Here is a 60,948-nt window from a genome sequence, read left to right as displayed (position 1 = left end):
TTGCTCCGCGCATTTGACTTTAGGGGACGCAAAAAGTAGTATTAGCGTTAGGGTTGGGTTCAGCTTTGGTTACTTCTTCACCTTTAGCTTACTATATGCTGAGACTACTTTTATAAGATAGAAAAGTAGGGGAGGTGCGTAGCTAGCAGCGGTAGCACAGTAGTTAGCACACTTGCCTAAAGCTCCAGTAGACTAGGGTTCAAGCCCCAGCTGAGTATTGTGGGGTTTTTTGTGTTGTGATCCTTTTTTTGTAAGTTTTACTGTTGGTTCAATAGCCAGTAAGGCTTATTGAACTGACTTTCGGTTTAGTGTCCACTGTCTTATTATATTATTATTAAATTGAATCACATTGCTGAGTACTGCTAAGGAAGTCTAATCTAATCCAAAACAGCCAAGCTGTAAAAAAAGTGTGCGGCCCTCAGAAAGGCTATGGTGAAAAAAGATGTGAAATCCAAGGTTGCGGCCAAGAAATGGCTGTGATGGTAGGTTAACCCATTAACAGCTGAATTCCTGAAGGCAATTAAAAAAAAACGCATGACTCAAGACAAGCCTCTTTTCTAAGCAAACAAACGGTTAAACCCCTTGGAAACCATATATCACTATGTTCCCCATGGACCAAGGGATACAACTATATGCAATTTGTTGCCATAGCAGCAACCACATATACATTACAATATTTTATAACTTCGTATTTTTATATGCAAACGATAAAACCATACTTGACACAGTTATTCTAACTTTAGACAGCTAACAACAAACCTTACTTCATCACAACTGCGTTGTATACGCCGACGGGTGAAGCGCTTCATTTCCCTGAGAGCGGAAGGTGATGTTTCAGGTAAGCGTATTCAGCCATAGATTTTTGATACGATTGCCGTACGCGCATGCGTAAATACTCATGCAATAACAATGGCGTCGTCACGTTTCACAAATTCAGTGTGATGATAGAGGTCATAGCAGCAAAGGAACGATCAATGACGGAGCGATTTCTTAGGGGGAAGTATGAAACAAACGAGTCTATCGAAGTAGATCAATGGTATCGTGATGTTTACGTGAGTGAATGGACGTATTTGTATTGGTTATTGTTTACTGGCTAATATAGATTAGTATACAAGCAATTAGCATTTGTTACAAAACATTATATGCAAAACAATAAAGTGCTGCGTACTAGTTACTACAGTTGGGCTAGCTAGTGTTCCAGTATTCTACCTTTGTGTGATAAAGTTTGAAACATTCCCTATCGTCACTTACACATAAATGTACATTACAGTAAGAACATTTAAATCGAGTTTCATGCCTCAGTTCACTTCTAGAAAGATGTTGCTTGTTCCTTGTCATGTTGCACACTACACATTCAAGTTTCTTTGTCTGTTGTATAGGCCAGTGACCAAGATTCAAGTTCAGTCGTGTTTCACTATGCTCCCCACTCCGCTGACGACCAGCTCGTTGCCGGAAACGATAAGGTCCGATTAGCTGATTGGCTACTGCAATGCGGAAGCTAAGATAACTTCGCTTTCGTCGACTTGGATAACCAGCATACAGTGATGGATTGGAGTATCTCTCTAAGATGTAAGCATTGTAAAGAGCACATTCTATCAGGTGAGCAAAAACTCTTTTCCACCACTTGCGGGATCTTCTCCCCACATTATAGTATCCTATATGCTGATCACTGCGATCCACCCCTCGCATGTACTGCTGATAATCAGGTAGCAGTGGCGGACAAGGAACATCACTTGATGTCCCATCAGGATTAGTACGTCGGACTGTCTCTCCATGTGATGCCCCGTCATGAAAGGTTGATAGAAAATAGACAAGTCTTCGATCATACCATGCTGCTGCAAGGAGTGGACCATTTGATAGGTAATTATAGTATCCCCTATCTTCCCTTGTCCTTCTAATTATTGACTTAGGAAACCCTGTTCTGTTGTTCGAGCTGTCCCACAAGCGTTGTTCTGATCTTCATACAGGGCCATGTACAGGCGAGGGCTGGTATAATAATTGTCGGTGTAAACTTCATGCCCTTCAAGTCCATCCATAAGTTCCAGTACAACTCTTGAACAAAGCCCAACATCAAGGTTTGACTCCATGTTTTTGCCTGTGTATATTTGCATTCTGTATATGTACCCATTTGTTGCATCACACAACACAAACACTTTTATCCCCCACTTTGTAGGCTTGTTCTTCATATATTGCTTGAAGTTGAGACGACCCTTGAAAGGAATCATAGCCTCATCTACAGTCACAGCCTGGTGAGGTGTGTAATTGGAAGCACATTGGGCAGTGACCAAGTTCAGCAAGTTTCTCACTTTGAAAAGTTTGTCATGTCGTGGATGCCCTGCTGGATGTTGCTGTCTATTATCAGCAAGATGAAGGAAACGGTAGATCTGGAGAAACTTGTCTCTACTCATTATTTCTGAGATACCAGGAGTACTCAGGATCTCCTCATCAACCTGCCAGTACATGTCAAGGTGTGGCAAGTGTAAGATCCCCATCATTATGAGCATTCCAATAAATGCCTTCATTTCTTCACAGGTGACATCTTTCCACGGTCTTGCATATTGCCGACAGGGAAACCGCAAAGCAGCATAACTATTGGTTTCAGTGACCAGCAAGTCCCAAACATCATCAGTAAAGTACAAATAAAATAAATCAACTGGCCTTGTGTTTGGTGGAAATCGTACATTTGGACCAGGAGTTGGTGAGTAGCTAAATTTAGTGTGTGTGGGCTCTATATTCTCCCACTCTCCAGGTAGAAAAGTTACTCCAGCTGCTCTTCCATCACCAGGTATGGTCCCATGTCCCCTACCAGCACCACGACCACGTCCTCTGCCACGTCCACGTCCTCTACCAAGACTAGTTGTTCTACTCCGACTACGCTCCCTGCCACGACCACGTCCTCTGCTGTCACTGCGACGTACACCACGTCCATGCCTGGCACTGTCAGTAGGTCCTACACCACCACCACCTCTTGTTGTACCCCGTCCTCGTCTATGTGCACGTGCTGCTCCTCGAGCTGCTGTGGTGGCACGGGTTGGTCGATCAGGTGATGTTGGTATGAAGTCATCATCGGAAGTGTCACTATCAGTAGGATTAAGTCGTCGTTGCTTGGGAGAACTTGGGTGTTCTGAACTGGATTGCTGCAGAGGAATACAAAGATTTATTTGCATTATGTAGTCACTCATAAATAATTTTACTTAGCCACAACTTGTATTTTTTTATCTATTGTCTGTATGTTTTCTATTTGTATGCTTGTATGTATTCTATCTCTTTTCACCAGTGCATATTTATCATCAACCATTTATACCTTAGTTGTCACCTATTCATATCTATGTGAAATCACTTACACTTTCATCTCTATCATTGTGATCACTCATACTTCCTGTCCTACTGATGGCTTCACTTTGTTCGCTGGAAGCATCATCAAACTGTTCTTCATCAACCCTCTCTTCAGTAGTAGCATCGTTCATGTCTTCAGTAGAAGGATTGTCCCTGTCTTCAATATCATCTCTGTCCTCATTCAGGTCGTCAGCAGCATCCCAAGCGTCTGCCACTGGTTCGAGTACAGCTTCAGCCTCCAATTCGCTTCGACGGAGAACAGGCTCGCCCAAGTAGGCATATATCTCTTCTCCTTCATTATCGTCGCTCTCATCACTGCTGAATCCATCATCAAGAAGAGTATCGAGAACGTCTGTTACGGAAAGTCGGGATGCCATTATGTCATTTACGCGCAAAATGCGAATCGCTTTGCGGGAAGGACCATTTATCCTAGTAACCTAAGGGGTGTGGTCGTACAAATCTTAGCACACGTGCGTCGGCCCTTATGGAGCTGCTTTATGGTTAAACTAGCGTGCTTTGCCAAATCATGTGGATTTCTAAATCCATGCCGCCATATGGCGGCTACCGCCGTTAATGGGTTAATGGTAAAAATTTTAATAATGACAATTCAGGTAAATTTTGTGAAGTGGCACAAAAATTCACTTGAATTGTCGTTATTAAAATTTTTACCATTAACCTACCATCACAGCCATTTCTTGGCCGCAACCTTGGATTTCACATCTTTTTTCACCATAGCCTTTCTGAGGGCCGCACACTTTTTTTACAGCTTGGCTGTTTTGGATTAGATTTCATTTCTTTTTGTATTTGTATACCCCAAAGCCGGCCTATGGCCAGCTTTGGGACTTTTTTAACCTATGTTTTTTTTCTTTACTACGGGAAGAAGTAAAGATGAAGTAGATATACTTTAAATATTTTATCAGTAAATGCACAAATTATATATATAATACATATGTGACCGGATTTGCAAAAAGGGGCCTTCCACACACATCCAATTTGCCAACTTTGACAATTGATAACTTCAGATTGGAAAGAGCTATTGCCTTGAAATTTGGGCAGTGGTGATTTCTTTGCAGCTGAACTCTCCACATGATGGTTTCTTTGTAGCTGAACTCTCTACAAGGCAATTTCTTCTAGCTGATCTCTCTACAGGGAGATTTGTTTGTAGCTGAACTATCTACAAGGTAACTTCTTCTAGCTGATCTCTCTACAGGGTGATTTGTTCGTAGCTGAATTCTGTACAGGTGATTTGTTTGCAGCTGAGCTCTTTACAAAATGGTTTCTTTGTAGCTGAACTCTCTACAAAGTAACTTCTTCTAACTGATCTTTCTACAGGGTGATTTGTTTGTAGCTGAACTATCTACAAGGTAATTTCTTCTAGCTGATCTCTCTACAGGGTGATTTGTTTGTAGCTGAATTCTGTACAGGTGATTTGTTTGCAGCTGAGCTCTTTACAGAACGGTTTCTTTGTAGCTGAACTCTCTACAAGGTAATTTCTTCTAGCTGATCTCTCTACAGGGAGATTTGTTTGTAGCTGAACTATCTACAAGGTAACTTCTTCTAACTGATCTTTCTACAGGGTGATTTGTTTGTAGCTGAACTATCTACAAGGTAATTTCTTCTAGCTGATCTCTCTACAGGGTGATTTGTTCGTAGCTGAATTCTGTACAGGTGATTTGTTTGCAGCTGAGCTCTTTACAAAATGGTTTCTTTGTAGCTGAACTCTCTACAAGGTAACTTTTCTAGCTGATGTCTCTACAAGGTGGCTAGTTTGTAGCTGAACTCTCTACATGGTGGTTTCTTTGTAACTGAACTTTCTACAAGTTGACTTCTTCTAGCTGATCTTTCAATAGGGTGATTTGTTTGTAGCTTCACTCTCTACAATGTAACTTCTTCTAGCTGATCTCTCTACAGGGAGATTTGTTTGTAACTGAACTCTCTACAGGTGATTTGTTTGAAGCTGAACTTTCTAAATGATGGTTTCTTTGTAGCTGAACTCTCTACAAGTTAACTTCTTCTAGCTGATCTCTCTACATGGTGATTTGTTTGTAGCTGAATTCTGTACAGGTGATTTGTTTGCAGCTGAGCTCTTTACAGAATGGTTTCTTTGTAGCTGAACTCTCTACAAGGTAACTTCTTCTAACTGATCTTTCTACAGGGCAATTTGTTCGTGGCAGAATTTTATACAGGGTGATTTCTTTGCAGCTGAACTCTCTACATGGTGGTTTCTTTGTAGCTGAACTCTCTACAAGGTACCTTCTTCTAGCTGATGTCTCTACAAGGTCACTAGTTTGTAGCTGAGCTCTCTACATGGTGGTTTTTTTGTAACTGAACTCTCTACAAGGTGACCTCTTCTAGCTGATCTTTCTACAGTGTGATTTGTTTGAAGCCGAACTCTCTACAAGGTAACTTCTTCTAGCTGATCTCTCTACAGGGAGATTTGTTTGTAGCTGAACTCTCTACATGACAGTTTCTTTGTAGCTGAACTCTCTACAAGGTAACTTCTTCTAGCTAATCTCTCTACAGGGAGATTTGTTTGTAGCTGAACTCTCTACATGATGGTTTCTTTGTAGCTGAACTCTTTGCAAGGTAACTTCTTCTATTGATCTCTCCACAGGGCGATTTGTTTGTAGCTGAACTCTCTACATGGTGGTTTCTTTGTAGCTGAACTCTACAAGGTGACTTTTTCTAGCTGAACTATCTCTTTCCATAGTTGCATGAACTCCCTACAAGGTAACTTCTTCTAGCTGATCTCTCTACAGGGTGACTTGTGTGTAGCTGATCTCTATACAGGTTTCTTATTTCTAGCTGATCTCTTGAATTCTCTTCAGGGTGACTGCTCTATTAGGATGACTGCTCTATTAGAGTATCTCGATCTCGCACTTGCCGCACCAAGTTGGATTTCGTATTATAACTCCGTGGCTTTAAGTCTGATTCTTCTACACCATTGATGAGCCTTACTAAGATGATTACTCCATCTGTACAACGATTTTCAAAGCATTACCCTAAGCGGTTTATCTGGTAGGCGTGGCAAGCAGCCGTGTTTTTATTAGCTGATCTCGATTGCGTAATTGTTACACACTGTTGGTTTTTTCGTTGTATCTTCCTGGTTTTTAGCTTGATTTCTTTCAAACCACAAAAGGTTTGAGGTTCAATAGTTAACCTATTCACCCACCGATCCAGCTTCTTCCCATACGCGGTTTACCCTGTAGGCGTGACAACATATTGGTGTTATTTTTCGTGAATAATCGCTCATAACTCTTTGCCTGTTTATCGTATTCCAGCCAAAGTTGGTACTGAGATGCGCCTTTATATCCCCCTTCTGTGTGCCAAATTTCAAGGCAATCGGATGTGGCGTTCGAGTTTTATAGCAGTTTTTGTAAGTGTGCGACAAGAAAAAGAATAATAAGAAGAAGAAGAAAAAAAAAACGAAGAAACTGAGCCAATTTTTGAAATCGCATATCTCGAGAACGCGTGAAGCGATTTCGCTCAAATTTGGAATGTTGAGTGCTGCAGTTGGAGGGAATGTCCACAGCAAAAATCGTCTTGTTTCATCAAGGAAGTACAGAGCTACGGAGGTGCGAAAATTACGTTTTCTTTCTTCCTGTCAATATACTCACGGGTGTTACGCGCCGGCTTCTTAGGCCGCACGACACACTACTGTGTGTCTTGATCCCAACAATTACTTCAACCACAAATAATATACAGTAGTGTGTTAGCTTATCTATAATTCTGTTAGCTTACAAAGCTCACAACATTGCCTTTTGGTATGACAGTTGGAGAAGAGAGTAGAAGTACCGTAAAAAGTTGTTACTTCCATATTTCAAATCATTTACCATATTTAGATATTAATATTCCTAATTGTTTCAGATGTTCCAGATGTCATAGTTACCATAGTCAGTAGTCCAGCTGGTACACCAGTTAGTGGATCTACTAACACATTTGACTATCCCATATTGAGTAGTGTCACTCTGACATGTATGGTAACATTGTTTAATGGAGGAACATATACTGGACCATATCAGTGGAACACTACAGGATGTTATACTAACACTGGTCATAATAGTGGTAATCCAACATGTTTTCCTATTGGTCAGACAACACAAAATGTAACCGATAATAATCTACTGGCAGATGATGCTGGTACCATCACTTGTACTGTAACTGTTAATGATGAGGACTATACTAGTGATCCATTAACACTTCGAATATCAGGTGAACATGTATAGTGATGTTTGTAGATTAATGTAGAGCAAGTGGCATAGTTTATGTGTGATAGGATGAAGAGTAGTTTGAAGTAGTTTACTAGGGCAGCTGTGTAAGGATATGACCAGTTGACTTGAAAATAGTCAACTGTGTCATTATTTTGTGTTGAATATTTTTGTGTCACAGGTGGCTAAATTAAACAAATTTTACTGGATATATGTATAATAAGTCATCCTTGATCACAGTGGTCTCTTTCAAAGCAACACTGGAAGCTTCACTATAGTCAGTTCCGGATCAAAGTGTGCAAGCACTTGAGATGCCCATAACAACCTTTAGATTTACTATTAGCAGAGTTAGGGGTGACTATATAGTTACTTTGTGACTAGGTTATGTAACTAATTACTGTAAAAGTAACTAGTAATATACGTAACTAGTTACGTGCTTTGTATCCAGTAACTTGTAACTAGAGTGACTGTCTGAAAAGTAACTAAGTTACAATAGTAACTAGCTACGATAGTTATATTGTAATTATTGGTAATTATGCTTTAAAAGCAAGATCAGAGCACTTCAATGTTTTTGCTACAGCCAAATTAAGTAGACACATTCTGTGTACTGTTCTTCATGATTCAGCTTGAGTAATAGACGTAACAGTTGAAACTGAGCAGAAATGGCCACAGAATTGTGATTTTCAAAAAGTGTACCTCCCTACTATTATTAACTCTTGGTGATACATATATCAGGGCGACCTGTAGCATATAGCCTCCTAACTCAGGAGGAAATGCCACCATTATGGGAGGAAGCATGATCTCTGTACTCAAAATAGGAAAATTTAATTCATTCATATTACAAATACTTTTCTATGGCTTCTTAGGGGCTGCAGGAAACACTATCATATGTTTTAATGCATAATATGTAATACCTATTAGGAGCTGAAGTTGTTGGTGGAGTGAGAACTACTTTATCTAATACTGTTGGCTCCAGTAACATTGTTGATGACTATTCTTCTATTAGATGGAATAATGATCGACCACATGGTATACTGTTTCGTTGTGTGACCGGATTAGGACCTAGTGGTAACAATAATGAAGAGTTGGGTCACATTTCCTTTAATGGTGTTCAAATATCTCATGGTTTATGTGATGGACCTGTGGTACAACCACGTGGAGCTACGATTGCTAATTTCATTGGAGTTATTAATGTAGAATTGTGTTCTAATCCCTTTACTGTTAATGAAGAAGGTGTTTACACTTGTACCATAAGGAACAGTAGTATGGTGGACCAGACTGTGAGGGTGGGTGTGTACTTACCTGTGAGAAGTAAGTCACTTTATAGTGTGATTAATTGCTGTTAACTAACTTCATACACACAGCTGTTCCAGTCATCACCACTACATTATCAACTGTCAATGTCGAATTCGGTTCTCCTCTGACATTGTCTTGTACCTCACAAGGTTCTCCCCCAGACACATTCACCTGGATGAAGAATGGTACTCCAGCACCACTAACCCCTACTTTGACTACAGTCACTCATGACAGTACTACAGCAGAGTTTCGCAGTGACTATATTATTAATAGTGTTACTACATCTGATGGTGGAACATATACATGTAGTATAGCTAATCCTATTGGAAGTGATAGTCTTAATGTTACTGTTACCATCACTGGTAAGCACTTGTATCCTGTATCAATATACACTGATATTTGTAGTTAGGCTTGTGTCAAATATGCCGGTATAGTATAAAGCATAATAGGCTGGAGTGCTATGCCAGCATAATGCTAGCATATTAGGTGGACATTTCAAACTATGGAGCTGAAAATAGAACCATACACCCTAATATAGCAGTGCAAACTGCAATAGAGCACTCATTTGCATTGTACATAGTTCCTTAGATCGAACTCTCTAATACAACAGTCTCTTTGTTGTAAAATACTCTAATAGAGCATTCACCGATTAAATGTTCAAAGGTAGTTGTAAGAAATGTTGCTAATTTAGGAGCATAATGCAAGCATATTGGAAACACTGAAGAGGATAATATGTGAAAATTTTGAGAAATTCCTGAAAGCATTTTGGGCAAAACTTTGAGCATATATTTGTGACTTAGGCCTATTTACAGTAGTAGATTAAATTCCAATGTAAATCCAGTATCTCCAGCTATGTAAATCCAGTATCTCCAGCTACGTAAATACTGTAGACAACTTCATACATAGTATGCTGATGTTTATTGTAGATATGTTATGTAGTTTATAATTTGTTGTTATTATTAGAAAGTGGTTATTGAACCGAAAAGTTTTTATTTTCGCATCTAGTAGTTGCCCCGAGTATTTGACATTAGGAGACGCGTCTAGTAGTTGTTCCGTGCATTCGACTTTAAGGGACGCAAAAAGTAGTATTAGCGTTAGGGTTGGGTTCAGCTTTGGTTACTTCTTCACCTTTAGCTTACTATATGCTGAGACTACTTTTATAAAATAGAAAAGTAGGGAGGTGCGTAGCTAGCAGCAGTAGCACAGTAATTAACACACTTGCCTAAAGCTCCAGTAGACTAGGGTTCAAGCCCCAGCTGAGTATTGTGGGTTTTTTTTTGTTGTGATCCTTTTTTTGTAAGTTTTACTGTTGGTTCAATAGCCAGTAAGGCTTATTGAACTGACTTTCGGTTTAGTGTCCACTGTCTTATTATTATTATTATTAAATTGAATCACATTGCTGAGTACTGCTAAGGAAGTCTAATCCCAACAATTACTTCAACCACAAATAATATACAGTAGTGTGTTAGCTTATCTATAATTCTGTTAGCTTACAAAGCTCACAACATTGCCTTTTGGTATGACAGTTGGAGAAGAGAGTAAAAGTACCGTAAAAAGTTGTTACTCCCATATTTCAAACCAGTTACCATAATTAGATATTATTATTCCTAATTGTTTCAGATGTTTTAGATGTCACAGTCACCATGGTCAGTAGTCCAGCTGGTACACCAGTTAGTGGATCTACTAACACATTTGACTATCCCATATTGAGCAGTGTCACTCTGACATGTATGGTAACATTGTCTAATGGAGGAACATATACCGGACCATATCAGTGGAACACTACAGGATGTTATACTAACACTGGTCATAATAGTGGTAATCCAACATGTTTTCCTACTGGTCAGACAACACAAAATGTAACCGATAATAATCTACTGGCATATGATGCTGGTACCATCACTTGTACTGTACCTGTTAATGAAGTGGACTATACTAGTGATCCATTAACACTTCGAATATCAGGTGAACATGTATAGTGATGTTTGTAGATTAATGTAGAGCAAGTGGCATAGTTTATGTGTGATAGGATGAAGAGTAGTTTGAAGTAGTTTACTAGGGCAGCTGTGTAAGGATATACTGTGTCATTATTTTGTGTTCAATATTTTAACAAGAATGGAATACTTTGGCTCATAGGTGGCTATATTAAATGAATTTTACTGGACATACGTATAGTTAATTAAGTCATCTTTAACTACAGTGGTCTCATTCAATACAATTGCATATAGTTTGTTAGCAAATGGTATCTGTGACCGGATCTGCGAAAATGGGTATGATAGGCTTTCCAATTGCATGCACTTGGCAACCCATAGCTTGAATTGTGAATATGGTACCACCCTGAAATATGATCACATTACACTCCTGACATAGTACTATTTCTTAGTGTAATATGAAGTTGACGGTAGTCCATGAATGTATTTGATCGTTAGTCATAGGGGTTCAGATATTTGTTCTATAGTTAAGATCAATTCTGATGGAACTTGTGGTGTTGCCGCTTACTCAATGCATCTGCATTGCCATGAGCAGTAGTACTACAGTAAACATATACTCATAGCCAGCTAGATCTACTGCTCATCTCTGAATTCATCCTTATACATGACTAGGAATATCCTTGCGTTCCTTGATAGTGGTTGTTGTTTCAGTGATCAAGGTGAAGCAGCAACCCATCAATAAGCAATAAAGAAGTTCACTCCAAAAATGCACTTCTTTTTCTATGTGTGAGTATTGATTCCTTCTTCTGTTGCCTACAATGTACATGATACAAAGCCAATAGCATTTCTGACCTATCTGAAAGTTTGTGAGCCAGCATTGTGCCAATTCCATAACTGGAAGCATCACTATAGGTAGTTCCTGATTAAAGTGCACAATAACTTGATCCTACAACAACAACAACTCTTTAGATTTATTATAAGCCTGTTTCTCTTTTGACCCCCATGACCACACAATGCCTTGATGCAGTAATTGATAGAGTGGACCTAGAACAGTTGGAAGATGAGGCAAATATCTACCATAGTAGGTCAAGAGACTCAAGTATGATTTAGTGCAGTGACATTGGTTGGCTGTGGTGCACTTTATATTACCTACAGTTTGTCCTCATTGGGAGGAGACTGTTGCTGTCAATGCAATAACCCAGATACTTTACTGATGGCTGCATAAAATGACATTGCTCATTTCAAGCCAGCTTTTTGCAACCTACAAAGCACTTCTTTCAATGATTTTAGGCATTGGGCATCATCAGGGCCTGTCACTAAGATGTCGTCAAGGTAAATTGCCATGTCCAGAATTCCTTTACAGGTCTTAATTTAGGATTTTAGCTGCTTAGGACTAGGGTTGGGCGATATTGAATTTGTGACATGCGATTATTACAGGAATCATTTAATGCGATTATTGCAATATTGCATGTGAAAAATTGAAATATAACAACATAGTTTGAAAAGTCCATGTGACTGCTTGTTTACACTGAGAATTAGTTTACAAACACAACTTCTTTGCTAACATGTTAACCAATTGACATAGTTAGCAATAATATGCATGAACTGTATCAAATATGAGGCCTAGAAGAGACACAAAATGGATGATCAATGCAATAATTATTGCAAAATGTGATAAATATTGCCTATGCGATAATATTGCGAAGCAAAAGTACATGTGATAATGGTATTGCGAGCACTTGCTTAGGTGATATTGGCGATTTATTGAAATATTGCCCAACCCTACTTAGGACAAATGTCCCCTCATGTTAGCAATTATAAGGACATTAGACCAAATTGTACAGACATATATGGGTAAACATAAAAGGGGTGGTTATTTAATCACCAGCTTGAATATGGAAGCAAACAATCAACTGTAAAGGAGAAAAATACAGGAACAGCTATCATATCTTTCATCATTAACTGTATCTGAGTATATAGAACATCATCTTCCATGAGCATCTCTGACTGAGTGTCAATGGGTGTACAAGACAGAGTGTCAGCTGTCTGATCAGGTTGATAGTGCTAGTGTAAATCCATCTCTTGGAGTGCCATTCCCCATCTAGCCAGTTTACCAGAAGGGTGTGGGGTGTTCAGCAGAGCCTGCAAAGCTTCGTGGTCAGTATACACATCACAAGGGTGTCCATACTAATACACTCTGAAATGCTTGGTAGCCCTGACCACTGTTAAAGCTGATATTCCATACTTAGTCTCATGCTGTTGCAACGTTTGACTAACGTAAGCAATTGGAGCAATCTGTCCATTCAACTGTTTCTGAGAAACCACACCACCCAGGCCCACTCCTGTGGCATCAGTTTCAAGAATAAATCTCTTTGTAAAATCTGGGAAGATTAAGATTGAGGCAGTTGTCAGCAATTGCTTTAGCCTCTCAAATGCTTGCTGACAACTCGGTGGCCACTCAAACAAGGAATCTTTCAAAGTAAGTGCAAACAATGGGCCCGCAATCTTAGAAAATCCAGGGATGGAACGCCTATAATAGGTTGCCAAACCAACAAAAAGATCATACCTGTTTAACACTAGTAGGGATAGGAAACTTCTCACAGCTTCAACTTTACTCTTAACGGGACTTATTTCTCACAGCAGGGTGATTTGTTTGTAGCTGAGCTGAACTGTGTATAGGGTGACTTATTGTAAATGATCTTTACAGGTTTATTTGTTTCTAGCTGAAGTCTCTACAGAGTGACTTGTTTCTAGCTCAACTCTCCTCAGGGTGACTTGTTTAGGGATAAACTCTCTACAGGATGATTTGTTTCTAGCTGAACTTTGTACAGGGTGACTTGAAATGTACTTCATCTCTCTTATTGCTAGCTGATCTCTCTACAGGGTGACTTGTTTCTAGCTGATCTTCACAGGGAGGTTTGTAGCAGATTTTTCTTTAAATTGGGATCAAACAGGAATCATGATTGTCCTATCATCATCTTGGACAATGCATGAGCGAGGTGCAACAAAAGTAGAACTTACTGTTTTGAAAGATAAGCGGCAGATCACGGCTGTTTTTTGTGGGCCTATCCAGGGAGATTTTCTCTCTTTTGAAAGGTGCAACAAATCGTTTCCTTCTTAATACAAGTTCAAAGTAGATTGGCATATCACGCATACTAACAATCACTGGTCAGCAGAAGCTACCATGATACAATACATTGAAAGAATTATTTTACCATATGTGACCCATTCTGGGAAAACCGGTCTTATTGCCTTTTAAAAGTATTGAGAAATGCCGGTTTTAAGTATCTAGTGTGTTGTAGCTTGCCAATGGTTGAAGCTATGTGTACAAACTTTTTTTCACATGTTTTACACCAATTCCTTACCTTCCAGAGCATCCACTGTGCAAGTAGCCAACAACTAAGTTTTCCACCATTTTAGATAGTTTTTAAATTGAGGTTGACTGTATCAGGCGAGCTGTAAAAGGGGTGGGAGGTGGGGGGCTTGGAAGGTGGGCAAGATGGTGTTCAAAAATTGAAACGGAAAATGTAGGGATGAATTAGGCCAAGTTTTGGGCCATTGAGGTCTCAAAATTGGCTAAAATGAAAGGAAATTCACAGCAGAGGTACTTAGTCAACACCACAGAGCTGTTCAGCCATGCAGTCATCCCCAGGCTGACCAGAACTCCATTAAGGCCCCACACCACACATATGCGGATTGCCACTGGGCTAGGAAAAAGCAGCCAGCAAAACCAGACTACTCAAGTCTAGCTGATTTTGATTGTGGAATTAGATAGTTTATTCATGTAGCTTTGTGTCCTGGGTGAAAAATCGAATCTGCTGACATGGACGATAAGACCGGTTTTCTCAGACTGGATCACATATATGAATACAAACAGCAAAAGATCAGATGACACAGCTGTTGTGATCATGGACAACTTCAAAGGCCAAGTGACAGTAGCAAACACCAAACTGTTAGAGGAGAATACCATTCATGTGTGACTTCTCCCACCCAATACAACTGATAAGCTGCAACCGGTTGACCTAACAGTCAACAAGCCTGCTAAGGACTTTCTTAGGGAGAAATTCCAGGAGTGGTATTCTGATCAAATATGGCAGTAGCTAGATCCATCTGTGGGCATCGAGGAACAACAACTATAGCAGGTTGATCTTTCCCTTCCAGCATTGTGGGAGTTGGGAGCAAAGTGGTTGGTTGAAATGGCAGTATATACATTTCAAATAATCCTAGCTTTGTTATCTGAGGATTTTGTCATTCTGAAATTTCCTAAACTCATAGTGAAGATGATACAGATCCAGACTATAGTGAAAGTCCTGAGGAGTCTTCAGATAAAGATACATCCGATGTTGAGAATTTATCAGAAGATTTGGTATAGCAACTTTCAGGATTATGTATTGCTGCTGCCAAGTTCAGATGAAGAAATGTAACTCTGTAATTTAGCACTAATAAACACTTAATAGCTACTACTTAGACTTATGAAAATAATTGTGTAATAAATAATCCTACACATATCTTCGAGTTTCCTTTATCTCTTATTGCTTAATTATTTACAGGAAACAGTTTTCAACTCCTGTATTTCTTTTGAGGGTGCTCTAAAAGTGAGTAGGCGTGGAACTTCCAAACCACCCTGTGGTAGGTCTGCTGAATAACACCTTCTGTCAGTTATTGTACAAATTGTGCATCCACCTTGATGCAAAAATAGTGAATAAATTAAACTCTTCAAATCTTTCTTGGCAGGTGTCTGATGGTGACACCATCTTTTTCACCGCTACAGCATCTCTCCTACAACTGCATCCCATATGTGACCCGATCTTGGAAAACCTACCTTTTCGGCACAAATAGAAATTTCAGAAAGCAGCGATAATAAAATTTTCAAAAAGAATCGCATGGCAATATTTTTACATGAATACATAGAGAGATTATCTTTCTTTGTCGGTATAAAATATTACACGCGTAGGTATTTTCTATCATGAGATATTCCCAAAAATGTCGCACTGTGTAGCCATTTCACTGTATGCGTAACACGGGAACTTACAAATCATCCCATTTGTTCCAGCCGTAACTTCTTTTCCGCGCCAACCTTCATTCTTTACGCGCCAACTCTCTATGGCTACTTCATCGAGAAGAAGCGGGGTTTTGTCGGCTATTAACTCCTTAGCGAATGATGGAATTGTGCGACTAAGCTCTAATGACTACGCACAGTTTGAGGCGCTTGTACAGGATTATTTTGATAAAAGTGACGACAGCAGTGATGACGAAATCAGTGACCAAGAAGGTAAGGAATGCGATGAAACCACCGCAGCAATCCTTTTAACCGCTTACATTACCCACAGACAACCAGGCGGCGCAAACGAAAGAAATCGAGGTCTGTTGTGGCAGACACAAGCAATATTGATGAATGTGATGACATACAGCAAGGTAATACCATACTAATACACATAAGTTACATACATTAACTTGAAACAATTTTGAATACATGTAGATATTTTTGATGCTGAAATAAGAGTTTCTCCTATTGCTACCACTGTGCCAACAGACACCGCTCATCTAGATACAACCAATTCTCTGCCGTCTCCTGGTTCAGTCACTAGTAGCACACCACGTAACCACATTGATACAAACTGGGAGGATGCTTCTTGTGAAGACAGCGCTATTAGTCACAGCCAGCCTAGTAGTGAGCACACAAATAACCACCAATTATATGTCAGTGAACAGCTACCTGCTAATCATAACTGGGTTGGTAACAGCTATAACCATTCGTCCTGGTGTAGTTCCATTACTGAGCAGTGGTCTGGCTATGGTAGTCAGCTTACCAGTCAGCATGGTCATCTGTACACTTCACAACCATTTCCCGTCCAAAATTGGAATAGCACCACCAACTGGCTTCCTACTCTTGGTCCTGGTGAATTGCAACTTGATTTCACTGGTCAACAGATACCAAGGAATAGTACCTGGTTTGCTGCCAATGCTGACAACCAACCACATCACAGCCAGTACCTAGTTGGTGATCAATCACATAATAATGAAGGTTACAGTTTAATCAGTAGTGGTCAGCACTTACCAGTTACAAGCCAGTTGTTAGGTAGTTCCCCAGTTTGTGACTCTCGTGAAGCACAGACCAGTAATAGTCAGCCGTCTTTCTCCATCAATAGCAATGAAGTTGCCAACAGCAGAGCTGCCAGACTCCATACTAACGATGATGATACTCCTATGAGAGAAAACAACACAAGTACTAGGAGACAACCCCATCACGACCATGATGACGATGATCCACAACAATCAAATGAGGAAAAATGTGCAAAATTTGTGAATGATACCTGTGGTTGTAAACTGGCAGTAGGTGATAGGCCATGTAGCACTTTGTTTACAGCTGAGTATTATCGTGACATTCGAGCACAGGCTGCTTTGCTTTCTCATGAACAACTTGACATGGTAATCCTAGGCTCAATTATGTCCACCATAAGCACTGACGAAGACATCGTTCATGGTCGTCACAAAATTGAGAAGCGATCTAGGTACAGAACGGAGCACATGCACAATGGACATCAAGTTTGTGCGGCTACCTTTGCTTTCCTTCTTGGAGTCGGACCAAAGTACAAGCTGCAAGCTCTCAAGAAGCATTATGCTGAAAATGGGTTGACTGTAAGAGAGCATAAAAATAAACGACGCTTACCACCTAAAGCACTCACGTACCAAGATCAGACAGCACTTGTACAGTTTTTGCAAAACTATGCTGAGGATAATGCCATCCTGCTGCCTGGTAGGATACCTGGGTACAAACGAGACGATTTGAAGCTGTTGCCATCCAGCTGCAATAAGAAGGTATTACTTTTAATAAAAATAGGAATATAGTAACATACAATTGGGAATATGATAACCCGGACCAGACCAAAGATCAATTCTCCAGGAATACAAGATTAGGCATATTTTACTGTTATTTGTATTCCTGTAGGTTCTATACACTACTCACCTTAAAGGAACTATGCCAAGAAGGCGATCGCCATATTGAACAAGACGCACAATCCACTTTGGAACAATCCAACTGAGCTAAAACGCTTTCTAACGCATTTCACTACACAATCACTACAAAGCTACGTGTTCTTCCTGCTGTACTTGCATAGAACAACAGGCACACAAGAGTGGCTGCCTGGATTTATTAGAGTCATGAACTTTACACAAGATATTTATATTCAGGAATAATTCACTATTGCCTACCTTGCTTAATTCAATGTGTTATCTATCACCAAATTATTGTAGAATGTCCTGGGGATAAATGACTGCTCAGTGCGACTCTAATAAATTCGGACAGCCACTCGTGTGTGTGACTGTTGTTCTACACAAGTACAGCAGGAAGAACACATAGCTTTGTAGCGACCATGTGGTGAAACGCATTATAAAGCGTTTAACTTAGTTGGATTGTTCCACAGTGGATTGCGCGTGCTGTTCAATATTGTGATCTCGTTCTTGGCATAGTTCCTTCAAGGTGAGTAGTGTATAAAACCTATAGGGATACAAATCATAGTAAAATATGGTTAATCTTGCATGCCTGGAGAATTGACCTTTTGTCTGGTCCGGTCCAGGTTATCATATTCCCCACATACAACATAATAGTTAAGTGATTGATTGATTACTAAATTATGCACCTGTACACATACTGATCATGAGTGATTTTTATTACAGTGTGTATGGGAATGTTACAAGACTTCATGCATCACTACTGGAATTCGCTATGCTGAACTTACAACATTTCGCAAGTACTGGTGTCAGCTCGCACCTCACATTGTGATCACTAAACCTAGGAGTGATTTGTGCTGGACTTGCCAAACAAACAGCACCTTGATTATGAAAGCCATCAATCGATCCGATGAGGAAAAATCCCAGGTATTGTGCTTGTTTCTTAATGAGTCCTAAATAAATAAGTACGAATAACAATGAACTTAGATCTTTTATTACCATTTTATCAGACCATCAAGCAAGCCGAAAGACACCTCAAACTGGTTAAGGAAGAAAGGGCAAAATATCGGGGCGCTTGTGAGAAAAGTGCAACAACTCTGGAGAAACTCTTCTCTGCTGGACCCCCACCTCCAGATGCCTGTGTACCACCTAAGAGTCATAAAGGGACGATACACTACAGTTTTGATATGGCACAGCAGGTATTTGAATATACTTAAAGTTTTGTAGATGTACCTTGTCTGCTTATAGGTGCATTACCCGTGTGATCCCTTTCAGCCAGGTCCAATATACTTTCTCACACCACGTAAGTGTGCCATTTTTGGCGTTTGCTGTGAGGCGATTCCTCGGCAAGTAAGACATTATCTATGAAAATACTGTTTGATCAGTGCTACACATTGTTTTCTTATAGATCAACTACCTGATTGACGAGGCATCTAATGTTGGAAAAGGTGGCAACATAATCATCTCAATGTTGCACCATTTTCTTGCACACCATAGCCTTGGTGAAACATCTGTACACTTCCATGCAGACAACTGTACTGGGCAAAACAAAAATCGATATTTAATGTGTTATTTGATGTGGAGGATACTCACTGGTCTCCATACTGAAGTGAAGATTTCATTTCTACCAGTCGGGCACACTAAATTCTCGCCTGACTGGTGTTTTGGTCTTTTCAAGCGACGTTATCGCAAGATGAAGATAGGTTGTCTTGATGACATTGTTGCTGCAGTCAACCAGTCAGCTGCTCCTAATTTTGCCCAGTTAGTTGGCAGTCAAGATGGAACAACCATCGTTCCAATGTACAATTGGAGCGATTACTTCGAGGAGAAAACAGTGAAAACCGCGTTAAAAGGCATCACTCAGATGCATCATTTTAGGTTTCTGAGCAGCCGCCCTGGAAAAGTGATGGTAAAAAACACTCACGATGACCCAGAACGTACGATCAGTCTGCTGAAATCATCATCATGGCGTCCAGAACCTGGTGAACTGCCTAATGTAATTGTTCCAGCAGGACTGTCAGCAGAACGTCAGTGGTATTTGTACGAGAAAATTAGAGAGTTTGTTCCTGAAGAGGCACAGGACTTGGTCTGCCCTAAACCCACTGTCCCTAAACCATGAGAATAGTAACATTATTATTTAGATATGTAGCTGATATGTGTAAATATTCTTAGTTATTCATTCTGGAGACCATTATTTCAAAAACGACATGTAAGTATTTCTAGTACATTGAAGCGTATGCCACATTGCACACTTCTCTTGAGGCTTAACAAAAAATGTATACAATGTCTACCCTGAAAAGCCACTGATTTCATGAATTTTTTTGCACTCTGCCAATATGTTCTCTGAATGCAAGCTTCTGCCAACTGCTGTTAAAAACATACACACTTAGTTCCATGCTATATAGTACAGTTGAAGAAGTGGGTATCATTTTACGCTACGCTGCTTGCATATGCTAGCACATAACCACAGTAAAAGCAAAAACAGACTAAAACAATTCCTGCCGATTATTACTTGAAATTCCAGTAAAACCACAACTCAATTCAAAGCTCCTTACTCACTTGGTACTTACTTACAAGGGTATCAACAGTGCTAACTTTAATCCAGGCCACTACTAGTGGCTTTAGCTAGCACACTGTGTATAAACAATGTAAACCTTTAGTAGCCTAGACACCTGGCTAAGTCAAAAACTTGTTTACACCCACAGGTATGCAATCAGACAGCTTAATTCAACTTTTAACATTTGCCAGCAAAATAATTATGAACCCTATTGTTGCGGTGTACGTGACTTTCTATTATAACTTTAGCTCCCTATTATAAGCACTGGGAAAAACAGAACAGTGGCTCTAGAAAACTCCTAAAGCTAAAAATCGATTGTCGTGCTGAACATCGCTATCAAATTACACAAAAACTCTACCAGTGAGTAATATTACACATAATCTACAGCGCCGGCCTTACAAATATTCAAAAAAGACTTACTTGATCCATGAACAAACGGAGCAATTTTCCTCTCCTTAGTATTGTTGTCTTCTATCCCCTTCGTGTTCATCTATTATCCGTGCGCTCAACAAAAGTTGTAAAAGAACGCTGCGTAAGGCAAGAAAGAAGCACAAAATCAGTGGTGCCGTGACACATGTGCTCTCTCTTCAAACATCACGTGATTTAATTAAGCAAGGACACGTGATATTATTACAACGAATCCGTATTTTATCGCTTCTAATCGTTTAAAGCGAATGGAGTTGGTCAAGAAGTGATTTGTTCCCATCTGTCGACTTTAATCACTTACGGACAGTTTACGGAAACATACTACAGCACAACTCAACCAATAATGAAAAGTTAGTTTGTAATGTATTGGAGAGTAAATTGACCATAACTTTATAACGCTTGTATGAATCGCTCTGAAATTTTCACACAGTGTGCACAACAATATTTCGCCTTATTTAAGCTATAAAAAGCATTTTTGACCAGTGTGCCGAAAAGGTAGGTTTTCCAAAATCGGGTCACATATATTGTCTGATATATGTGATAACCACGCACATAACACCTGTGCTCAAATCCCTCCATTCTTTTTGCTTCCGCAATGACTTGCTCTGTGCAGGAAACTTCAAATATTGTCAATTTTGGCTGCCTGTTTCTTTGAATCACTAGTCTATAACTGTAAATTCACTGGATTATGATGCAGATTACTTGTTAGAACAATGATATGGTAACTAGCTTGTTCTCAGTAAGTACTTTCATTATGTGGGAAATTATTTTGCGGTGTGGTTTAGCAAATAATTTTTGTGTTGAAATATTTTCGTGGTTGGCATGCAACAACGAAAACTTTTAACAGTGAAATGCTTTCAGCTGAAAATATTCCAAACTACGGTACTTAAACAACATACAATAATGTGAACCATAATTGTGACCGGATTTGTGAAAAGGTACATTTTCCACACATAGCAAACAAAATGATGTAACACTTGACTCCTTACAGTGATTAACTTTCTCTTAGTATCAAAAGACTGCCAGATACTGTAGCTACAGTTATGGAAAATTTAGGCAATTATATGAAATGATCAAAAGGTGTGAAAGTTCAAAGTTCAAAAAATGGGTCAAATTTTGTGTGTGAAAAAGTTGCCTTTTCGCAAATCCAGTCACAATAATCATGCACTGAAGTATTGTATCAACATGGTACAGAGTTGATTACAATTTTGTACATGTACATAATAGGTATTGCAGTAACTGGAGCATCTGATATTAGCACAGATTTAGTTAATAGTAATCAAACTGCTGACTACTCACATATTATTCAGCCATTTACACTTGATGAACATAGTGCAATTTTACGTTGTGCTTCTGGACTGGGACCTGCTGATGATGATCCAAATACTGCACTAGGTGGATGGTTCTTTAGTAGTAATAGAATTCCTGTATTGCAAGGTTGTGAAGGTCCTGTATTTGAAGTACGCCAGGCAAATCGTAAGAGGTATCCAGGAGTAATCAACTTATATCTGTGTGGAACATTCACTATTACTGAAGAAGGTGTTTACTCTTGCATCATGATGAACAGTTCAATGATGGAACAGACCATGAGGGTGGGTTTGTATCTTAGTGGAAGAAGTAAGTCACTTGATGTGTACCCCATCACCTCATTGTTAACCATTTTTCATCTCTTTACACAGCTGCTCCAAAGATAGACCCTCCATCACCATCTACTGTAGCAGCTGCTTTTGGTTCTTCCCTCACATTGTCCTGTACCTCACGAGGTTCTCCCCCAGACACCTTTACATGGAGGAAAGATAGTGGTCCAATATTAAACTCCACTAGTATCACTAATGTGACTCACACTAATACTAGTGCAGTGTTCCATGCTAACTACAGAATTAACAGAGTTGCTACAAGTGATAATGGCACATACACATGTACTGTAACTAATCCTATTGGAAGTAATAGTTCAAACATCTCTGTTACTGTTGTTGGTAAGTATCTATGTTTGAGAACATAATTTTATACAAACATAAGAAAATTAGAAATAATATATTTGAGTAGGGATCATAGAAATAAAAAAGCAGTGCAACAAGGGAGGTCATCTACACCCGCAGCTATAGTAGTGGACATTTAATTCCTACTTCAATCATGGTATTTCTAATTTTTCCTTACGCTTGTTTGTTTACTTTATTGTTCTATAATCAAGACACACGGTAGTGTGTCATGCGGCCCAAGAAGCCGGCGTGCCACCCGTGAGTATATTAACAGGAAGAAAGAAAACGCAATTTTCACACCAGACTTGTCCCACACTTGATCTCATAACAAATCAGTCATCTTACCATCATCATGTGGCAGAACTACAGAACAACCAAGTTTAGGTAATACATCATTACCTACTGATAAATCCAGTGATGCTCCTTTCTGTACCAGTATAGTTGATTGACACTCTTGACCCTCATGTGCTAGACGCACAGACAGCTGACTAATATCATTCACTTCACCACCCCCATAATTATTCACTGACAAACTAGGCGACTGTAAATGACTCTACTGCTTTCCTCCACTCTTCAACAGACCGTGCTGGAGTCCTCAACTTTTCCAGAGTATCCAACAAATACTTCACAGAAACAATAGTGATGGGTGATCCAGTGTCTACCAGTGCCCTGACTGGTTGTCCTTATAGCATAACATCAACAAACAGAGTAGGTCCGAACACAGAACCATCAGCGGAACCATGTGGTTCAAGCACGTGCATTGTTGTACTCTGCTCAGTCATTGCCTCTTCCATCTCTGCAGCTTGTAGTTCCTTACGAAGGCTGGCTACCTTGCCCTGAACTTCACTCAATTCACTTGTTACATGATAGTTAGCACCATTACCAAAGGTAGTACCAGACTGCTGCTGTGATTTCTGCTGATGACCTCGAGACCCTACAGGTTTCCCTCTTCTCTGCTGAGGACAGTCCTTAGCCAAGTGCCCTACCTTAGCACACACATAACACTTATGACTCAGTATGACTAGAGTGACTGTAGCGACAATAGTGGTGATTGTCAGGCTTCGACTGGGTTGACTTACTATTACTGTCTCGGGATGACAATTCTCTTAACTTAGCCTCTGTAAAGCGTACCTTGATCCACTACTGATCAAATGTTTCTTCAATGCCAGCCACCTTCACTTGGATCTCAGGTAGGACAAACTGGTAAGCCAATACTGCCTTACCCATGGTTTCAGCTTCTTGACTATTTTGGTTTGCTTGGGTATAAGCCTTCTGATACAACCTACTCAAGTCTTGTGCATAGTCATCCACTTTCTCATTAACCTTCTGCCTACGACTGTGGAATAATTGACTTTGTACCGATTGTATTCGGACTGGAGTGAATCTTTGTGACATAGCCATCACTAAACTGTCATATGTGGATCATTGCTGAGTTGTGCAAGTTCTGTGGAAGGCATAGGCCTGTCCTTGCAGTCTCATTGCTAGGTTACTGAGCTTAGAGTGAGAGTCCCATCCGTAGATGGTCACCACCAACTCAAATTGCTTGTGCTACTCCTTGAAGGTTTCATTCTCATTACTCCCACTAAATTTGGATAAAGGCGGGACTTGAGAAGGGTGTAGCAGCGTGAGACCTTGTTATTATGCACAGCACTTAGCTGAACTTGCAGTCTCTCAACTTTATTATGTTCAGCAGACAAATGAAATTCACACAGTTCAATTTGTTGCTCAGCACAATTTAACTCTAATTGAAGCCTACCATTTACTTTCTGGAGCTCTGTAAGTTCTTGTATTGTGGCCACCCCTTTCCCTCCAAAATCTTCATTTGCTTGCTCAATTCTTTTCTTCGCCCTGCTCAATTCTTCAACTGCTTCTTTCTGCTGACTCAGTTGAAGCTCTTTCTCCCTGCTAATGTATAACTTAACAAAGTCCGTCCACTTCATTCTTCAAAATTGTCAGCTTCTTCCTTTCCGTATTAGTTTACTGTGTGGTTTCTGGGTTTTCACCGTGCAATTTAGCATTCTCTACTTGTAAGGCTTGATATTCTAATTGCAGGGTGTCCAGCTGGATTTTAAGCACTTCAGTGGCCATTAAGTGTTCTATTTCTGTTAGGGTGTCTTCCAAATTCTGGTTGTCTGCTTGTTTACTTGCTCTGACTTGTTCCTGTGTTGTTTGTATGGCTTCTCCCCAGACAAGCCCCCAAATGTAGCAGTTTTTGTACATATTGGCTTGTTTACAACACCAGACACTACATGACACAACACCCAAATTCAAGCTGTCAGCAGACTAAAAGCCTGCCCAAATCTTATTATTATATCATGTGTACAACATCAAATAGACACACACAGTTATTATTAAACAATTTAATATATTATTATCACACTAGCAAGCAAATCCAGGATGCAGGGGTCTGGGGGCAGCCCCCAGATGCAAATTGTAAAATGTCTGTAGTCTGAGTGCTATATAATATTGGTCAACTTTTAGTCTAGCTACATTCTGACCTATATAGTTTGTTGTCACACACCTTGTATCATTAACAAATTATAAACCAAATTATAATTGTGTGGCCTCCATCAGTAGTATAATATACCCAGTCCCCACTAGCTAGCCAACTAATATGTTAGCTATGGAATTGCCAGTTAATATTTATTATGTACTATACCTGGTATATGCAAATTGATCAAGAGCTATGGCAGTCATGAGGAGCTCAGTTATGAGCCAAAGTAAATTGTCATAGAATTACACACAAAGGACCGTGTGCATACATTTGCATAGCAGGCTACAAGTGTGCCCATGGGATAGTGTTGCAGAGTGTAAGTTTTCATACCAAGCAACTATAGAGGATTTTAGGTGTCTTATAGACCTTCAACACTTGTGCTATAAAGCCTTACTAAAGAAAATTTTAAATCGTGTTACATACAGTGACTGTTCTAGTAGAGTATTTCACAGACTGCTCTATTAGAGTATCTTGATTTTATAAAGCAAGGATTTGTTTGGGGAGGGGCTGCACTGTAATAACGATGTACATTTTGATGATTACATTTTGATGTGCTCGTGCTGATTTTTGTGTTTGCCAACATATCGGCGACAACATTCTGGCCTGCATGGACTTTACTTGTTACTGACAATTTCAGTAGACCCCTGGAAACCCCCTCAGTATGCCCATGAAGAATGTTGCTAATCTAAGAGCATAATACAAACATAATGGAAACACTGAAGAGGATAATATACGAAATATTGAGAAATTCCTGAAAGCTATTTTGGACAAAACTTTAAGCATATTTGACTATTTACGCTAGTAGATTACATTCCAATGAAAAGCCAGTATCTCCAGCTAAATACTGTAGGCAACTCCATGCATATTATGTTGATGTTTATTTTAGTATTTAGATATGTTATGTATTTTGTAATTTGTTATTATTATTAATCACATTGCTGAGTACTGCTAAGGAAGCCTAACTGCAACAATAGCTCCAACCACAAATAATATATAGTAGTGTGTTCTTAACTGTATTTTAGTTTATCTATAATTTCTGGTAGCCTACGAAGCTCACAACATTGCTTTTTGGTAGGACAAGAGTGTAAAAGAACTATAAAAAGTTGTTACTCCCATATTTCAAACCAGCAAGAATATGCTAAAGTGACCATAATTAAAAATTAAAATGTTAATGTTCCTAATTGTTTCAGATGTTTCAGATGTCACAGTCACCATAGTCAGTAGTCCAGCTGGTACACCAGTTAGTGGATCTACTAACACATTTGACTATCCCATATTGAGTAGTGTCACTCTGACATGTATGGTAACATTGTTTAATGGAGGAATATATACTGGACCATATCAGTGGAACACTACAGGATGTTATACTAACACTGCTCATAATAGTGGTGATCCAACATGTTTTCCTACTGGTCAGACAACACAAAATGTAACCGATAATAATCTACTGGCAGATGATGCTGGTACCATCACTTGTACTGTAACTGTTAATGATGTGGACTATACTAGTGATCCATTAACACTTCGACTATCAGGTGAACATGTGTAGTGATGTTTGTGGATTAAAAAAATGTAGAGCAAGTGGCATAGTTTATGTGTGATAGGATGAAGAGTAGTTAGAAGTAGTTTATTAGGGCAGCTGTGTAAGGATATGACCAGTTGACTTGAAAATAGTCAACTGTGTCATTATTTTGTGTTGAATATTTTTGTGTCACAGGTGGCTAAATTAAACAAATTTTACTGGATATATGTATAATAAGTCATCCTTGATCACAGTGGTCTGTTTCAAAACAACACTGGAAGCTTCACTATAGTCAGTTCCGGATCAAAGTGTGTAAGCACTTGAGATGCCCATAACAACCTTTAGATTTACTATTAGCAGAGTTAGGGGTGACTATAGTTACTTTGTAACTAGGTTATGTAACTAATTACTGTAAAAGTAACTAGTAATATACGTAACTAGTTACGTGTTTTGTATCCAGTAACTTGTAACTAGAGTGACTGTCTGAAAAGTAACTAAGTTACAATAGTAACTAGTTACGATAGTTATATTGTAATTATTGGTAATTATGCTTTAAAAGCAAGATCAGAGCATTTCATTGTTTTTGCTACAGCCACATTAAGTATACACATTCTGTGTACTGTTCTTCATGATTCAGCTTGAGTAATAGACGTAACAGTTGAAACTGAGCAGAAATGGCCACAGAATTGTGATTTTCAAAAAGTGTACCTCCCTACTATTATTAACTCTTGGTGATACATATATCAGGGCGACCTGTAGCATATAGCCTCCTAACTCAGGAGGAAATGCCACCATTATGGGAGGAAGCATGATCTCTGTACTCAAAATAGGAAAATTTAATCCATTCATATTACAAATACTTTTCTATGGCTTCTTAGGGGCTGCAGGAAACACTATCATATGTTTTAATACATAATATGTAATACCTATTAGGAGCTGAAGTTGTTGGTGGAGTGAGAACTACTTTATCTAATACTATTGGCTCCAGTAACATTGTTGATGACTATTCTGCTATTAGATGGAATAATGATCGACCACATGGTATACTGTTTCGTTGTGTGACCGGATTAGGACCTAGTGATAACAGTAATGAAGAGTTGGGTCACATTTCCTTTAATGGTGTTCAAATATCTCATGGTTTATGTGATGGACCTGTGGTACAACCACGCGGAGCTACGATTGCTAATTTCATTGGAGTTATTAATGTAGAATTGTGTTCTAATCCCTTTACTGTTAATGAAGAAGGTGTTTACACTTGTACCATAAGGAACAGTAGTATGGTGGACCAGACTGTGAGGGTGGGTGTGTACTTACCTGTGAGAAGTAAGTCACTTTATAGTGTGATTAATTGTTGTTAACTAACTTCATACACACAGCTGCTCCAGTCATCACCACTACATTATCAACTATCAATGTCGAATTCGGTTCTCCTCTGACATTGTCTTGTACCTCACAAGGTTCTCCCCCAGACACATTCACCTGGATGAAGAATGGTACTCCAGCACCACTAACCCCTACTTTGACTACAGTCACTCATGACAGTACAACAGCAGAGTTTCGCAGTGACTATATTATTAATAGTGTTACTACAACTGATGGTGGAACATATACATGTAGTATAGCTAATCCTATTGGAAGTGATAGTCTTAATGTTACTGTTACCATCACTGGTAAGCGCTTGTATCCTATATAAATATACACTGATGTTTGTAGTTAGGCTAGTGTCAAATATGCCGGCATAGTGCTGAGCAATATGACAATATTTTAGTCAAACCACGGTATCTGTTTTGTTACCATCCAATTGTTTTAACTACCGCAAATACCGTGAATTCTAAAACACAAGTCTTTTACTAGCTAAAACAATATACCCTGTGTGAAGAAGTCTACTTACAGCACATATGAATGGATATGTACAGCAGTAAATATATTACAGTTGGCTTTCAACCCCAATCTGTCATTAACTGAAAATTTTTTAGGGTTATTTCTGTGTCTAAATCTAGTACTGTAGGTCTGAAATAGCATCAAACTAAGGTATGCCAATAATTTAGTCATAACGCAATATCAAGTTGACAATACCGTACCGTCTATGAAATATCAAAACCGCTCAGCACTATGCCGGCATAATATAAAGCATAATAGGCTGGAGTGCTATGCCAGCATAATGCTAGCATATTAGGTGGACATTTCAAACTATGGAGCTTAATGTCATGAAAATAGAACCATACACCCTAATATAGCAGTGCAAACTGCAATAGAGCACTCCAATTTGTATTGTACATAGTTCCTTAGATCGAACTCTCTAATACAACAGTCTCTTTGTTGTAAAATACTCTAATAGAGCATTCACCGATTAAATGTTCAAAGATAGTTGTAAGAAATGTTGCTAATCTAGGAGCATAAAGCAAGCATATTGGAAACACTGAAGAGGATAATATGAGAAAATTTTGAGAAATTCCTGAAAGTATTTTGGGCTAAACTTTGAGTATATTTACAGTAAATACTGTAGTAGATTAAATTCCAATGTAAATCCAGTATCTCCAGCTATGTAAATACTGTAGACAACTTCATGCATAGTATGCTGATGTTTATTTTAAATATGTTATGTAGTTTATTATTTGTTGTTATTATTAGAAAGTGGTTATTGGACCGAAAAGTTTTTATTTTCACATCAAGTAGTCGCCCCGAGTATTTGACTTTAGGAGACGCATCTAGTAGTTGCTCCGCGCATTCGACTTTAGGGGACGCAAAAAGTAGTATTAGCGTTAGGGTTGGGTTCAGCTTTGGTTGCTTCTTCACCTTTAGCTTACTATATGCTGACACTACTTTTATAAGATAGAAAAGTAGGAGAGGTGCGTAGCTAGCAGCGGTAGCACAGTAGTTAGCACACTTGCCTAAAGCTCCAGTAGACTAGGGTTCAAGCCCCAGCTGAGTATTGTGGGTTTTTTTGTGTTGTGATCCTTTTTTTTTGTAAGTTTTACTGTCGGTTCAATAGCCAGTAAGGCTTATTGAACTGACTTTCGGTTTAGTGTCCACTGTCTTATTATTATTATTATTAAATTGAATCACATTGCTGAGTACTGCTAAGGAAGTCTAATCCCAACAATTACTCCAACCACAAATAATATACAGTAGTGTGTTAGCTTATCTATAATTCTGTTAGCTTACAAAGCTCACAACATTGCCTTTTGGTATGACAGTTGGAGAAGAGAGTAAAAGTACCGTAAAAAGTTGTTACTTCCATATTTCAAATCATTTACCATATTTAGATATTAATATTCCTAATTGTTTCAGATGTTCCAGATGTCATAGTTACCATAGTCAGTAGTCCAGCTGGTACACCAGTTAGTGGATCTACTAACACATTTGACTATCCCATATTGAGTAGTGTCACTCTGACATGTATGGTAACATTGTTTAATGGAGGAACATATACTGGACCATATCAGTGGAACACTACAGGATGTTATACTAACACTGGTCATAATAGTGGTAATCCAACATGTTTTCCTACTGGTCAGACAACACAAAATGTAACCAATAATAATCTACTGGCAGATGATGCTGGTACCATCACTTGTACTGTACCTGTTAATGATGTGGACTATACTAGTGATCCATTAACACTTCGAATATCAGGTGAGCATGTGTAGTGATGTTTGTGGATTAATGTAGAGCAAGTGGCATAGTTTATGTGTGATAGGATGAAGAGTAGTTTGAAGTAGTTTACTAGGGCAGCTGTGTAAGGATATGACCAGTTGACTTGAAAATAGTCATCTGTGTCATTATTTTGTGTTGAATATTTTTGTGTCACAGGTGGCTAAATTAAACAAATTTTACTGGATATATGTATAATAAGTCATCCTTGATCACAGTGGTCTGTTTCAAAACAACACTGGAAGCTTCACTATAGTCAGTTCCGGATCAAAGTGTGCAAGCACTTGAGATGCCCATAACAACCTTTAGATTTACTATTAGCAGAGTTAGGGGTGACTATAGTTACTTTGTAACTAGGTTATGTAACTAATTACTGTAAAAGTAACTAGTAATATATGTAACTAGTTTCGTGCTTTGTATCCAGTAACTTGTAACTAGAGTGACTGTCTGAAAAGTAACTAAGTTACAATAGTAACTAGTTACGATAGTTATATTGTAATTATTGGTAATTATGCTTTAAAAACAAGATCAGAGCACTTCAATGTTTTGCTACAGCCACATTAGGTAGACACATTCTGTGTACTGTTCTTCATGATTCAGCTTGAGTAATAGACGTAACAGTTGAAACTGAGCAGAAATGGCCACAGAATTGTGATTTTCAAAAAGTGTACCTCCCTACTATTATTAACTCTTGGTGATACATATATCAGGGCGACCTGTGCCTCCTAACTCAGGAGGAAATGCCACCATTATGGGAGGAAGCATGATCTCTGTACTCAAAATAGGAAAATTTAATTCATTCATGTTACAAATACTTTTCTATGGCTTTTTAGGGGCTGCAGGAAACACTATCATATGTTTTAATGCATAATATGTAATACCTATTAGGAGCTGAAGTTGTTGGTGGAGCGAGAACTACTTTATCTAATACTATTGGCTCCAGTAACATTGTTGATGACTATTCTGCTATTAGATGGAATTCTATTCAAGCACCTGGTATACTGTTTCGTTGTGTGACCGGATTAGGACCTAGTGGTAACAGTAATGAAGAGTTGGGTCACATTTCCTTTAATGGTGTTCAAATATCTCATGGTTTATGTGATGGACCTGTGGTACAACCACGTGGAGCTACGATTGCTAATTTCATTGGAGTTATTAATGTAGAATTGTGTTCTAATACCTTTACTGTTAATGAAGAAGGTGTTTACACTTGTACCATAAGGAACAGTAGTATGGTGGACCAAACTGTGAGGGTGGGTGTGTACTTACCTGTGAGAAGTAAGTCACTTTATAAGTGTGATTAATTGTTGTTAACTAACTTCATACACGCAGCTGTTCCAGTCATCACCACTACATTATCAACTGTCAATGTCGAATTCGGTTCTCCTCTGACATTGTCTTGTACCTCACAAGGTTCTCCCCCAGACACATTCACCTGGATGAAGAATGGTACTCCAGCACCACTAACCCCTACTTTGACTACAGTCACTCATGACAGTACTACAGCTGAGTTTCGCAGTGACTATATTATTAATAGTGTTACTACAACTGATGGTGGAACATATACATGTAGCATAGCTAATTCTATTGGAAGTGATAGTCTTAATATAGCTGTTACCATCACTGGTAAGCACTTGTATCCTATATCAATATACACTGATATTTGTAGTTAGGCTTGTGTCAAATATGCCGGTATAATATAAAGCATAATAGGCTGGAGTGCTATGCCAGCATAATGCTAGCATATTAGGTGGACATTTCAAACTATGGAGCTGAAAATAGAACCATACACCCTAATATAGCAGTGCAAACTGCAATAGAGCACTCATTTGCATTGTACATAGTTCCTTAGATCGAACTCTCTAATACAACAGTCTCTTTGTAGTAAAATACTCTAATAGAGCAAACACCGATTAAATGTTCAAAGATAGTTGTAAGAAATGTTGCCAAACTAGGAGCATAATGCAAGCATATTGGAAACACTAAAGAGGATAATATGAGAAAATTTTGAGAAATTCCTGAAAGCATTTTGGGCTAAACTTTGAGTATATTTACAGTAAATACTGTAGTAGATTAAATTCCAATGTAAATCCAGTATCTCCAGCTATGTAAATACTGTAGACAACTTCATACATAGTATGCTGATGTTTATTGTAGATATGTTATGTAGTTTATAATTTGTTGTTATTATTAGAAAGTGGTTATTGGACCGAAAAGTTTTTATTTTCACATCTAGTAGTTGCCCCGAGTATTTGACTTTAGGAGACACGTCTAGTAGTTGCTCCGCGCATTTGACTTTAGGGGACGCAAAAAGTAGTATTAGCGTTAGGGTTGGGTTCAGCTTTGGTTACTTCTTCACCTTTAGCTTACTATATGCTGAGACTACTTTTATAAGATAGAAAAGTAGGGGAGGTGCGTAGCTAGCAGCGGTAGCACAGTAGTTAGCACACTTGCCTAAAGCTCCAGTAGACTAGGGTTCAAGCCCCAGCTGAGTATTGTGGGGTTTTTTGTGTTGTGATCCTTTTTTTTTTGTAAGTTTTACTGTCGGTTCAATAGCCAGTAAGGCTTATTGAACTAACTTTCGGTTTAGTGTCCACTGTCTTATTATATTATTATTAAATTGAATCACATTGCTGAGTACTGCTAAGGAAGTCTAATCCCAACAATTACTTCAACCACAAATAATATACAGTAGTGTGTTAGCTTATCTATAATTCTGTTAGCTTATCTATAATTCTGTTAGCTTACAAAGCTCACAACATTGCCTTTTGGTATAACAGTTGGAGAAGAGAGTAAAAGTACCGTAAAAAGTTGTTACTTCCATATTTCAAATCAGTTACCATATTTAGATATTAATATTCCTAATTGTTTCAGATGTTCCAGATGTCATAGTTACCATAGTCAGTAGTCCAGCTGGTACACCAGTTAGTGGATCTACTAACACATTTGACTATCCCATATTGAGTAGTGTCACTCTGACATGTATGGTAACATTGTTTAATGGAGGAACATATACTGGACCATATCAGTGGAACACTACAGGATGTTATACTAACACTGGTCATAATAGTGGTAATCCAACATGTTTTCCTACTGGTCAGACAACACAAAATGTAACCAATAATAATCTACTGGCAGATGATGCTGGTACCATCACTTGTACTGTACCTGTTAATGAAGTGGACTATACTAGTGATCCATTAACACTTCGAATATCAGGTGAGCATGTGTAGTGATGTTTGTGGATTAATGTAGAGCAAGTGGCATAGTTTATGTGTGATAGGATGAAGAGTAGTTTGAAGTAGTTTACTAGGGCAGCTGTGTAAGGATATGACCAGTTGACTTGAAAATAGTCAACCGTGTCATTATTTTGTGTTGAATATTTTTGTGTCACAGGTGGCTAAATTAAACAAATTTTACTGGATATATGTATAATAAGTCATCCTTGATCACAGTGGTCTGTTTCAAAACAACACTGGAAGCTTCACTATAGTCAGTTCCGGATCAAAGTGTGCAAGCACTTGAGATGCCCATAACAACCTTTAGATTTACTATTAGCAGAGTTAGGGGTGACTATAGTTACTTTGTAACTAGGTTATGTAACTAATTACTGTAAAAGTAACTAGTAATATACGTAACTAGTTACGTTCTTTGTATCCAGTAACTTGTAACTAGAGTGACTGTCTGAAAAGTAACTAAGTTACAATAGTAACTAGTTACGATAGTTATATTGTAATTATTGGTAATTATGCTTTAAAAGCAAGATCAGAGCAATTCAATGTTTTGCTACAGCCACATTAGGTAGACACATTCTGTGTACTGTTCTTCATGATTCAGCTTGAGTAATAGACGTAACAGTTGAAACTGAGCAGAAATGGCCACAGAATTGTGATTTTCAAAAAGTGTACCTCCCTACTATTATTAACTCTTGGTGATACATATATCAGGGCGACCTGTGCCTCCTAACTCAGGAGGAAATGCCACCATTATGGGAGGAAGCATGATCTCTGTACTCAAAATAGGAAAATTTAATTCATTCATGTTACAAATACTTTTCTATGGCTTTTTAGGGGCTGCAGGAAACACTATCATATGTTTTAATGCATAATATGTAATACCTATTAGGAGCTGAAGTTGTTGGTGGAGCGAGAACTACTTTATCTAATACTATTGGCTCCAGTAACATTGTTGATGACTATTCTGCTATTAGATGGAATTCTATTCAAGCACCTGGTATACTGTTTCGTTGTGTGACCGGATTAGGACCTAGTGGTAACAGTAATGAAGAGTTGGGTCACATTTCCTTTAATGGTGTTCAAATATCTCATGGTTTATGTGATGGACCTGTGGTACAACCACGTGGAGCTACGATTGCTAATTTCATTGGAGTTATTAATGTAGAATTGTGTTCTAATACCTTTACTGTTAATGAAGAAGGTGTTTACACTTGTACCATAAGGAACAGTAGTATGGTGGACCAAACTGTGAGGGTGGGTGTGTACTTACCTGTGAGAAGTAAGTCACTTTATAAGTGTGATTAATTGTTGTTAACTAACTTCATACACGCAGCTGTTCCAGTCATCACCACTACATTATCAACTGTCAATGTCGAATTTGGTTCTCCTCTGACATTGTCTTGTACCTCACAAGGTTCTCCCCCAGACACATTCACCTGGATGAAGAATGGTACTCCAGCACCACTAACCCCTACTTTGACTACAGTCACTCATGACAGTACTACAGCTGAGTTTCGCAGTGACTATATTATTAATAGTGTTACTACAACTGATGGTGGAACATATACATGTAGCATAGCTAATTCTATTGGAAGTGATAGTCTTAATATAGCTGTTACCATCAATGGTAAGCACTTGTATCCTATATCAATATACACTGATATTTGTAGTTAGGCTTGTGTCAAATATGCCGGTATAATATAAAGCATAATAGGCTGGAGTGCTATGCCAGCATAATGCTAGCATATTAGGTGGACATTTCAAACTATGGAGCTGAAAATAGAACCATACACCCTAATATAGCAGTGCAAACTGCAATAGAGCACTCATTTGCATTGTACATAGTTCCTTAGATCGAACTCTCTAATACAACAGTCTCTTTGTAGTAAAATACTCTAATAGAGCAAACACCGATTAAATGTTCAAAGATAGTTGTAAGAAATGTTGCCAAACTAGGAGCATAATGCAAGCATATTGGAAACACTAAAGAGGATAATATGAGAAAATTTTGAGAAATTCCTGAAAGCATTTTGGGCTAAACTTTGAGTATATTTACAGTAAATACTGTAGTAGATTAAATTCCAATGTAAATCCAGTATCTCCAGCTATGTAAATACTGTAGACAACTTCATACATAGTATGCTGATGTTTATTGTAGATATGTTATGTAGTTTATAATTTGTTGTTATTATTAGAAAGTGGTTATTGGACCGAAAAGTTTTTATTTTCACATCTAGTAGTTGCCCCGAGTATTTGACTTTAGGAGACACGTCTAGTAGTTGCTCCGCGCATTTGACTTTAGGGGACGCAAAAAGTAGTATTAGCGTTAGGGTTGGGTTCAGCTTTGGTTACTTCTTCACCTTTAGCTTACTATATGCTGAGACTACTTTTATAAGATAGAAAAGTAGGGGAGGTGCGTAGCTAGCAGCGGTAGCACAGTAGTTAGCACACTTGCCTAAAGCTCCAGTAGACTAGGGTTCAAGCCCCAGCTGAGTATTGTGGGGTTTTTTGTGTTGTGATCCTTTTTTTTTTGTAAGTTTTACTGTCGGTTCAATAGCCAGTAAGGCTTATTGAACTAACTTTCGGTTTAGTGTCCACTGTCTTATTATATTATTATTAAATTGAATCACATTGCTGAGTACTGCTAAGGAAGTCTAATCCCAACAATTACTTCAACCACAAATAATATACAGTAGTGTGTTAGCTTATCTATAATTCTGTTAGCTTATCTATAATTCTGTTAGCTTACAAAGCTCACAACATTGCCTTTTGGTATAACAGTTGGAGAAGAGAGTAAAAGTACCGTAAAAAGTTGTTACTTCCATATTTCAAATCAGTTACCATATTTAGATATTAATATTCCTAATTGTTTCAGATGTTCCAGATGTCATAGTTACCATAGTCAGTAGTCCAGCTGGTACACCAGTTAGTGGATCTACTAACACATTTGACTATCCCATATTGAGTAGTGTCACTCTGACATGTATGGTAACATTGTTTAATGGAGGAACATATACTGGACCATATCAGTGGAACACTACAGGATGTTATACTAACACTGGTCATAATAGTGGTAATCCAACATGTTTTCCTACTGGTCAGACAACACAAAATGTAACCAATAATAATCTACTGGCAGATGATGCTGGTACCATCACTTGTACTGTACCTGTTAATGAAGTGGACTATACTAGTGATCCATTAACACTTCGAATATCAGGTGAGCATGTGTAGTGATGTTTGTGGATTAATGTAGAGCAAGTGGCATAGTTTATGTGTGATAGGATGAAGAGTAGTTTGAAGTAGTTTACTAGGGCAGCTGTGTAAGGATATGACCAGTTGACTTGAAAATAGTCAACCGTGTCATTATTTTGTGTTGAATATTTTTGTGTCACAGGTGGCTAAATTAAACAAATTTTACTGGATATATGTATAATAAGTCATCCTTGATCACAGTGGTCTGTTTCAAAACAACACTGGAAGCTTCACTATAGTCAGTTCCGGATCAAAGTGTGCAAGCACTTGAGATGCCCATAACAACCTTTAGATTTACTATTAGCAGAGTTAGGGGTGACTATAGTTACTTTGTAACTAGGTTATGTAACTAATTACTGTAAAAGTAACTAGTAATATACGTAACTAGTTACGTTCTTTGTATCCAGTAACTTGTAACTAGAGTGACTGTCTGAAAAGTAACTAAGTTACAATAGTAACTAGTTACGATAGTTATATTGTAATTATTGGTAATTATGCTTTAAAAGCAAGATCAGAGCAATTCAATGTTTTGCTACAGCCACATTAGGTAGACACATTCTGTGTACTGTTCTTCATGATTCAGCTTGAGTAATAGACGTAACAGTTGAAACTGAGCAGAAATGGCCACAGAATTGTGATTTTCAAAAAGTGTACCTCCCTACTATTATTAACTCTTAGTGATACATATATCAGGGCGACCTGTAGCATATAGCCTCCTAACTCAGGAGGAAATGCCACCATTATGGGAGGAAGCATGATCTCTGTACTCAAAATAGGAAAATTTAATTCATTCATGTTACAAATACTTTTCTATGGCTTCTTAGGGGTTGCAGGAAACACTATCATATGTTTTAATGCATAATATGTAATACCTATTAGGAGCTGAAGTTGTTGGTGGAGCGAGAACTACTTTATCTAATACTATTGGCTCCAGTAACATTGTTGATGACTATTCTGCTATTAGATGGAATTCTATTCAAGCACCTGGTATACTGTTTCGTTGTGTGACCGGATTAGGACCTAGTGGTAACAGTAATGAAGAGTTGGGTCACATTTCCTTTAATGGTGTTCAAATATCTCATGGTTTATGTGATGGACCTGTGGTACAACCACGTGGAGCTACGATTGCTAATTTCATTGGAGTTATTAATGTAGAATTGTGTTCTAATACCTTTACTGTTAATGAAGAAGGTGTTTACACTTGTACCATAATGAACAGTAGTATGGTGGACCAAACTGTGAGGGTGGGTGTGTACTTACCTGTGAGAAGTAAGTCACTTTATAAGTGTGATTAATTGTTGTTAACTAACTTCATACACACAGCTGTTCCAGTCATCACCACTACATTATCAACTGTCAATGTCGAATTTGGTTCTCCTCTGACATTGTCTTGTACCTCACAAGGTTCTCCCCCAGACACATTCACCTGGATGAAGAATGGTACTCCAGCACCACTAACCCCTACTTTGACTACAGTCACTCATAACAGTACTACAGCTGAGTTTCGCAGTGACTATATTATTAATAGTGTTACTACAACTGATGGTGGAACATATACATGTAGCATAGCTAATCCTATTGGAAGTGATAGTCTTAATATAGCTGTTACCATCACTGGTAAGCACTTGTATCCTATATCAATATACACTGATATTTGTAGTTAGGCTTGTGTCAAATATGCCGGTATAATATAAAGCATAATAGGCTGGAGTGCTATGCCAGCATAATGCTAGCATATTAGGTGGACATTTCAAACTATGGAGCTGAAAATAGAACCATACACCCTAATATAGCAGTGCAAACTGCAATAGAGCACTCATTTGCATTGTACATAGTTCCTTAGATCGAACTCTCTAATACAACAGTCTCTTTGTAGTAAAATACTCTAATAGAGCAAACACCGATTAAATGTTCAAAGATAGTTGTAAGAAATGTTGCTAAACTAGGAGCATAATGCAAGCATATTGGAAACACTAAAGAGGATAATATGAGAAAATTTTGAGAAATTCCTGAAAGCATTTTGGGCTAAACTTTGAGTATATTTACAGTAAATACTGTAGTAGATTAAATTCCAATGTAAATCCAGTATCTCCAGCTATGTAAATACTGTAGACAACTTCATGCATAGTATGCTGATGTTTATTTTAAATATGTTATGTAGTTTATAATTTGTTGTTATTATTAGAAAGTGGTTATTGGACCGAAAAGTTTTTATTTTCACATCAAGTAGTTGCCCCGAGTATTTGACTTTAGGAGATGCGTCTAGTAGTTGCTCCGCTCATTCGACTTTAGGGGACGCAAAAAGTAGTATTAGCGTTAGGGTTGGATTCAGCTTTGGTTACTTCTTCACCTTTAGCTTACTATATGCTGAGACTACTTTTATAAGATAGAAAAGTAGGGGAGGTGCGTAGCTAGCAGCGGTAGCACAGTAGTTAGCACACTTGCCTAAAGCTCCAGTAGACTAGGGTTCAAGCCCCAGCTGAGTATTGTGGGGTTTTTTGTGTTGTGATCCTTTTTTTTTTGTAAGTTTTACTGTCGGTTCAATAGCCAGTAAGGCTTATTGAACTGACTTTCGGTTTAGTGTCCACTGTCTTATTATATTATTATTAAATTGAATCACATTGCTGAGTACTGCTAAGGAAGTCTAATCCCAACAATTACTTCAACCACAAATAATATACAGTAGTGTGTTAGCTTATCTATAATTCTGTTAGCTTACAAAGCTCACAACATTGCCTTTTGGTATAACAGTTGGAGAAGAGAGTAAAAGTACCGTAAAAAGTTGTTACTTCCATATTTCAAATCAGTTACCATATTTAGATATTAATATTCCTAATTGTTTCAGATGTTCCAGATGTCATAGTTACCATAGTCAGTAGTCCAGCTGGTACACCAGTTAGTGGATCTACTAACACATTTGACTATCCCATATTGAGTAGTGTCACTCTGACATGTATGGTAACATTGTTTAATGGAGGAACATATACTGGACCATATCAGTGGAACACTACAGGATGTTATACTAACACTGGTCATAATAGTGGTGATCCAATATGTTTTCCTACTGGTCAGACAACACAAAATGTAACCAATAATAATCTACTGGCAGATGATGCTGGTACCATCACTTGTACTGTACCTGTTAATGATGTGGACTATACTAGTGATCCATTAACACTTCGAATATCAGGTGAGCATGTGTAGTGATGTTTGTGGATTAATGTAGAGCAAGTGGCATAGTTTATGTGTGATAGGATGAAGAGTAGTTTGAAGTAGTTTACTAGGGCAGCTGTGTAGGATATGACCAGTTGACTTGAAAATAGTCAACTGTGTCATTATTTTGTTGTGAATATTTTTGTGTCACAGGTGGCTAAATTAAACAAATTTTACTGGATATATGTATAATAAGTCATCCTTGATCACAGTGGTCTGTTTCAAAACAACACTGGAAGCTTCACTATAGTCAGTTCCGGATCAAAGTGTGCAAGCACTTGAGATGCCCATAACAACCTTTAGATTTACTATTAGCAGAGTTAGGGGTGACTATAGTTACTTTGTAACTAGGTTATGTAACTAATTACTGTAAAAGTAACTAGTAATATACGTAACTAGTCACGTGCTTTGTATCCAGTAACTTGTAACTAGAGTGACTGTCTGAAAAGTAACTAAGTTACAATAGTAACTAGTTACGATAGTTATATTGTAATTATTGGTAATTATGCTTTAAAAGCAAGATCAGAGCACTTCAATGTTTTTGCTACAGCCACATTAAGTAGACACATTCTGTGTACTGTTCTTCATGATTCAGCTTGAGTAATAGACGTAACAGTTGAAACTGAGCAGAAATGGCCACAGAATTGTGATTTTCAAAAAGTGTACCTCCCTACTATTATTAACTCTTGGTGATACATATATCAGGGCGACCTGTGCCTCCTAACTCAGGAGGAAATGCCACCATTATGGGAGGAAGCATGATCTCTGTACTCAAAATAGGAAAATTTAATTCATTCATGTTACAAATACTTTTCTATGGCTTTTTAGGGGCTGCAGGAAACACTATCATATGTTTTAATGCATAATATGTAATACCTATTAGGAGCTGAAGTTGTTGGTGGAGCGAGAACTACTTTATCTAATACTATTGGCTCCAGTAACATTGTTGATGACTATTCTGCTATTAGATGGAATTCTATTCAAGCACCTGGTATACTGTTTCGTTGTGTGACCGGATTAGGACCTAGTGGTAACAGTAATGAAGAGTTGGGTCACATTTCCTTTAATGGTGTTCAAATATCTCATGGTTTATGTGATGGACCTGTGGTACAACCACGTGGAGCTACGATTGCTAATTTCATTGGAGTTATTAATGTAGAATTGTGTTCTAATACCTTTACTGTTAATGAAGAAGGTGTTTACACTTGTACCATAATGAACAGTAGTATGGTGGACCAAACTGTGAGGGTGGGTGTGTACTTACCTGTGAGAAGTATGTCACTTTATAGTGTGATTAATTGTTGTTAACTAACTTCATACACACAGCTGTTCCAGTCATCACCACTACATTATCAATTGTGATTGTCGAATTCGGTTCTCCTCTGACATTGTCTTGTACCTCACAAGGTTCTCCCCCAGACACATTCACCTGGATGAAGAATGGTACTCCAGCACCACTAACCCCTACTTTGACTACAGTCACTCATAACAGTACTACAGCTGAGTTTCGCAGTGACTATATTATTAATAGTGTTACTACAACTGATGGTGGAACATATACATGTAGCATAGCTAATCCTATTGGAAGTGATAGTCTTAATATAGCTGTTACCATCACTGGTAAGCACTTGTATCCTATATCAATATACACTGATATTTGTAGTTAGGATTGTGTCAAATATGCCGGTATAATATAAAGCATAATAGGCTGGAGTGCTATGCCAGCATAATGCTAGCATATTAGGTGGACATTTCAAACTATGGAGCTGAAAATAGAACCATACACCCTAATATAGCAGTGCAAACTGCAATAGAGCACTCATTTGCATTGTACATAGTTCCTTAGATCGAACTCTCTAATACAACAGTCTCTTTGTAGTAAAATACTCTAATAGAGCAAACACCGATTAAATGTTCAAAGATAGTTGTAAGAAATGTTGCTAAACTAGGAGCATAATGCAAGCATATTGGAAACACTGAAGAGGATAATATGAGAAAATTTTGAGAAATTCCTGAAAGCATTTTGGGCAAAACTTTGAGCATATATTTGTGACTTAGGCCTATTTACAGTAGTAGATGTAAATCCAGTATCTCCAGCTACGTAAATACTGTAGACAACTTCATGCATAGTGTGCTGATGTTTATTGTAGATATGTTATGTAGTTTATAATTTGTTGTTATTATTAGAAAGTGGTTATTGAACCGAAAAGTTTTTATTTTCCCATCTAGTAGTTGCCCCGAGTATTTGACTTTAGTAGACGCGTCTAGTAGTTGTTCCATGTATTCGACTTTAGGGGACGCAAAAAGTAGTATTAGCGTTAGGGTTGGGTTCAGCTTTGGTTACTTCTTCACCTTTAGCTTACTATATGCTGAGACTACTTTTATAAAATAGAAAAGTAGGGAGGTGCGTAGCTAGCAGCGGTAGCACAGTAATTAACACACTTGCCTAAAGCTCCAGTAGACTAGGGTTCAAGCCCCAGCTGAGTATTGTGGGGTTTTTTGTGTTGTGATCCTTTTTTTTGTAAGTTTTACTGTCGGTTCAATAGCCAGTAAGGCTTATTGAACTGACTTTCGGTTTAGTGTCCACTGTCTTATTATATTATTATTAAATTGAATCACATTGCTGAGTACTGCTAAGGAAGTCTAATTCCAACAATTACTTCAACCACAAATAATATACAGTAGTGTGTTAGCTTATCTATAATTCTGTTAGCTTATAAAGCTCGCAACATTGCTTTTTGGTATGACAGTTGGAGAAGAGAGTAAAAGTACCGTAAAAAGTTGTTACTCCCATATTTCAAACCAGTTACCATAATTAGATATTAATGTTCCTAATTGTTTCAGATGTTTCAGATGTCACAGTCACCATAGTCAGTAGTCCAGCTGGTACACCAGTTAATGGATCTACTAACACATTTGACTATCCCATATTGAGCAGTGTCACTCTGACATGTATGGTAACATTGTCTAATGGAGGAACATATACTGGACCATATCAGTGGAACGCTACAGGATGTTATACTAACACTGGTCATAATAGTGGTAATCCAACATGTTTTCCTACTGGTCAGACAACACAAAATGTAACCGATAATAATCTACTGGCAGATGATGCTGGTACCATCACTTGTACTGTAACTGTTAATGAAGTGGACTATACTAGTGATCCATTAACACTTCGAATATCAGGTGAGCATGTATAGTGATGTTTGTGGATTAATGTAGAGCAAGTGGCATAGTTTATGTGTGATAGGATGAAGAGTAGTTTGAAGTAGTTTACTAGGGCAGCTGTGTAAGGATATGACCAGTTGACTTGAAAATAGTTAACTGTGTCATTATTTTGTGTTCAATATTTTAACAATGGAATACTTTGGCTCATAGGTGGATATATTAAATGAATTTTACTGGACATACGTATAGTTAATTAAGTCATCTTTAACTACAGTGGTCTCATTCAATACAATTGCATATAGTTTGTTAGCAAATGGTATCTGTGACCGGATCTGCGAAAATGGGTATGATAGGCTTTCCAATTACATGCACTTGGCAACCCATAACTTGAATTGTGAATATGGTACCACCCTGAAATATGATCACATTACACTCCTGACATAGTACTATTTCTTAGTGTAATATGAAGTTGACGGTAGTCTATGAATGTATTTGATCATTAGTCATAGGGGTTCAGATATTTGTTCTATAGTTAAGATCAATTCTGATGGAACTTGTGGTGTTGCCGCTTACTCAATGCATCTGCATTGCCATGAGCAGTAGTACTACAGTAAACATATACTCATAGCCAGCTAGATCTACTGCTCATCTCTGAATTCATCCTTATACATGACTGGGAATATCCTTGCGTTCCTTGATAGTGGTTGTTGTTTCAGTGATCAAGGTGAAGCAGCAACCCATCAATAAGCAAGAAAGAAGTTCACTCCAAAAATGCACTTCTTTTTCTATGTGTGAGTATTGATTCCTTCTTCTGTTGCCAACAATGTACATGATACAAAGCCAATAGCATTTCTGACCTATCTGAAAGTTTGTGAGCCAGCATTGTGCCAATTCCATAACTGGAAGCATCACTATAGGTAGTTCCTGATTAAAGTGCACAATCACTTGATCCGACAACAACAACTCTTTAGATTTATTATAAGCCTGTTTCTCTTTTGACCCCCATGACCACACAATGCCTTGATGCAGTAATTGATAGAGTGGACCTAGAACAGTTGGAAGATGAGGCAAATATCTACCATAGTAGGTCAAGAGACTCAAGTATGATTTAGTGCAGTGACATTGGTTGGCTGTGGTGCACTTTATACTACCTACAGTTTGTCCTCATTGGGAGGAGACTGTTGCTGTCAATGCAATAACCCAGATACTTTACTGATGGCTGCATAAAATGACATTGCTCATTTCAAGCCAGCTTTTTGCAACCTACAAAGCACTTCTTTCAATGATTTTAGGCATTGGGCATCATCAGGGCCTGTCACTAAGATGTCGTCAAGGTAAATTGCCATGTCCAGAATTCCTTTACAGGTCTTAATTTAGGATTTTAGCTGCTTAGGACTAGGGTTGGGCGATATTGAATTTGTGACATGCGATTATTACAGGAATCATTTAATGCGATTATTGCAATATTGCATGTGAAAAATTGAAATATAACAACATAGTTTGAAAAGTCCATGTGACTGCTTGTTTTCACTGAGAATTAGTTTACAAACACAACTTCTTTGCTAACATGTTAACCAATTGACATAGTTAGCAATAATATGCATGAACTGTATCAAATATGAGGCCTAGAAGAGACACAAAATGGATGATCAATGCAATAATTATTGCAAAATGTGATAAATATTGCCTATGCGATAATATTGCGAAGCAAAAGTACATGTGATAATGGTATTGCGAGCACTTGCTTAGGCGATATTGGCGATTTATTGAAATATTGCCCAACCCTACTTAGGACAAATGTCCCCTCATGTTAGCAATTATAAGGACATTAGACCAAATTGTACAGACATATATGGGTAAATATAAAAGGGGTAGTTATTTAATCACCAGCTTGAATATGGAAGCAAACAATCAACTGTAAAGGAGAAAAATACAGGAACAGCTATCATATCTTTCATCATTAACTGTATCTGAGATCACATTTAAATGGAAAATCGTGGTAGTGCTTTTATGTTACTAGGTACAAAGAAGTGGAGTGCAGCACATGCAAGTATCTGCATATGTTATTGTACATTATATTATTTCAATATTGTATTTTAATATTATGTTGTCATGATCTTTGAGTAAAATAATATATAAAATGACAGACCGGTTAACAATTAAACTAAAAGTGGTATAAAGTGAAACAATCAACATGTCCACACGCATAGTGACATTATACTAGTGACTCTAACCACTAGTCCCAGTCTTCCAAATTCAACTGAGGTTCTTCATTCTCATCAGACTCAGAGTCAACTATAGTAACACTGGATGATTGTCTGGAAATACAAGTGGGTGCCGTTGTACGAGTAGGTCTTTGAGTTCTGTCTTGCCACCACTGCACTCTCTGCATCCCACTGGCTAAGAGGGGGACTTTCTAGATGAATACACAACAATTCATCAAGCCTTTTTTCACTGAGAGAACATCTCTTGTCGGTTTTCAATATTTTCATCTGTGAAAAACACCTTCTAAATGTCCGTTAGATACTGGTATAGTAAATAACATTTCAATTAGGGAGAGGATATTATTCCACTGAACACAATCACTGTTATTGAACAGCTAATTCCACCATACTTTCCTGTAGTTCTCTGTCAAATTAATGTACATCCTTCCATAGTCAACCATGTCATCCCACTCCTGTTGTAAGAGACTACAGTCAACATTTGCATTTTCCAATGGTACTGAAAACCTTCTAGTGAAGTAAGCCAAAGCATCATATCCGAATGAGGCATCATCAGTCTTTTCCCATCCATGAGTAGCAAGAAGTTTTATGGTGTGTGTAAACAATTCGACATTCTGGCATTTAAATCTATTTTTTAAACATTTTAAAATAGAGTCAACATATTGACCAAAATTGTTTTAAAAAACCTTATTCTCTCCGTGTGGTTGGTAAGTTCCACACCCTAATATATTGCTTTACCATCATCTTCACGCAGTCGAAGTAACACTTTTTCGACTGATGGGAGCTTTTCAAATGTATACGTTTTCAGTTTTTGAACATTTTTGGATGTGTGTAAGAAAACTTCGACAGCTCTAACAATACACAACTCACTGTTTTGTAACACTTTACACAAGATTGCAGATGATTTTAAAATATCATGGAACATGGCACACCCTATTAAAATTTTACTTTTCTTCCATCGCAGAATATATCCCTTCAATTTCTGCCTGTCTACAGCCTTTGTTGTCTTGTCTTGGCTTAATACTGTCAAGTGGTTTAAGTATGCTCCATATCTTTCAATAAAACAGTTGAGTGCTGAAACTTTGTGAGCTATAAATCTAGTCACACAAGCTCGCAGTGGACGATTTCCACCCTCAGTCTCAAACTCTGATTCCTCAAAACAAGCTTTCATCTCTGTAATTACATCATCAAGTTCTCTACACTTTTTAGGCAATTTTATATGCAAATAATAAATTTGCATTAGCATTTCATCAATTTCGTGGAACAGTGTAACTTTCAAGGCATCTTTTAATGCTAGCTCTAGTCTATGAGCCATGCATCAGGTGGTAATAAGCCAAGGTCTTTCAATTTCAAGCTTTCCTTCCCTAGCAATAGTAAACGCAACTTGAAATTTTAAAATCATTTTCTCCTCGAGAAACTTGTCCATTGTATTCAGAGCTCTGACAATCGGGGCAGATTCCATAACACTAGACCTAGCCGTCTTTTCACGGTACAAAGACATAGCCTTAGTATGCATGTCGGTCTTGGAGTGATCTTTGAAGTTCGAACATCGAAGGTTAGTGGCTCCTATAATAAAAGCAGCACTATAGTTTCTCATTCCTCTTAGCCTATCGTCAAATTCTTGGCACACCGAGCAACACAAACTCGTGACGTGGTTGACATCGTTTTCACACCTGTTAAATTTCGGCCATGTCATTGTCTGCATAGATTTATCATTTTCCCTTATCCATTTCTGTACGGTAGATACTGAAAGCGCTCGTTTCTCTGAAGGCATAGAACTACTTGTACTTGTAGCATCTCTAGTTCTTTTCCGTGTGGACATTTTTTGTCCTTACATATACGAAATTATGCGGACATTTAACGTTTTGTCCAGAAATTGTCCGTTGACCGCACGTTATTTTAAGGCCTGCCTTCAACAAACCATCCATTACTTTTTGGAAGGGCAGAGGAGATTCTGGAATTAAGTCCATGCTTGGGGTTTATTTAGTAGATGTATTTACAACAGTCTCCACAAATGAAATGTGCGAGATGCTGTTAAAGGAGGTCTGCAAAACAAATAGTGTATTGCGATTGTTGATGGCCACTACTGGGGTGGATTGTCCAGATATTGTTCATGTTATCTATTTTCCACACAAAAACAGCGAAGCTGTGAAAAAATGGTGTGGCCTTAAAAAGCCTGGGTGAAAAAAGTTGTGAAATCAAAGGTGGCGGCCAAGAAATGGCTGCAATGATGTTAATGCTAATAAATTTTACAATGCACACAGCCATTGTTAAAATATTTTAGCATTAACATCATTGCAGCCATTTCTTGGCCGCCACCTTTGATTTCACACCTTTTTTCACCCATGCTTTTTAAGGAAGCACCATTTTTTCACAACTTGGCTGTTTTTGTGTGGATTTCACTTCTTTTTGTACTTTATAAGGCTCCAAAACCAGCCTATGGCTGACTTTGAGGTTTGTTTTAACTCACATTTGTTCTTTTCTATGTAGATACAATGATGATTATTGAAGACAGACTTATAAATGTATTTCATTACATGATTTAATACAATATTATTGTATTACTCTAATAGAGTGCACATTTTTTTGAGGACTTCTAATAGAACATACATAGAATATTCTAGAACAATCTAGTACTTCTATTGGTAGATCTATGAAATTACAAATGTTTAATTATAAGCAGATTTCGACTAGAAATTTCATTTATAAAGCAGAAATTAAGTGAGGTGATCAGCCAAGATAGCAGTGGTTCAGTGGTTAAGGATGCAGGTGTTAGGTATGGAGGTCCCTAGTTCAAACTCTGGTAAGGTTTTTTTGACATTTTTGCACACCTTTTTTACTTCGTGGTGACTGCTCTATTAGAGTATTTTGATCCCGCGATTTTACATTTGCTTAGTTTTTGCTTTATAACTTTGTCGCTATAACTCTATTACTATTCAAACTATCAAAAGGCACTGCTACGATGATTAGCCTATCTACACACCAATTTTCAAGTTATTTCTGTACTTGATTTACCCTGTAGTCGTAACAGAAGTTTGACCTTTTTTTACGTGAATAAACACTCATAACTCCTTGAATATTACTCAGATTCACAACAAACTTGGTACGTGAATCCACCGTTACACACTCTTCATATGTGCCAAAGATCAAGGCAATCGAGTTACACGTTTGCATTTTATAGCAATTTTTGCAAAGTGTGCGAAAAGAAATCAAAGCCCCCGTAGTCCCCCGTATGGCATAAGAAGAAAAAAACAAAGAAATTACAACAAAATTTTGAACGCCCATATCTCGCAAATGGTTGTTGCGAATTTAATCAAACTTGCTGTGTTGTGTACCCTACTTGTGGGACAACTATAGTGCAAAAATGGTGTCCTTTGGAGAAGGGCCATGGAGCTATGTACGCATGAAAAAGCTGTTTTCTTTCTTCCTGTAAATATAGTCATTGTGTGGTCACTGGCTTTTTTGGCCACACAACACACTACCGTGTGTCTTGATGGATCACCTCGAGCACTTGAAGAAATTAGTACAAGAATCCAGACGAGCTGGAAAGGATGGATATCAAGCTGAGGCTATTCTGTATCCTAGAAAGACAGGGGAAAAGTATCTTTGTCATAAAAGAATATGAAAATAATGTTGAACAATGTTGCAGAAAGAAACTATTCCATGATTTTTTGTTCTCTGAACGTAGCAGTGAAATAATAGCATGCAAATATTGTGACCTCTATGCAGATTTGTGTAATAAATATTGATTTAAATTTTAAATGTGAACATATATTGTACATAATAATCACAAGCAAATCAATAATATCAAGACTCACGGTAGTGAGTCGCGCAGCCAAGAAACTACAAAGCGCACACCCATATAAAAGACGCGCGGCCACTACTGTGAGTTATTTACGTGTAGGGTCGGTTTTGCAATATTAGTCCTGGATTACACAACATCTCTCAATAGATTTGTATGATGTTACATAATAAAAAATTTGAAGAGTCATCATTGTCTTGCGACCTGGCTAAAATATGAATAGGTGTATTTACGCATATTTCAATTTATTTCTCTACCCTATGTTATACCTACTGTCACGTTATACCTGCCAACTTACCCTTCTTCGTGCAGTCCATCCAGCACTGACACTATCTAATTCTGGTTTGTCCATACACGTATTTTCTTCGATGAAACCTCTAATCCCTACAATAACTTTTAAAGACACGATGTGGACACAAGCCCTAATGTCTGATAAACAAGTTGTAAAAGCGTGTAGAACCGTAACTTCCCTAGGGAAGGTGTTTTAAGCAGAAATCTTTTAAACTCCATTTAGCGCCACATCTCAGGAGTGCGTTGATAATTGGCAGATGTCTTATAAACAAAGTGTGAAAGCGTCAAGAACGTAGCGTCACTAGAGAAGGTGTTCCAAGCATTCTTGTTGCCACACCACACATAGTGTATTAAGGTTACGGGCTAGGCGCTTAATAATAGGTTATTATTTTTCGATGTGCGATAATGGTTGGTGCAATATTGGCACTCGAGCAGGTGTTAGTGAGAAGGTTGTTGACTTTAAAGCATTGTATAGCCACGTGATAATAGCGGAGGAATCATACAAAGTGAGTGTTAATAATTTAATGTGGAAGGTAGTCAAGCGTAAAATTAAGTCCCCGCAATGTGGTTGAACCAGCGTTTAGCGCTACTGCTTAATGTGGTTATTATTCATCAAAAATAGCAGCTGTCAGCCAATTAGCACTAATTTTTTATGGCAGTGTCAATGGGTGGTTATATTATCTGGGTCCTGTCGCGGAGACTTTGTGGGAAAACTGACTAGAAGCTGGTTAATTATCGTATCTTTCAAGGATAATGGCGATTACTTCTGCTACGGAAATACCGCAAGTGCACTGCAGTGCTGTTACAATCGGATAACAACTCAATTCGTTCGTGAGGACCTAGGAATCACTAAGTAATAGCTTATTAATGCTGAATATCATGGTCTGGCTTCCCATGAAACCTGGTTTTTGATGAATAGCAACTCAACAGTTTCGTTGTTTAGTGCCTGCATTTCTGTACAAGCGCATCGCTTGTTGAAGGTTTTAGACAAAGATTTGCATCTCGTAGCCTGTTAAACACTTCTTGGAGATTCGATATGTGTTCGGCAAAACTCCGTCCCATCACTAAAATATCATCGAGGTAACCATACACTTCTCAATTCTCATTTATCAGTCCCTTCAACACTCTACTCATCAGTCGCTGAAAAGTAGCTGGGGTGTTACACAACCCAGATGGCATCACAGCAAATTCATACAGTCCATTATGTGTGACAAATGCAGTCTTCTCTTGGGATTCTTCTGCCATGGCCGCCTGCCAGTATCCGCTAGTAAGATCCAGTGTGTTATAATAAGTGTGGCCCAATGCAGTAATCCACCCTAGGCAGTGGGTATTCATCAACTTTTGTAACAGAATTTAGTCGGCAATAATCCACATAAAATCATCTGGTTTTGACACCAAAACAATGGGACTCGCCCATGAGCTGCTGGACTCCTTCACAACTCCCTGTGCCTACATATCAGGGTCTCTACCTTCGGACATAATGAAAATGGTATTCTTTGAGGAGGTTGCTTAATCAGTGTATGATTACCCATATCAGCCACATGCTAAACTAGTTCAGTCCTGCCCAACTCCAGGTGATCCATTGCAAAAACATCAGCATAGTCTTTAATCTGTGACTGTAACTGGACTGCATCAGCTTCATAAAAGCTCTGCCAATGCACAGGTACAGACTGGAGAAGTGACTCAATTCTGGGCTTCAGGTTACACAATGTAACATCTACTTTGTCATTACTCACTGGGTCAAATTTCCTATCCCACAGTCCTGGTAAGTTCTCACTAGGTACTTCAGTAACAGATGACAATGACCCCACAACATGTGCGGCTTCTAGGTGAACAGGACACACACTACAATTCTCTATAAGTACCTTAAAATATCCGTCACTGTTAGGTTGAACAATAGAGGTACATCTGACTCTCCACTCTGACACTTTCCAGGTTCCAATATAAACAAATGTGTTCCACTACAGCTGAAATTTGAGATTGTACTACCTTAGCACGATGGGGTGGCAAACATGTGGCCCGTAACAACTTCAATTCAAGCTTAACCAAAGCACTTAGCTGAGACTCACTGGACTCACCAGGTTTCACATTGGTCTTTATAGACTCTAGCTCAGCACACAGCTGAGACTTGCTGGACTCACCAGACTTTGGATCATTTGTTCATCTCAATAGACTCACTCAACTGAAATTCATTAGGATCATTGGACTTCAAATTATTGTTGCTCTCAAACTCAGCACTCAGCTGTGAATCACTGAAATTACCAGATGTCAGTATACTATTGGTCTCAATAGACCCAACCTCAGCACACAGCTGAGACTCTCACTGGACTTCAGTTCACTGTCGTTCTCAATAGATTCAACCTCAGCGCACAGCTGAGACTTGCTGGACTCACCATACTTCAAATTACTATCAGCTGCCATACCTTGGACAACAGCTGGGATGAAACTAGGAGCCTCTGCTCGCAAACGACTACTCTGGGACAAATACTGAGACTTGTCCCACACTTGATCTCATAACAAATCAGTCATCTTACCATCATCATGTGGCAGAACTACAGAACAACCAAGTTTAGGTAATACATCATTACCTAATGATAAATCCAGTGATGCTCCTTTCTGTACCAGTATAGTTGATTGACACTCTTGACCCTCATGTGCTAGACGCACAGACAGCTGACTAATATCATTCACTTCACCATCCCCATAATTATTCACTGACAAACTAGGCGACTGTAAATGACTCTACTGCTTTCCTCCACTCTTCAACAAACTGTGCTGGAGTCCTCAACTTTTCCAGAGTATCCAACAAATACTTCACAGAAACAATAGTGATGGGTGATCCAGTGTCTACCAGTGCCCTGACTGGTTGTCCTTATAGCATAACATCAACAAACAGAGTAGGTCCGAGCACAGACCAATCAGCGGAACCATGTGGCTCAAGCACGTGCATTGTCGTGCTCTGCTCAGTCATCGCCTCTTCCATCTCTGCAGCTTGTAGTTCCTTACGAAGGCTGGCTACCTTGCCCTGAACTTCACTCAATTCACTTGTTACATGATGGTTAGCACCATTACCAAAGGTAGTACCAGACTGCTGCTGTGATTTCTGCTGATGACCTCGAGACCCTACAGGTTTCCCTCTTCTCTGCTGAGGACAGTCCTTAGCCAAGTGTCCTACCTTAGCACACACATAACACTTATGACTCAGTATGACTAGAGTGACTGTAGCGACAATAGTGGTGATTGTCAGGCTTCGACTGGGTTGACTTACTATTACTGTCTCGGGATGACAATTCTCTTAACTTGGCCTCTGTAAAGCGTACCTTGATCCACTACTGATCAAAAGTTTCTTCAATACCAGCTACCTTCACTTGGATCTCAGGTAGGACAAACTGGTAAACCAATACTGCCTTACCCATGGTTTCAGTTTCTTGACTACTTTGGTTTGCTTGGATATAAGCCTTCTGATACAACCTGCTCAAGTCTTGTGCGTAGTCCTCCACTTTCTCATTAACCTTCTGCCTACGACTGTGGAATAATTGACTTTGTACCGATTGTATTCGGACTGGAGTGAATCTTTGTGACTTAGCCATCACTAAACTGTCATATGTGGATCATTGCTGAGTTGTGCAAGTTCTGTGGAAGGCATAGGCCTGTCCTTGCAGTCTCATTGCTAGTTTACTGAGCTTAGAGTGAGAGTCCCATCCGTAGATGGTCACCACCAACTCAAATTGCTTGTGCTACTCCTTGAAGGTTTCATTCTCATTACTCCCACTAAACTTGGATAAAGGCGGGACTTGAGAAGGGTGTAGCAGCGTGAGACCTTGTTATTATGCATAGCGCTTAGCTGAACTTGCGGTCTCTCAACTTTATTATGTTCAACAGACAAATGAAATTCACACAGTTCAATTTGTTGCTCAGCACAATTTTATTCTAATTGAAGCCTACCATTTACTTTCTGGAGCTCTGTAAGTTCTTGTATTGTGGCCACCCCTTTCCCTCCAAAATCTTCATTTGCTTGCTCAATTCTTTTCTTCGCCCTGCTCAATTCTTCAACTGCTTCTTTCTGCTGACTCAGTTGAAGCTCTTTCTCCCTGCTAATGTATAACTTAACAAAGTCCGTCCACTTCATTCTTCAAAATTGTCAGCTTCTTCCTTTCCGTATTAGTTTACTGTGTGGTTTCTGGGTTTTCACCATGCAATTTAGCATTCTCTACTTGTAAGGCTTGATATTCTAATTGCAGGGTGTCCAGCTGGATTTTAAGCACTTCAGTGGCCATTAAGTGATCTATTTCTGTTTGGGTGTCTTCCAAATTCTGGTTGTCTGCTTGTTTACTTGGTCTGACTTGTTCCTGTGTTGTTTGTATGGCTTCTCCCCAGACAAGCCCCTAAATGTAGCAGTTTTTGTACATATTGGCTTGTTTACAACACCAGACACTACATGACACAACACCCAAATTCAAGCTGTCAGCAGACTAAAAGCCTGCCCAAATCTTATTATTATATCATGTGTACAACATCAAATAGACACACACAGTTATTATTAAACAATTTAACATATTAATATCACACTAGCAAGTAAATCCAGGATGCAGGGGTCTGGGGGCAGCCCCCAGATGCAAATTGTAAAATGTCTGTAGTCTGAGTGCTATATAATATTGGTCAACTTTTAGTCTAGCTACATTCTGACCTATATAGTTTGTTGTCAAACACCTTGTATCATTAACAAATTATAAACCAAATTATAATTGTGTGGCCTCCATCAGTAGTATAATATACCCAGTCCCTACTAGCTAGCCAGCTAATATGTTAGCTATGGAATTGCCAGTTAATATTTATTATGTACTATACCTGGTATACGCAAATTGATCAAGAGCTATGGTAATCAGTGGCAGTCATGAGGAGCTCAGTTATGAGCCAAAGTAAATTTTCATAGAATTACACACAAAGGACCATGTGCATACATTTGTATAGCAGGCTACAAGTGTGCCCATGGGATAGTGTTGCAGAGTGTAAGTTTTCATACCAAGCAACTATAGAGGATTTTAGGTGTCTTATAGACCTTCAACACTTGTGCTATAAAGCCTTAATAAAGAAAATTTTAAATCGTGTTACATACAGTGACTGTTCTAGTAGAGTATTTCACAGACTGCTCTATTAGAGTATCTTGATTTTATAAAGCAAGGATTTGTTTGGGGAGGGGCTGCACTGTAATAACGATGTACGTTTTGATGATTACATTTTGATGTGCTCGTGCTGATTTTTGTGTTTGCCAACATATCGGCGACAACATACTGGCCTGCATGGACTTTACTTGTTACTGACAATTTCAGTAGACCCCTGGAAACCCCCTCAGTATGCCCATGAAGAATGTTGCTAATCTAAGAGCATAATACAAACATAATGGAAACACTGAAGAGGATAATATACGAAATATTGAGAAATTCCTGAAAGCTATTTTGGACAAAACTTTAAGCATATTTGACTATTTACGCTAGTAGATTACATTCCAATGTAAAGCCAGTATCTCCAGCTAAATACTGTAGGCAACTCCATGCATATTATGCTGATGTTTATTTTAGTATTTAGATATGTTATGTATTTTGTAATTTGTTATTATTATTAATCACATTGCTGAGTACTGCTAAGGAAGCCTAACTCCAACAACAGCTCCAACCACAAATAATATATAGTAGTGTGTTCTTAACTGTATTTTAGTTTATCTATAATTTCTGGTAGCCTACGAAGCTCACAACATTGCTTTTTGGTAGGACAAGATAGTAAAAGAACTATAAAAAAGTTGTTACTCCCATATTTCAAACCAGCAAGAATATGCTAAAGTGACCATAATTAAAAATTAAAATGTTAATGTTCCTAATTGTTTCAGATGTTCCAGATGTCACAGTTACCATAGTCAGTAGTCCAGCTGGTACACCAGTTAGTGGATCTACTAACACATTTGACTATCCCATATTGAGTAGTGTCACTCTGACATGTATGGTAACATTGTTTAATGGAGGAATATATACTGGACCATATCAGTGGAACACTACAGGATGTTATACTAACACTGGTCATAATAGTGGTAATCCAACATGTTTTCCTACTGGTCAGACAACACAAAATGTAACCGATAATAATCTACTGGCAGATGATGCTGGTACCATCACTTGTACTGTAACTGTTAATGATGTGGACTATACTAGTGATCCATTAACACTTCGAATATCAGGTGAGCATGTGTAGTGATGTTTGTGGATTAATGTAGAGTAAGTGGCATAGTTTATGTGTGATAGGATGAAGAGTAGTTTGAAGTAGTTTATTAGGGCAGCTGTGTAAGGATATGACCAGTTGACTTGAAAATAGTCAACTGTGTCATTATTTTGTGTTGAATATTTTTGGATCACAGGTGGCTAAATTAAACAAATTTTACTGGATATATGCATAATAAGTCATCCTTGACCACAGTGGTCTCTTTCAAAACAACACTGGAAGCATCACTATAATCAGTTCCGGATCAAAGTGTGCAAGCACTTGAGATGCCCATAACAACCTTTAGATTTACTATTAGCAGAGTTAGGGGTGACTATATAGTTACTTTGTAACTAGGTTATGTAACTAATTACTGTAAAAGTAACTAGTAATATACGTAACTAGTTACGTGCTTTGTATTCAGTAACTTGTAACTAGAGTGACTGTCTGAAAAGTAACTAAGTTACAATAGTAACTAGTTACGATAGTTATATTGTAATTATTGGTAATTATGCTTTAAAAGCAAGATCAGAGCACTTCAATGTTTTGCTACAGCCACATTAAGTAGACACATTCTGTGTACTGTTCTTCATGATTCAGCTTGAGTAATAGACGTAACAGTTGAAACTGAGCAGAAACGGCCACAGAATTGTGATTTTCAAAAAGCGTACCTCCCTACTATTATTAACTCTTGGTGATACATATATCAGGGCGAACTGTAGCATATAGCCTCCTACCTCAGGAGGAAATGCCACCATTATGGGAGGAAGCATGATCTCTGTACTCAAAATAGGAAAATTTACTTCATGCATGTTACACATACTTTTCTATGGCTTCTTAGGGGCTGCAGGAAACACTATCATATGTTTTAATGCATAATATGTAATACCTATTAGGAGCTGAAGTTGTTGGTGGAGTGAGAACTACTTTATCTAATACTGTTGGCTCCAGTAACATTGTTGATAACTATTCTGCTATTAGATGGAATAATGATCGACCACATGGTATACTGTTTCGTTGTGTGACTGGATTAGGACCTAGTGGTAACAGTAATGAAGAGTTGGGTCACATTTCCTTTAATGGTGTTCAAATATCTCATGGTTTATGTGATGGACCTGTGGTACAACCACGTGGAGCTACGATTGCTAATTTCATTGGAGTTATTAATGTAGAATTGTGTTCTAATCCTTTTACTGTTAATGAAGAAGGTGTTTACACTTGTACCATAAGGAACAGTAGTATGGTGGACCAGTCTGTGAGGGTGGGTGTGTACTTACCTGTGAGAAGTAAGTCACTTTATAGTGTGATTAATTGCTGTTAACTAACTTCATACACACAGCTGCTCCAGTCATCACCACTACATTATCAACTGTCAATGTCGAATTTGGTTTTCCTCTGACATTGTCTTGTACCTCACAAGGTTCTCCCCCAGATGCATTCATCTGGATGAAGGATGGTACTCCAGCACCACTAACCCCTACTTTGACTACAGTCACTCATGACAGTATTACAGCAGAGTTTCGCAGTGACTATATTATTAATAGTGTTACTACAACTGATGGTGGAACATATACATGTAGTATAGCTAATCCTATTGGAAGTGATAGTCTTAATATTACTGTTACCATCACTGGTAAGCACTTGTATCCTATATAAATATACACTGATGTTTGTAGTTAGGCTTGTGTCAAATATGCCGGCATAGTGCTGAGCAATATGACAATATTTTAGTCAAACCGCGATATCTGTTTTGTTACCATCCAATTTTTTTAACTACCGCAAATACCGTGAATTCTAAAACACAAGTCTTTTACTAGTTAAAACAACATACCCTTTGTGAAGAAGTCTACTTACAGCACATATGAATGGATATGTACAGCAGTAAATATATTACAGTTGGCTTTCAACACAATTCTGTTATTAACTGAAAATTTTTTGGGGTTATTTCTGTGTCTAAATCTAGTACTGTAGGTCTGAAATAGCATCAAACTAAGGTATGCCAGTAATTTAGTCATACCGCAATATCAAATTGACAATACCGTACCGTCTATGAAATATCAAAACCGCTCAGCACTATGCCGGCATAATATAAAGCATAATAGGTTGGAGTGCTATGCCAGCATAATGCTAGCATATTAGGTGGACATTTCAAACTATGGAGCTTAATGTCATGAAAATAGAACCATACACCCTAATAGAGCAGTGCAAACTGCAATAGAGCACTCACTGGAATTGTACATAGCTCCTTAGATCGAACTCTCTAATACAACAGTCTCTTTGTAGTAAAATACTTTAATAGAGCATTCACTGATTAATTGTTCAAAGATAGTTGTAAGAAATATTGCTAATCTAGGAGCATAATGCAAGCATATTGGAAACATTGAAGAGGATAATATGTGAAAATTTTGAGAAATTCCTGAAAGCATTTTGGGCAAAACTTTGAGCATATATTTGTGACTTAGGCCTACTTACAGTAGTAGATTAAATTCCAATGTAAATCCAGTATCTCCAGCTACGTAAATACTGTAGACAACTTCATACATAGTATGCTGATGTTTATTGTAGATATGTTATGTAGTTTATAATTTGTTGTTATTATTAGAAAGTGGTTATTGAACCGAAAAGTTTTTATTTTCGCATCTAGTAGTTGCCCCGAGTATTTCACTTTAGGAGACGCGTCTAGTAGTTATTCCGTGCATCCGACTTTAGGGGACGCAAAAAGTAGTATTAGCGTTAGGGTTTAGTTCATCTTTGGTTACTTCTTCACCTTTAGCTTACTATATGTGACCGAATTTTGGAAAACCGTCGATATACGCACAACAGTACTTTTGTAATAAAACACATTTAAAAACTATGGGTAAAAAACGCAAGCTCCAGGAAAAAAATTACGCAAGTTTTTATCGCCTTGCTGGTGGGTGAATTAAGCCGCCAATGGATAAATCCTGGGCATCATCGTGTTTGCCTGTCCATAGGGAGTACACAAATCTTTGTTTCATCTCCATACACGAAAAGATTCCAAAGTTACAGATGTTTGTTTACGTTGCAGTGACGAAAGAATTTACTGACGATCGTTTTTCAGTGAATTTTCCTTCCTTCTTGAACAAAGAAGCATGCCTGGGGAAAAAACTATACCTTGGTGGATGCACAAATTCATAGCAAACACAATGAGCCAAGATTCAATTCCGTACATCGTTGTATCAGTAAGTTATGATGGTTTATGTAAGTGCCTGTAGATTCTTTTCTCAATAGCTTCTGTACATATCAAATTATTTGCTCGTCCGGCTGTCTAGTGCTGTATTTCCAACGTTGCTTAACTTAGGAAACTGAAACTTTGCTAGTCCATTCCTCTGTCCCAGTAGAAAACAAAGAACAAATAAAATGTATTTTGAAAATTGTGCGGATATCGACGGTTTTCTAAAATTAGGTCACATATGCTGAGACTACTTTTATAAAATAGAAAAGTAGGGGAGGTGCGCAGCTAGCAGCGGTAGCACAGTGGTTAACACACTTGCCTAAAGCTCCAGTAGACTAGGGTTCAAGCCCCAGCTGAGTATTGTGGGGTTTTTTGTGTTGTGATCCTTTTTTTGTAAGTTTTACTGTCGGTTCAATAGCCAGTAAGGCTTATTGAACTGACTTTCGGTTTAGTGTCCACTGTCTTATTATATTATTATCAAATTGAATCACATTGCTGAGTACTGCTAAGGAAGTCTAATCCCAACAATTACTTCAACCACAAATAATATACAGTAGTGTGTTAGCTTATCTATAATTCTGTTAGCTTATAAAGCTCACAACATTGCTTTTTGGTATGACAGTTGGAGAAGAGAGTAAAAGTACCGTAAAAAGTTGTTACTCCCATATTTCAAACCAGTTACCATATTTAGATATTAATGTTCCTAATTGTTTCAGGTGTTCCAGATGTCATAGTTACCATAGTCAGTAGTCCAGCTGGTACACCAGTTAGTGGATCTACTAACACATTTGACTATCCCATATTGAGTAGTGTCACTCTGACATGTATGGTAACATTGCTTAATGGAGGAACATATACTGGACCATATCAGTGGGACACTAGAGGATGTTATACTAACGCTGCTCATAATAGTGGTAATCCAACATGTTTTCCTACTGGTCAGACAACACAAAATGTAACCGATAATAATCTACTGGCAGATGATGCTGGTACCATCACTTGTACTGTAACTGTTAATGGTGTGGGCTATACTAGTGATCCATTAACACTTCGAATATCAGGTGAGCATGTGTAGTGATGTTTGTGGATTAATGTAGAGTAAGTGGCATAGTTTATGTGTGATAGGATGAAGAGTACTTTGAAGTACTTTATTAGGGCAGCTGTGTAAGGATATGACCAGTTGACTTGAAAATACTCAACTGTGTCATTATTTTGTGTTCAATATTTTAACATGAACAGAATAGTTTGGATCACAGATGGTCAAATTACCAAATTTTACTGGATATATGCATAATTTTAAGTCATCCTTGACCACAGTGGTGTCTTTCAATGCAATTACATATTTATTTTAGCAATCAGTATTTTAATTGAGAAGTACCATTACCAGTGTGTGGTGAGGATTATTTAAATGTGACCAATTTTTGGCAATCGTCAATCTATTGTACACACCAGGCCAGTGAAGTTCAATTTTCACCATGAAAAGATAGCCACACCAATAGTCTACACATTTGTGTCACAGCCATGCTACTGATTTACTCTGGATGCTTTTCCCGAGTGAATATCTAAAGACATGTACCGGTACTAAGTTATGGGAACCCCACATAATACCAACGTAGTTCTGCTCTGCATTACCAAAATGATCTCAATTCTGGTTGGGAGCATTGGATTTGCTAACCCTGTTGAATAAACTAAACAGTTTGTTGTATAACACTGGATCTTTGGTTGTCCATGACTCCATGAATTGATTTGATCATTAGTCATAGGGATTCAGATATTTGTTCTAAACTTAAGATCAATTTCTGATTCAACTAGTGGTGTTTCAATTCGACTCTGGAAGTGGCAACTTGCTAAATGCATCTGCATTGCCATGAGCAGTAGTACTACAGGCAGTACTACACCTGTCATATTCACACCTCAGAACTGTTTGATCTGTCAGATCTGTTAAACTAATTAATAGTTGAT

At 38.2% G+C, this 60,948-nt stretch overlaps 4 protein-coding genes and 2 long non-coding RNA genes across 7 annotated transcripts; 4 read left to right on the top strand and 2 right to left on the bottom strand.

Moving 5' to 3' along the window:
• The first annotated feature begins 656 nt into the window (after positions 1 to 656).
• On the top strand, positions 657 to 3,733 carry LOC136250862 (uncharacterized). Of its 2 annotated transcripts, none has more exons than XR_010698777.1 (7): positions 657 to 1,052; positions 1,380 to 1,599; positions 1,652 to 1,860; positions 1,968 to 2,075; positions 2,174 to 2,468; positions 2,533 to 2,698; positions 2,750 to 3,733. It is a non-coding gene; the product is annotated as an uncharacterized lncRNA (long non-coding RNA). The 2 variants fall into 2 exon arrangements; XR_010698776.1 differs by having other exon boundaries at positions 658 to 1,052; positions 2,174 to 2,479.
• LOC136250842 (piggyBac transposable element-derived protein 3-like) lies at positions 1,058 to 3,914 on the bottom strand. The gene is made up of 2 exons (XM_066043167.1): positions 3,345 to 3,914; positions 1,058 to 3,137 (listed from the first exon to the last, which is right to left on the bottom strand). Exons 1-2 carry the CDS (start codon positions 3,711 to 3,713, stop codon positions 1,899 to 1,901), a joined length of 1,608 nt encoding a protein of 535 aa, XP_065899239.1. The 5' UTR covers positions 3,714 to 3,914; the 3' UTR covers positions 1,058 to 1,898.
• Positions 3,915 to 7,102: 3,188 nt separating this feature from the next.
• LOC136248484 (cell adhesion molecule DSCAML1-like) lies at positions 7,103 to 23,133 on the top strand. The gene is made up of 8 exons (XM_066040261.1): positions 7,103 to 7,127; positions 7,204 to 7,548; positions 8,466 to 8,855; positions 8,909 to 9,202; positions 10,461 to 10,805; positions 21,933 to 22,322; positions 22,385 to 22,681; positions 23,021 to 23,133. The coding sequence occupies exons 1-8, from the start codon at positions 7,103 to 7,105 to the stop codon at positions 23,131 to 23,133; spliced, it is 2,199 nt and encodes a 732-aa protein (XP_065896333.1).
• LOC136250853 (uncharacterized) lies at positions 16,129 to 21,197 on the bottom strand. The gene is made up of 13 exons (XR_010698746.1): positions 20,700 to 21,197; positions 19,664 to 19,830; positions 19,316 to 19,617; positions 19,140 to 19,255; positions 18,956 to 19,084; positions 18,722 to 18,871; positions 17,739 to 18,675; positions 17,462 to 17,577; positions 17,332 to 17,408; positions 17,086 to 17,279; positions 16,830 to 16,976; positions 16,488 to 16,765; positions 16,129 to 16,436 (listed from the first exon to the last, which is right to left on the bottom strand). It is a non-coding gene; the product is annotated as an uncharacterized lncRNA (long non-coding RNA).
• On the top strand, positions 16,255 to 21,224 carry LOC136250840 (uncharacterized). Its single transcript, XM_066043166.1, has 6 exons — positions 16,255 to 17,590; positions 18,449 to 18,649; positions 18,733 to 18,921; positions 18,971 to 19,072; positions 19,131 to 21,055; positions 21,136 to 21,224. The coding sequence occupies exons 1-5, from the start codon at positions 16,979 to 16,981 to the stop codon at positions 19,839 to 19,841; spliced, it is 1,815 nt and encodes a 604-aa protein (XP_065899238.1). The 5' UTR covers positions 16,255 to 16,978; the 3' UTR covers positions 19,842 to 21,055; positions 21,136 to 21,224.
• A 3,210-nt stretch (positions 23,134 to 26,343) lies between the features above and the next one.
• On the top strand, positions 26,344 to 44,445 carry LOC136248483 (mucin-2-like). The gene is made up of 18 exons (XM_066040260.1): positions 26,344 to 26,713; positions 27,634 to 28,023; positions 28,077 to 28,370; positions 29,992 to 30,336; positions 31,243 to 31,632; positions 31,687 to 31,980; positions 33,229 to 33,573; positions 34,480 to 34,869; positions 34,924 to 35,217; positions 36,466 to 36,810; positions 37,725 to 38,114; positions 38,169 to 38,462; positions 39,691 to 40,035; positions 40,942 to 41,331; positions 41,385 to 41,678; positions 42,903 to 43,247; positions 44,259 to 44,330; positions 44,387 to 44,445. Exons 1-18 carry the CDS (start codon positions 26,344 to 26,346, stop codon positions 44,443 to 44,445), a joined length of 5,646 nt encoding a protein of 1,881 aa, XP_065896332.1.
• The last annotated feature ends 16,503 nt before the right edge of the window (positions 44,446 to 60,948 follow it).

Source organism: Dysidea avara, chromosome 3 (assembly GCF_963678975.1).
Source record: "Dysidea avara chromosome 3, odDysAvar1.4, whole genome shotgun sequence".
In the NCBI taxonomy this organism is placed as follows: Eukaryota; Metazoa; Porifera; class Demospongiae; order Dictyoceratida; family Dysideidae; genus Dysidea; species Dysidea avara.
This window is presented reverse-complemented; position numbering and strand designations above follow the sequence as displayed.

Coding starts and splice junctions, on each gene's coding strand:
- LOC136250842 (XM_066043167.1), bottom strand. CDS start 3,713: ATGGCATCCCGACTTTCCGTAACAGACGTTCTCGATACTCTTCTTGAT. Junction 3,138..3,344: donor ACAATGATAGAGATGAAAGT/GTAAGTGATTTC, acceptor ATTCCTCTGCAG/CAATCCAGTTCAGAACACCC.
- LOC136248484 (XM_066040261.1), top strand. CDS start 7,103: ATGACAGTTGGAGAAGAGAGTAGAA. Junction 22,323..22,384: donor TTTGTATCTTAGTGGAAGAA/GTAAGTCACTTG, acceptor CTCTTTACACAG/CTGCTCCAAAGATAGACCCT. Junction 22,682..23,020: donor CATCTCTGTTACTGTTGTTG/GTAAGTATCTAT, acceptor ATAACAAATCAG/TCATCTTACCATCATCATGT.
- LOC136250840 (XM_066043166.1), top strand. CDS start 16,979: ATGAGAGAAAACAACACAAGTACTAGGAGACAACCCCATCACGACCAT. Junction 18,922..18,970: donor GTTTTGATATGGCACAGCAG/GTATTTGAATAT, acceptor GTCTGCTTATAG/GTGCATTACCCGTGTGATCC. Junction 19,073..19,130: donor GTGAGGCGATTCCTCGGCAA/GTAAGACATTAT, acceptor GTTTTCTTATAG/ATCAACTACCTGATTGACGA.
- LOC136248483 (XM_066040260.1), top strand. CDS start 26,344: ATGTTAATGTTCCTAATTGTTTCAGATGTTTCAGATGTCACAGTCACC. Junction 31,981..33,228: donor TATAGCTGTTACCATCACTG/GTAAGCACTTGT, acceptor TAATTGTTTCAG/ATGTTCCAGATGTCATAGTT. Junction 34,870..34,923: donor TGTGTACTTACCTGTGAGAA/GTAAGTCACTTT, acceptor TCATACACGCAG/CTGTTCCAGTCATCACCACT.